Here is a 72,089-nt window from a genome sequence, read left to right on the forward strand (position 1 = left end):
ATATTGTAGTATTTATAGATTTTATGGAATTACAATGAATTAGTATTAGTAAAAGACAATTTTATGATTTTGAATATTTAAGTGGTTATTTAATCATTATATTAATTATTAATAATTTAATAGTTAAAATTTAATAAGTATATTAAAAAAATTATTATGTATTTTTATTTTTTATTGACGTATTATGTTTAGGCTAAATTACAGTTTTGGTCCTATTGTTTTGGTATTCTCACGGTTTTGGTCCCTCCATTTTCTTTTTAAACAGTTTTGGTCCCTCCTCCCAATTTTGTTCATGAACAGTGCATGATCCGTACATGAACAGTACATGAACTATTGGATCAAAATTGGGATGAGGGACCAAAATTGTTTAAAAAGAAAATGAGAGGATTAAAACCGTGAAAATACCAAAACAGGGGGATCAAAACTATAATTTAGCCTTATGTTTATCACATATGAAATTTCCATATTCGTGATTTTTTATTCTCAAATTCGTCATTGTTATTTTTATATCGTAGTTTTTCTCTTATCATTAAAACTAATAAAAAAGTTTTTTTTTTTATATTATAGCTTTTCACTTTTTTGTGATGAATATTTATTTTACAATATTTTTTTTTATTGAGAGACAAAAAATTATTTTAATTTCTATCATATATTAATCAATTGCTTTCCACACACACACACACACACACATATATATATATATATATATATATATATATATATATATATATATATATATATATATATATATATATATATATATATATATATATATATATATATATATATATATATATATATATATATATATATATAGTTTAGAAGAAGATATGAGAAGTTAAAATTTGAGTATAATATAGAGAAACTTGAAATAAATGAAAGGTGGAAAAAAATTTAAATTTGAAAATAAAATTAATTAGGTGATAATTCAATAATAGAGACAGGTAATTGGATGGAAGAGTTTTTCTTTGTATTAATTAATTAATTTTTTTAACCTTTTGCAAGGATAATTTTTTTTCAACCGAGAAATGTAAGAAGTTTACATGCATCTACTTTTTTTTTAGATAGATAGTTGATGTTTAATTGTTTTATACTTGTAAAAAGTTATATTAAATATTTAATGTTTTAGCAAAATATTAATTTTTTTCGAGATATAAAAAGTAAGTTAAAAAAGTTTTGACGGATGCCAGAAAGGTACATAAAAGATGGTGTATTATTTTCTGAAGCTAATAAGATATGGTGTATTAGTGAAATTTGTCCACTACAAGTTGTTACTTGTTAAGCAATCATCATAGGGCCCAACATCTTAGTAGTGAGTTTACGGCTACTTTTATCGTCTCAACTAAATTTAAATGGTTGAACTACATTTATGGTTGAATGGTGAAGAAATCTCTTTATATATTCATATATTTTTTTAGGAATCTTCGGCGATATTTTATTTTATTTTTTCGGAATTTGGAGATACATCTTCGAACGTATCAAATTTATTATTTTTAGTGTTTTTAGAGATTTTAGAGATACATTAGGAAGGGAGACTCTGAAGGGAGAATTATGATGTTATGGTGTTACTCCTTATTATTTTTAGTGTTTTTAGAAATTTAGTGTTTTTAGAAATTTAGTATTACTGAGTTGGCTAAAACGCCAATATGTACAAGGGGCATGACATGTTATTGTCCAATTCATCTGGGGCAGTCAAGTCGAGATTCAAATAATCTCTCAAAGGCGCTGAACAGCCAGGGATTTATTTTTCCCGCAAAACACTGCTACAATTTGATGTCATCGTTAACAACATTTTGCATTCATGCATCATACATCTCATGGCATATGCATAACATTCTCATTCATTTAAAAAAACATACCATACATGCATCATGACATTTCATAAAACTAACTTTGTCTTTCAGGTCGACCAACCGGCCAAGCAAGTATCATCAACGAATCAAATACAGCCTAATGTATGGCACCTTATGATACAGCCTAATGTATGGCTCGCCTAATGTATGGCCTCTTCTGATATATCCTAGTGTATGGCTCGCCTAATGTATGGCACCTTGTGATATAGCCTAATGTATGGCTCGCCTAATGTGTGGCACCTTCTGATACAGCCTAATGTAGGGCTCGCCTAATGTATGGTACCTTCAGATACAGCCTAATGTATGGCTCGCCTAATGTATGGCACCTTCTAATACAGTCTAATGTATGGCTCGCCTAATGTATGGCCTCTTCTGAAATAGCCTAGTGTACGGCTTGCCTAATGTATGGCCTCTTCTGATATAGCCTAATGTATGGCTTCTCTCGACATCTCCTAATGGACGGCGCATTCTAGTATAGTCTAAATAGATGACTCATGTTGTTACAACCTGATGTACGGTTCCTTCTGTTATTCTCAACAAATGTCCAGTGCACGGTTCATCTTGACATTCCAGAAGCATGAACCCCGGATGTTCTGAAAAAACTACGACAGACATGTTTCGGAAGCTTGAACCCCGAATGATCTGAATTCTCAACAGATATGTTCCGGAAGCTTGAACCCCGGATAATCTGAATTCTACGACAGAAACGTTCCGGAAGCATGAACCCCGAATGTTCTGAAAAACTACGGCAGATATGTTTCGGAAGCTTGAACCCCGAATGATCTGAATTCTACAACAGATATGTTCCGGAAGCTTGAACCCCGGATAATCTGAAATCTACGACAGAAACGTTCCGGAAGCATGAACCCCGGATGTTCTGAAATCTACGGCAGATATGTTTCGGAAGCTTGAACCCCGAATGATCTGAATTCTACAACAGATATGTTCCGGAAGCTTGAACCCCGGATAATCTGAAATCTACGACAGAAACGTTCCGGAAGCATGAACCCCGGATGTTCTGAAATCTACGGCAGATATGTTTCGGAAGCTTGAACCCCGAATGATCTGAATTCTACAACAGATATGTTCCGGAAGCTTGAACCCCGGATAATCTGAAATCTACGACAGAATCGTTCCGGAAGCATGAACCCCGGATGTTCTGAAATCTACGGCAGATATGTTTCGGAAGCTTGAACCCCGAATGATCTGAATTCTACAACAGATATGTTCCGGAAGCTTGAACCCCGGATAATCTGAAATCTACGACAGAAACATTCCGGAAGCATGAACCCCGGATGTTCTGAAATCTACGGCAGATATGTTTCGGAAGCTTGAACCCCGAATGATCTGAATTCTACAACAGATATGTTCCGGAAGCTTGAACCCCGGATAATCTGAAATCTACGACAGAAACATTCCGGAAGCATGAACCCCAGATGTTCTGAAATCTACGACAGAAATGTTTCGGAAGCTCGAACCCCGAACATCTATGAATCTCTATCCCAGATATACGTTTGGAAGCTTGAACCCCAAACATTCTGAAGATCTATCATATACACACCCTGGGAAGCATGACCCCCCACTCAGCTAGATGGCATCTTTAAGCCCATCTCCGCTAAAAATCCCTACATCCGCAAGGGCAAATTTCTTGGTATTCTAGTGTTCAATCCTCTTCCACCTTCAGATTCCGACTGGCACACAAGCCACTCTACATCCTCAGATTTAAGAAGATTGAACAGGGGCAGCTGTCATACCCCAAAATTTGCCCACACTTTTCAAAAATTCGAAATTATTTTCGAAAATTGAATTTTTATAAAATGTTGGGTTCATTTACAGTGATATCCTGAATTTTATAAATATTCGATTTAAAGTCTATTTTAAAATATAATGATTTACTCTTAAATTATTTATACTTTAATAAATAGCGAAATGCTAATTGATGCTTCATATACTTTCAATTGGCTTTTTATTTTAAATAAATAACATAGTTCAGTTGGTAAGGATTTGAGCGTAAGAGGTACAACAGCAAGAAGTCCTGAGTTAGAATCTCATTTACTGACATTTTTTTTCTTTTATTTGTTACTAACTTTATTTCTGTTTTAAATTATTTTCAAAAATCACAAAAATTGCTTTTTTTATTATTTAAATTTATTTTTTTCGTATTTCTTAATTAGCCATTTTTTAAATATCGTATTTTTTACCTTTTCCCATTTTTATTCAAAAAATTACCAAAAAAATCATAAATGAAAAAAGATTCAAAAATATTTTATTTGCATGTTATTTTAGAATAGTTTTTATGAGATTAATCAAAATAAACATGATTTAAAAATCAAATCAAACATGATTTTAAAATCTGATTATTATTGATTAATTATCATTAATTTTGATATTTTCCTTTTCTAACATTCTAACCTAATGTTCATCTAATATAAATAGAGACAATGCCTAAACCTATGGACCACCACTAACGCACCGTTCCCACGAACAATCTCTAAACTAATAACCCTTATTTTTGGCCTGATACCCTTCTTTTACCGTTCACCAATTCACACTTCAGCCACAAACACTACAAATTTCTAACCCTTACATGCTTTCACGTACGAAAAATATCACCACCAAATTTTAACTTTTTCCCAACAATCAACCTCTCTTGATGTGAAACTTTCATCGTCACAAAAACCTCTGAAAACATAATACCAGCCCCTGCATAATTTACAGCATCATCATTTACTTCACTGACATACAAGATACAAAATACTAACCTTGTACATAGAAAATACTTCTAAATATCATAATTTTATCAAACAAATATGTTTTCCTTTTCTATTCTTATTTTTTGCACCAATCATGAATTAAAAAGACACAGAAAGAATGGAGAGGAAGACACAATGTCCGTACAGTAGCTACTCCCTCCGTCGAACTTCCGGATCCAGCCGCAAGCACAACCGCTCCGATACCGATGAAGCCGACAGTCAGCACCACCGCGAATAGCTCTGTGATGCGATGCTGCTGAAACCGCCATGACCGCCGCACCACACCGTAACCAGATCTAACCACCACGGATCTCCCCCCAGGCGCAGCCGTCACGCACGATAGCCACCGCATGCTGCCGCTCTGCAAAAAGCTCCAAATCGGTACCCTTTTTATTTCTTCCATGTGTGTTGCTGTTATTATATTGTGTAGTGTTTGATATTGAAAGAAATAGAAATATAATAATTGACAGTGGTGGTTCTTCTTCCACGTACAACACAGGTTCACCATTCAAAGTTAAGAAAAAAATACTAAAAGAAAAAGTATTAGGTAATTAGTTTTTTTATATAAATGACAAAACTTCAAAAAATATTATTGTGTTTAATTAGTTTTTTTTAGAATTAATTTATTTTCATAAAATATCAAAATATTAGAATTAGACTTTAGAGTTTAGATTTTATTTTTCATTATTAAAAATACAAAAACAAGTTTATTTAGAATCAAATTTTTATTCTCTTAAATATGAAAAAATACCAAAAATAATTATTATTTAATGTCTCTTTTAAAATTTCACGTGTGTCAACGTCAACTTTTCTTTAGTCAACTTTTTATCAATTATCGTTTTTAATTTTGTCATTTTTTTTCATATGTCATTACTAACATTTTCTTGTTTATGCGAGGTACTACCATCTTTGAGCAATTGGACTATTTCCTGCGAACATTTATAATTCGTTTATATTTTATTTCTGCTTTAATTTCTATTTCGGGTTTTTGTAATAATTTGATCCCCATTCGGCAAAATGTAATCCCCATCCCCGAAGCCATGTAATAGTGTAGGACTTTACATTCTGCACTTTATTTTCTGTATATTTTTAACTGCTAGTAATTAGGATTGTATGGAAAGATAAATTAATTGAACCGTTAGCTCACTAACCACGAGACAAATTAACTGAAAACAACACACTGTGCACTCACTCACCTCTAGGGTACGCCCCTCTTGGTTGCCTTACGAATAATAATGGTCGTGTCCCTCGAATATAGAGGTACCCATTAGCAGATTGTCCCTCAATACAAAATCGTCACTAAGTCCCTCGATGACTCTCGATTGTTGCCTACGAAAAAGTGACGATAGTCCCTTCGAACTTGCTAAAGGTACCTCTACCTGTTGCGTACAACGACCTACGATGACCCTTCGATGACCCGCACGTCCAATATAAACAAGGACTACCTACTTCTACATAGTATGGATAGTCCTAGGAACTTTAAAAAGCATAGAAAAAGACCAACTATTAGGGTAGTGCTCTTAATCTGCCTAGTTCAACAAAAATATCTTTTCAACACTCTTTCGAAAAACTAAGGCTACGCATTTACGCTAAAGTCCTTATGCCTCTTTTCAACTCAAAACAAACAAACATGAGCTAAGCAAATTAAGAGCCCGTAGATAACTACGGATGAAAAGGGTGCTTGCACCTTCCCTTTTCATAACTTACCCCCCGAGCCCGTTTTCTTTTAAAAAGGTCTTTTTCTGTACTTTTTGCCTTTCCTAAACATTGGACAAAATAAAAGTCGGTGGCGACTCATGCTCACCGCAACATTGTTGCATATTAAAAATAAAAGTCAGTTCACCGAGTTACAGAACTGGCGACTCTGCTGGGGAGTCTTTAAGAGGGGTTTACCTTAGGGCTTAGTTCATTATAAATGTTTTTAATTGTTTGTTTGTGTGCTTTATTTTTAAGGGAAATGCTTGGGTTTGTTATTGTGTGAAAGACCCTACACCTGGATCTGAGTACCTTTAGGTAAATGGCATGAGATCAAGGAGACTGCACAGCGTATACTGATGTGGTTGATCTGATGGCCATCGTTAGTGCGACACATTGGTTTGTCCTGGTGTTCCTTGGGATCCGACTCGAGGAAATGCTTGGCTACCGCGTGGTGTCATTAAGCACTAATTCTCCCCTAGAACCTTAGTTGAACTAAACTTTGGCCTTTTAGAAAGTAGCGAGATGGCTGGCTTTGGTTCCGACTGAAGTTGGTTGATACTCGAAGCTACACTCATATGGACTGGACTTTCGGGACCTTTTCGGTTGGTGATTCGATCGCCGAACTGAAATAAGCGCCTTCGAGAAAGGTCAATGATATGAGCTCCCTAGAACCCGATCTTTATCTAGGACAGGTTGAACCAACTAAACTTCAGTGGGAGGGTACTTACCTTTGAACTTCATGCAAGCCTTTAAACCTAAGGCTACTTGTGTGACTTGTTTGTATTCATTATCTAACCGTTGGTTTTCTTGCAAGGTTTGTTTATACCCTAATCGTTTGGTTTCCTTGCAGGATTTGTTCATACCCTAACAGGTTTTGTGTGTAGGACTTACTTGTCCATATTACCTTATGCTTTTACCTAACATGCTGACTAATCTTTTTCAAGGATCTTAGGGATTCATAACACATACTTTCCAGGTACTATGGAAGGACTACCAAGAGCCTAAATTTATATCAAGGGGCAAGAGGATTTATTTTCCTCTAGCCAGATGCCTTCAAACTCAAGGGTACAATTCCTATCAAGGGGCAAGAGGATTTATTTTCCTCTAGCCACATGCCTTCAAACTCAAGGGTAAAATTCCTATCAAGGGGCAAGAGGATTTATTTTCCTCTAGCCAAATGTCTTCAAACTCAAGGGTACAGTTCTTATCAAGGGGCAAGAGGATTTATTTTCCTTTAGCAACATGCTCTTAAGCTCAAAAGTACCATACCCTGAATCAGAGGCTATGACCCACTGGATATGGTGAGCCTGATTCTTAAAGAAGGACGTTCAGAGATGGAAGTCGTAGTTCTTCAACAAAGCTGCAACTACATTTCAATGTTGCAAATTGGGTTCCAAAAAGATCCTTGAAAACATTGCATATGCATTTGCATACATATCATTGCATAACAGGTTTCCAGACAACGAGCTTATCATTTTCTGCCTCAAATCCCTAAAGCTTGATACTTACAACTCTTTTGTGGCTTCGTCAGAATCTTCTTCTTAGAAGTAATCTGTAGTTCAGATACAAACACTTGGTTTGGTTTCCTCTCTGGGGCACTTGGTCAGTAGATCGATAATTGCCAACCAATCCGAGATAAGGTACAAGACTTGATTGATGCAAAGGCTATCATATTCACACTTGCATGCCAAATTTGAAGTTCTCCTTCGACTCAATGGACCTTCTGAAGCAATAAGTCCATACGGAGAAAATCTCCTCAATGTTGGCAATTCGTAATTTCATGCATTTTCATGCGTAATCTTTCTTGTTCTTGTTCAATACTGTCTATATGCAATACTTGTTTATTTTTGAACTATAATAATGATGCATTGAATATGTTTGTCTTGAAAAAATCCATTCGCTCTCGCTCTAATATGTTTTTATTTGCTTGTGATACCAAAATCTCAGTGATAAAGCATGATGACTCTGAAGGGAGAATGACGAACCTATAATACCTATAATCTCAAATGGTATGCTTTCGAGTAAAACCCTGTTGATGATGTACAGGCATTGATTCAGATCCCTAAACACTGGAGATATAAGGAAGTTAGTCCCTTGTCAACCCCTTTGAGCCTTGAAGTAGGAGTTTATTTTTCTATACGAGAAAACCCTCGCATTTAACCCAGGGGCAGGGTAGTGTTCAGTTAACCTGGTTGAGCATTCAAAATTCATCAGGAGCACGCATATAAGGATACAACAATGGTTATCCTTCAAAAGGTTGAGGAAAAGTCGAGACCGCAATGGTCATCTCTCGCGCAATAAGAGGTCAAATATGACGATACAACAACGACTATCTCTCGTCGACCAAGAAATGAGGCAGTCACAATCTTTCCAACAAATCAAAGACGTCTCAGGATCATACGACTTGCTCAAAAAAAAAGAAAAAGAACGAATTAAAAAAAAAAAAAAAGCCCGCTAAGTCAATAACTTGAAAACAAATGACTAAGGCAAAAGTTAGGGCATCCCGCTGGACTTCAAACTCAGAATTCAAAAGAATTTGTCCAGGCAAAAGTTAGGGAAACAAAAAAGATCCTCAACAAAAGGGGCAAATTCGTGTGTCTATAAATTCAAGATCGTGTGATCAGACACCAATAATAAAAGGTAAGTGACTGCCATGTCCAAACACCTCATCAACTCCTTAATCGTACGTCTCAAGCTCCTCTTGAAGGATGAATGCTCGCGTCAAGTTAACTGAACTTAGGTTGGAGAACATCACGAAGGGGGTGGGCACCAATAAATTTTGAGCCTAAAAATCTTTTTTTTAAAACCATGAACCTGGCCACGCTACAACCCTCAAAAGTCCTAATTGAAACAGGGTTAATTCGAAAGCATACTGTAAACGAGAATACGGTAAACCGACTCCTGGGAGTTTTGCTAAAACATTTGAGTTGGTATCACACCATCTTTCACAAAAATCGATGTTTTGACATCCTTTCAAAAAAAAATCTTTTAAAAAAAAAAAAAAACTTCAAGACAAACATGAACTTTGCATTAGAATTATTATTTGCGTATGAACAAGTACTTGACACCAGGAAAGCTTCCATCATGAACTGCAGATGAAAATTTTAAGGGACAAGTTGTCTTCAGAACTCCGTTGAGTTCGAGCAAGAATATCTCAAATTCTGATCACCCTCAGGGGCACAAAAGCAGTTGGATACTCCATTGAGTAATAGTTCAGTCAATCTATGGCAATCAGGTCAAGATTCGAAGAATCTCTCAGAAGTATTGAACAATCAGGGGCATTCACCCAAGCATAGTTGAAAATTACCTCCGACCCGGATTAATCGGGGGCATTGTTCCTAAACTCATGATACTGGGGCAAATTGCTTATAACAGCACAAATCTCAGGAAGCCCTCCCGACAGGCATGCTTTAGAAGTGCTTCGAAGAGTAGAAATATTTCCACGACTTACTGAGTTGGCTAAAACGCCAATATGTACAAGGGGCATGACATGTTATTGTCCAATTCATCTGGGGCAGTCAAGTCGAGATTCAAATAATCTCTCAAAGGCGCTGAACAGCCAGGGATTTATTTTTCCCGCAAAACACTGCTACAATTTGATGTCATCGTTAACAACATTTTGCATTCATGCATCATACATCTCATGGCATATGCATAACATTCTCATTCATTTAAAAAAACATACCATACATGCATCATGACATTTCATAAAACTAACTTTGTCTTTCAGGTCGACCAACCGGCCAAGCAAGTATCATCAACGAATCAAATACAGCCTAATGTATGGCACCTTATGATACAGCCTAATGTATGGCTCGCCTAATGTATGGCCTCTTCTGATATATCCTAGTGTATGGCTCGCCTAATGTATGGCACCTTGTGATATAGCCTAATGTATGGCTCGCCTAATGTGTGGCACCTTCTGATACAGCCTAATGTAGGGCTCGCCTAATGTATGGTACCTTCAGATACAGCCTAATGTATGGCTCGCCTAATGTATGGCACCTTCTAATACAGTCTAATGTATGGCTCGCCTAATGTATGGCCTCTTCTGAAATAGCCTAGTGTACGGCTTGCCTAATGTATGGCCTCTTCTGATATAGCCTAATGTATGGCTTCTCTCGACATCTCCTAATGGACGGCGCATTCTAGTATAGTCTAAATAGATGACTCATGTTGTTACAACCTGATGTACGGTTCCTTCTGTTATTCTCAACAAATGTCCAGTGCACGGTTCATCTTGACATTCCAGAAGCATGAACCCCGGATGTTCTGAAAAAACTACGACAGACATGTTTCGGAAGCTTGAACCCCGAATGATCTGAATTCTCAACAGATATGTTCCGGAAGCTTGAACCCCGGATAATCTGAATTCTACGACAGAAACGTTCCGGAAGCATGAACCCCGAATGTTCTGAAAAACTACGGCAGATATGTTTCGGAAGCTTGAACCCCGAATGATCTGAATTCTACAACAGATATGTTCCGGAAGCTTGAACCCCGGATAATCTGAAATCTACGACAGAAACGTTCCGGAAGCATGAACCCCGGATGTTCTGAAATCTACGGCAGATATGTTTCGGAAGCTTGAACCCCGAATGATCTGAATTCTACAACAGATATGTTCCGGATGCTTGAACCCCGGATAATCTGAAATCTACGACAGAAACGTTCCGGAAGCATGAACCCCGGATGTTCTGAAATCTACGGCAGATATGTTTCGGAAGCTTGAACCCCGAATGATCTGAATTCTACAACAGATATGTTCCGGAAGCTTGAACCCCGGATAATCTGAAATCTACGACAGAATCGTTCCGGAAGCATGAACCCCGGATGTTCTGAAATCTACGGCAGATATGTTTCGGAAGCTTGAACCCCGAATGATCTGAATTCTACAACAGATATGTTCCGGAAGCTTGAACCCCGGATAATCTGAAATCTACGACAGAAACATTCCGGAAGCATGAACCCCAGATGTTCTGAAATCTACGACAGAAATGTTTCGGAAGCTCGAACCCCGAACATCTATGAATCTCTATCCCAGATATACGTTTGGAAGCTTGAACCCCAAACATTCTGAAGATCTATCATATACACACCCTGGGAAGCATGACCCCCCACTCAGCTAGATGGCATCTTTAAGCCCATCTCCGCTAAAAATCCCTACATCCGCAAGGGCAAATTTCTTGGTATTCTAGTGTTCAATCCTCTTCCACCTTCAGATTCCGACTGGCACACAAGCCACTCTACATCCTCAGATTTAAGAAGATTGAACAGGGGCAGCTGTCATACCCCAAAATTTGCCCACACTTTTCAAAAATTCGAAATTATTTTCGAAAATTGAATTTTTATAAAATGTTGGGTTCATTTACAGTGATATCCTGAATTTTATAAATATTCGATTTAAAGTCTATTTTAAAATATAATGATTTACTCTTAAATTATTTATACTTTAATAAATAGCGAAATGCTAATTGATGCTTCATATACTTTCAATTGGCTTTTTATTTTAAATAAATAACATAGTTCAGTTGGTAAGGATTTGAGCGTAAGAGGTACAACAGCAAGAAGTCCTGAGTTAGAATCTCATTTACTGACATTTTTTTTCTTTTATTTGTTACTAACTTTATTTCTGTTTTAAATTATTTTCAAAAATCACAAAAATTGCTTTTTTTATTATTTAAATTTATTTTTTTCGTATTTCTTAATTAGCCATTTTTTAAATATCGTATTTTTTACCTTTTCCCATTTTTATTCAAAAAATTACCAAAAAAATCATAAATGAAAAAAGATTCAAAAATATTTTATTTGCATGTTATTTTAGAATAGTTTTTATGAGATTAATCAAAATAAACATGATTTAAAAATCAAATCAAACATGATTTTAAAATCTGATTATTATTGATTAATTATCATTAATTTTGATATTTTCCTTTTCTAACATTCTAACCTAATGTTCATCTAATATAAATAGAGACAATGCCTAAACCTATGGACCACCACTAACGCACCGTTCCCACGAACAATCTCTAAACTAATAACCCTTATTTTTGGCCTGATACCCTTCTTTTACCGTTCACCAATTCACACTTCAGCCACAAACACTACAAATTTCTAACCCTTACATGCTTTCACGTACGAAAAATATCACCACCAAATTTTAACTTTTTCCCAACAATCAACCTCTCTTGATGTGAAACTTTCATCGTCACAAAAACCTCTGAAAACATAATACCAGCCCCTGCATAATTTACAGCATCATCATTTACTTCACTGACATACAAGATACAAAATACTAACCTTGTACATAGAAAATACTTCTAAATATCATAATTTTATCAAACAAATATGTTTTCCTTTTCTATTCTTATTTTTTGCACCAATCATGAATTAAAAAGACACAGAAAGAATGGAGAGGAAGACACAATGTCCGTACAGTAGCTACTCCCTCCGTCGAACTTCCGGATCCAGCCGCAAGCACAACCGCTCCGATACCGATGAAGCCGACAGTCAGCACCACCGCGAATAGCTCTGTGATGCGATGCTGCTGAAACCGCCATGACCGCCGCACCACACCGTAACCAGATCTAACCACCACGGATCTCCCCCCAGGCGCAGCCGTCACGCACGATAGCCACCGCATGCTGCCGCTCTGCAAAAAGCTCCAAATCGGTACCCTTTTTATTTCTTCCATGTGTGTTGCTGTTATTATATTGTGTAGTGTTTGATATTGAAAGAAATAGAAATATAATAATTGACAGTGGTGGTTCTTCTTCCACGTACAACACAGGTTCACCATTCAAAGTTAAGAAAAAAATACTAAAAGAAAAAGTATTAGGTAATTAGTTTTTTTATATAAATGACAAAACTTCAAAAAATATTATTGTGTTTAATTAGTTTTTTTTAGAATTAATTTATTTTCATAAAATATCAAAATATTAGAATTAGACTTTAGAGTTTAGATTTTATTTTTCATTATTAAAAATACAAAAACAAGTTTATTTAGAATCAAATTTTTATTCTCTTAAATATGAAAAAATACCAAAAATAATTATTATTTAATGTCTCTTTTAAAATTTCACGTGTGTCAACGTCAACTTTTCTTTAGTCAACTTTTTATCAATTATCGTTTTTAATTTTGTCATTTTTTTTTCATATGTCATTACTAACATTTTCTTGTTTATGCGAGGTACTACCATCTTTGAGCAATTGGACTATTTCCTGCGAACATTTATAATTCGTTTATATTTTATTTCTGCTTTAATTTCTATTTCGGGTTTTTGTAATAATTTGATCCCCATTCGGCAAAATGTAATCCCCATCCCCGAAGCCATGTAATAGTGTAGGACTTTACATTCTGCACTTTATTTTCTGTATATTTTTAACTGCTAGTAATTAGGATTGTATGGAAAGATAAATTAATTGAACCGTTAGCTCACTAACCACGAGACAAATTAACTGAAAACAACACACTGTGCACTCACTCACCTCTAGGGTACGCCCCTCTTGGTTGCCTTACGAATAATAATGGTCGTGTCCCTCGAATATAGAGGTACCCATTAGCAGATTGTCCCTCAATACAAAATCGTCACTAAGTCCCTCGATGACTCTCGATTGTTGCCTACGAAAAAGTGACGATAGTCCCTTCGAACTTGCTAAAGGTACCTCTACCTGTTGCGTACAACGACCTACGATGACCCTTCGATGACCCGCACGTCCAATATAAACAAGGACTACCTACTTCTACATAGTATGGATAGTCCTAGGAACTTTAAAAAGCATAGAAAAAGACCAACTATTAGGGTAGTGCTCTTAATCTGCCTAGTTCAACAAAAATATCTTTTCAACACTCTTTCGAAAAACTAAGGCTACGCATTTACGCTAAAGTCCTTATGCCTCTTTTCAACTCAAAACAAACAAACATGAGCTAAGCAAATTAAGAGCCCGTAGATAACTACGGATGAAAAGGGTGCTTGCACCTTCCCTTTTCATAACTTACCCCCCGAGCCCGTTTTCTTTTAAAAAGGTCTTTTTTTGTACTTTTTGCCTTTCCTAAACATTGGACAAAATAAAAGTCGGTGGCGACTCATGCTCACCGCAACATTGTTGCATATTAAAAATAAAAGTCAGTTCACCGAGTTACACATAGTATTAGAGAAAAAGTGCATAGAAGCTTAAAAGTAAAAAATGACTCAAGATCGGTTAATAGGAACAATCTCTGAAGAGTGTGAAGCTTGGATCATTCAAGATCAAGCCATTTTCATCTGGTTGTTATCCACCATCTCTGAGTTGTTTTTTCCACACGTTATCTCGTGTAAACATACATTTGAAGTTTGAGATAAAATTCATTAGTATTTCAATGCTCAATTGAAAGCTAGGGTTCTTCAATTGCGATTTGTGGTCAAATCCACGAAGAAAGGGAACAAATCCATAAGTGAATTTGTATTGAGAATTAAAGAAATCGCAAATTTGCTCCTACCTATTGGAGATTCAATATCAGAACAAGATCAGATATATTCTACACTCAATGGACTTCCTAGAGAATACAATCCGTTTGTGATGCATATGTATGGAAGTCGTGAATATCTCTCACTCTGCGATGTTGATGCTTTGTTGTACGTTCAAGGAGCTCAGTTAGACAAATTTCATCAAGAACTTGCTATGTCAGCTATTATTGTAAACCTTTCTCATACCAGTCTAGAAACAACAAACTCTAGAGGAGCTTTCTCTAGAAATCGAGGCAGGGGACGCTTCACTCGTGGGCGTAATCATGGTAGAGGCCTCCATACATCTGGCAATCATCCAACTTGTATGCTATGTGGCAAGTATGAGCATTTTATCGTAGGCTGTAGGCACAAATTTGATGAATTATTTACTCTTAATAATTCCTCAAACACGCAAAGCTAACAATGCATCTGAGGCAACTTCTCAACAAGAACAAGCTCAAAGCTCCCAAGCCATGAAAATGGTAGCAACCACACGCCAACAATTTGCTTACATTCAAGAATACTCTTTGCCTACTGAGTTGGAGTCTCCATCCTGGTTTATCGACACATGTGCTTCTCACCACTTCATTCATATTGATAATTATTTATTGTATAAGAAGTGTTATGTAGGTTCCAATAAAGTTTTTGTTGGTAATGGTCAAACTCTAGCCATAAGTTCTATTTGTCCAACCTGTTTTTATTATGAGTTTGTTCATCATACAAAGTTAGTTCTATCTAATATCCTACATGTTCCTTCCAGTACCAGAAACCTCTTGTCAGTATCCAAGTTTTCTAGAGATAACAGTGTTATTTTTGAATTCTTGGCTGATAAATATTGTGTAAAATCCCAATATACTGAGAAAATTCTCATTGAAGGGTTCCTAGATGAAAGTGGGTTGTACTGCTTTCCTAAACTTTGGAGTTTTCGGGGTAAGATTGAATGAATAATAAGCTTTAGAATCCACTTGGTATACAAAGCTATCTAGTTTTTAATTCCACAGTAGATAAACCTAGTCATTTCAATTCTAGTTTCTTATGGCATAGTAGACTTGGTCATGCCAATTTCAATTCCATTAAAATGTACTAAAAATGTGTAACATTGCTATATTAAACAAACATGAATCTTTTATGTTCAAGTCTTGTCCTTTTGGTAAATCTCATAGAATACATGCACCTATGTCTACTACAATTCATCATAATGAATTTGACGTAGTTCACACTGATGGGATCCCTCTCATAAAGACTATAGCTTAGGTTATAGATACTATATGACATTTGTAGATGATTACACTAGATATACTTGCCTATAATTTTTGAAACAAAAATCTGAAGCTATTTAAGCATTCAAATTGTTCCACACATTTGTTCAAACACAGTTCAAAATCACAATCAAGTTAATTTAGCCTAACTATGGTGGTGAATTTAGACCATTTACCAAACTTTTGATTGAGTTAGGGATCAATCATAGACTCACATGACCTCACACATGTCACAAAAATGGATATGTGGAAAGAAATCATAGACACATTATTGAGATGGGTCTTACATTGTTAGCACATGCTTCAATGCCTATTAATTTTTTGGATCATAGCTTCACTACATCAGTGTATCTGATTAATATGTTACCTTCTCCCAACATTCTTGATTTCAAGTCTCATTTACATGCCCTGTATGAAAGAGAACTTGACTACAAATTCCTAAAGGTTTTTGGATCTCTTATTTTCCATTGCTTAGACCTTATACCAAAAATAAACTACAATTTAGAAGCCAAGAATGTATTTACCTTTGTGTGTCACCACAACATAAGGGGTTCAAGTGTCTATGTAAAGATGGTAGGATATACATTTCCAAGGATGTTATCTTTCACGAACAATAATATCCCTTTTCTGCCATGTTTTCCAAGGAATCCAAAGCCACTAGTGAAGGTTGAGAAAACACTTAGAAGAGAGGGGGGGGGGTTGAATAAGTGTTTCTTTAAAAACTTGATGAAAGGAAAGATAGACAGAACACAATTATTTTTATCCTGGTTCACCTTCTCAATAAGGCTACCTCCAATCCACCCTCAACAAGGTGATTTTCCTCTCTCAACAAGGACTTAATCCATTATAATCAGAACCTGATTACACTTGCACGAGCAACTATCGTCACTCACAATACAGTGCATGAGCCAAACTGCTGGTGACTAACAATCCTGCACAAACCAACTGTTTGTGACTAACCAACTTCTAAGACTCAACTAGTCCTAGACTTCTTGAGACTCCTGACCTAACTGGTCTCTCAAGGACTCAGTTACCACGTAACTTCTGATGACAGTGTATAGTATTGCTTCTAGAAAGCTGTATTCACCACTGTGATATTTAACTAAGATTAAGTACAAAGTAATGAACTCTGAGAATGAATATGAAAATTTGCTTCAGAGAGTTTTTCTTCACACTTGATGATTTTTCAGAATGATGTTCTCGTTGTGTGATTGTTGTGTGTGATTCAAGAGATCATGAGTTTACATATACTCAAGATTTTTTTCCCGTTAACTTCAACTCCTTTTTGCAGCATTAAATGGTTTGCGTGTTTGTCTCAGCTTTTGTTTTCTTCCAAGGATTTACATGTGGATAGCTTCTTCAATCAACCTTGGTAATTGCGCTTTTGGAGTGTTGCAGCCGTTTTACTAATAATTATGTTTTTAACGGATTTATTTTAAATCAGTCTTCGTGATCTTCTGATTAGCTGTGCATTTCAGCTTCTGTTGTAGATATATTCTTTCATGATCTTCTGTTCAGCTTGTATTTCAACTTCTGTTGTAAGTGTATTCACAGCGGTTTGGTGCAGTATCAGAAGTTGCCTTGACGACTTGAGTATCTCTTGCATTTATCTAACTTTACATTTATTCCAAGTTCTGATTGTGCTGATACTGGTACATCTTCTGAAATCAGAAATATATGATTAGAGTATCATGTTTGCTTATACAAAATTTATTTGTTTGTTATCATTAAAACACTAAAATATGATTAGACCCAAACTATGTTCTAACAAATATTCTGTTGGTGAGTCTACAAGAATGATATTATCCCCGGTGATCACTAGTCTTCCTAATAGTGTCATCTAACACACTAATGAGCCATTAGTATCTAACTCTACAAATGTTCCTCTACCTCACAATAATCCTATTCTTGAAAGTACTTTCCAACCTGTAATTGACTCAAGGAGTCAAAATCATAACTTTTCTTCTTTAGGTGTTCCTTCCCTAAGTGGTAACATCAATGGGGTATTTACACCAATCGTATCTGACCATGTGTCTGGTTCAATAAATTATCCCGAGGATAATGAACCACCACAAACTCATAGTACAACTCGTGTTAACCAGTGGATATCACTCAAACTCAAAATCCTACTTTAAATGAAGAACAAAGTTCTTCTGAGAACCATTCAAACACATAAATACTTCCCCTTTTTCCTTTTTCTGATGTGTCATTATATCCATCTATACACAAAAGATAACCATTTATTCCTCTTGTTAAAAATGACCATGCCATGTTAACTGGGGGTAAAACTAGTAAGTCAAAACCCAAAGTCTTTTTAGTCACATTAAGTCTAAACCAACGAGTGTCAAATAAGATTTAACCAATCCTGAGTGGGTGAAAGCAATGCAAGTTGAGTTCAATGCCTTGGAAGCTAATGGAACTTGGATATTGACTCAGTTACCACCTCATAGAAGGGATATGGGTTGCAAATGGATTTTTAAAATCAAAGAAATTCTTATGGCAGTATTAAAAAATACAAGGCCAAGTTGGTGGCTAAAGGCTATCACCGGGAACAAGGCTTTGATTTTACATAAAAATTTTCTCCAATTGTGAAGCCAACAACAATTATAATAATTTTAACTCTAGCTATCAGTTACAACTGGGACATTCAACTGGTAGATGTAAATAATGCCTTTTTGAATAGAACACTTAATGAAGAGGTATACATGACTCAACCACATGGATTTGTGAATACTAATAAAACATTAGCTTGAAAACTTCAAAAATCTATATATGGTCTAAAGCAGGCACTCAGGTCTTTGTGCGAAAAAGCTTACGCATGCTCTCCTTCAGTTTGGCTTTACTTACTCCAAATGTGATCACGCATTGTTTGTGTATTCTTATTAAGGTATATCACTCTATGTCTTAAACTATATAGATGATATTCCAATCACAGGCTCAAGTTCCAAGCTTATTCATGATCTCATGGACAAGATGCACTCAAATTTTGCTTTGAAGAAACTTGGTAGACCAACTTACTTCTTGGGTATACAAGTCAAGAATCAAGCCAATGGTGCTCTCTTACTCACTCAAACAAAGTACATAAGATATTTACTTTTCAGGGACAAGATGGAAAATTCTAATGGAGTGCCAACACCAATGCTCATCACATGTAAGCTAAGTAAAAATGGCTATGTAAGTTTCTCTGAAACCCAACTGTATAGGTCTATTGTTGGTGCACTGCAGTATGTTATAATAACTAGACCTGGCATAACATTCAATGGAATAAATCTTGTCAGTTAATGGCCTCCCCAAGGTTTTAGGCCCGCACACTCATTGGTCTGAAGTTAGAAGCCTACTAAGATATTTAAGTGGAACCCTTCATCATAGTTTATTGATTTCTCCTTCTTTATCTGCTCAAAATTTTCCCCTCATGGCCTATAATGATTCTCACTAGGCTAGGGACATTGATGACAGAAGATCCACACCTGGCACTTGCATATTATTTGGACCAAATCTGATTCCATAGAGTTCTAAAAATCAGTATTTGGTGGCTCGATCGAGTACAAAGGTTGAGTACATGGCCTTAGCTCATAACACTTTTGAACTACTATGGGTGGAATCTTTACTAGTTGAACTTGGTATAGCTCCTCATACTCCAAATCTTCTTTGTGATAACTTGAGTGTTGTTCTTTTATCTCACAACCCTGTTTTACATGATTGAACAAAGCATATATAATTGAATATTCATTTTTTCGTGAATTGGTAGTGTACAAGAAGCTTCTGATTCATCATGTTCCTTCCTCTGCCCAAATTGTTGAAACTTTGACAAAACCCCTTGGTCCAGCTCTCTTTCAAGAGTTTAGACACAAACTCAAGGTCCTGTGTGAAGTTCAATCCCCTTGAGTTTGAAGGGGGGTATTAGAGAAAGAGTGCATATTAGCTTAAAGATTGTGCTCAGTTATTACAACTATTAACTGTGAGTGCACTTGTCTATTAGATGTTTTGAATTGTGTTAAAACTATAAAAACTTTAGCATTTATGTACATTGAACAATATCTTAAGGTCATTGTTGCACCCTCAAATTTTCCCTCACATATTCAAGACAGTTTGCCTCCTCATACTCAAAGATTTCTAAAAAAAACTCAAGTTGCTAAATTAGGGTTTTAGGAGAGAAAGTCAACTAAACTTTGACTAGTCATAACTTTCACATGGTTTATCAGAAATTATCCAACCAAAGCTCATTCTCAAGGAAATTCAATCCTCTACAACTTTGATGTTGGGCCAAAGACCAAGAAATGCTTCAATTTAAAGATAGGTGCCAAAACATTATAGATCCTTCTAGAAATTCACAAAAAGTCATTTTTTGTCAGAGCCCATATCATCAAAGTAAATTCTTCAAATGCAAAAATGTTCCAAAGGGGGTTGTAGAGGACATATTGGGCTTTCCAAAAAGTACAAGAACATCCCCATATGATGAAAATTGAAAGAGTTATGATTAGTGGAAGTTGGCTAAAATTCAAGAAAAGCGTACAACCCTAATTGAGAGATATTGTGTTTTTGAGTATTGGGCCTTTAATTTCAAGCTTCCCATGTGAATGCAAGCTCATGAGAGGCCCATAAAACAATTCCTTTCATTTTTATGATTTCTTTTATTTTGAATTTATCCATTTAAATTCAAATTAAATCAAAGAAAAATTATAATTAAATGGAAAAGATTATGTGATTGCTTTTCCAAATATCTAAATCAATTTCTAATCAATCCAAGGGCTAGAGAACGTGGGAAAAGTGCAAGAAATAGCATTGGGTCAAGAATAGAAAGTTTGTATATGAAAGATTTCAATCAAATTTTCTCATAAACAAAAATTGGATTTGATTTGATTCTTTCTAAACAAGTTAACCTAAATCAACCTCTTATAAGTACTGAACCTAATCAGAAGCAAAGGAACGATTTTGACAGCCTCAAGAACCCTACTCAAGAACAAAAAAACCATAGGCTTCAAGGAACTTGGAGACCAAGGTTTCAATCAATTCAAGTCATTCTAAGGATTCCAATAGCTTTATCGGTGCTCTCTGACTCTGAAGGATTCCAGCCCAGCTTCATCCATCAAAACGTCCTGAAACGTAAAATCACGATCATATTTGAACCACATATTTTTCAGATTTCGATTTCATTCATACATGCATTTGTAACATGATTTGATTATATACTTGTGTTTGTTATGATGTTTTGATGCTCTCTGGATAGTTTGATTGAAGTTTTAGAGCAGAATGAAGGTTTCGCCATGGCTAGGGTTTTAGAACTCCAAAGGATTCCCATACGCAAGGGCATAGGTTCGATCCCTGCCTCTTGCGTATATTTTTCTAATTTTCCTTTGCTTGCTTTTGATGACAGATCAGGTGCGTTTGATCCACCCACGCTCAGGATGCGCTCTCACATAACTGCCATTGGATTTCTATGAGTTCATATCTAAAAGTCTAGGGAATATTGTCCATGGTGAATCCTCAGGGATCAGTTGTGCTGGATCCTTACGCTTATTTATTTTGTTATTCTCCATTCCTTTTCCTTTTTCTTCCTATTCTTTTTTATAATTAATTTTAATTAATAAATTCACCAACCAAAATTAATTTAATTAGATTTAGGTTTTAAAAAAATATAGTTTTCTTATATAATTACTTTAATTAATTTAATTAGACTTTTAGTTTAATTATTAAAAATTATAATAAAAATACCGAAAATAATTAGATTTTTAGGTTAATTAGATTTCAATTTTTGACATAATTTTTTAAAAATATAATTAGGATTTGATTAAATTAACTTTAAGGATTGATAACTAATTAGCCATTAAGTTTTTTTAATTAAATTTAATTAGATTAATTGTACATAATTATTCCATTTAGGTTAATTTAGAATTAATTTAATTTGCACTTTAATTCTAATCCTAATTCATTCCTAACCCTGATTTTCCAATCCCTCTTCTCACCGCATTCTCGCGTGCGCTTACTATTTTATTTTATTCTGATTTAAGGATTTGTATTAATTTTATCAAAGCCTTGTAATGGTCGTAGTTTTAATTTTCTGCACTATTATTATGTAACTGCAAAAGCTTTGTAATAATTTAAGCTAGGATTTTATTTTTCTACATCCCCTATTTTTGGATATGTAATCCCCTCCCCGAAACCTTGTAATAGTTAGGATTTACTTTATGTTTTTACTTTCTGCACTATATGTTGCTTAGATTTATGGATAATAGGCTTGCATGAGAAGATTAAAATTGAACATAGAATGACCGTAACTTCAAAGATAAATATCTGAACACAACACACTTCTCACACACTCACCTTTAGGATAGACCTTTCTTGTTGCCTTCGATTATATGGTCAAGTCTCTCGAACGTAGGGATGTCCTAGCAAGGTTTCCTTCCATTAATATCATCATAGTCCCTTCTATATATAGATCAAAGTCCCTTGGATGTTGCCTACGATGAAATGATCTTGTCCCTCGAGTTGTTTAGGAGAATGATGATAGTCCCTTTGAATGCTAAGACATCCTTATATGTTGCCTTCTATTACCATTCGATGACCCTTTGATGTCCCTTTACATCCAATGCATAGGACTACATACCCATAAATAGTATGGATAGTACTATCACTCAAGGAAAGCCTTAAAGTATAAGAAAGACCTTACAACTTAGGGTAAGTAGTTCCTAATTGCTTGCTCACAACAAATCAAAACTTCAAATACTTTTCACACCTCGTTTTTCAAAACATCTTTCAAGATAACACTTTGTATACATCCGTACAAGGATTATTACAAAGTTAAATTCTATTACAAATTGTTTTTCTAAACACACACTGTCATACCCCAATTTTTGACCCTAAGATCCTATATCATTCATATTTCAATCACTAATCAAGAGCTTCACTTGGAAGTTTTGTTTGTGGTGTTGCACTCACCTCATCAATAAGAGGGACCATCAAGCACCAATGATTGTTTATCTTTTATGCATACTATACTAACCCAAATACCAAAAACATTGCTTTGTTTCTTTGTAGGCTTTTGTTTTGTAGGTACCAAGCCAAGACATGCAATAAACAAGGCATTTTTCACTTTTCTGGATGATGAAATCGATTTCCCTACTGGGTAAATCGATTTCCCTGCAGCAATCTTCAACAAAATCACATTCTGGACAGCATGAAATCGATTTCCCTCCTGGGTAAATCGATTTCCCTAGTGTATTTTGCGCCAAATTCTCTTCTGGAACAGAGTGAAATCGATTTCACCCCTGGGGAAATCGATTTCCTTAAGGCGAAATTCAAAAAAAATAGAGAGGGAAGCTTGATTTGATTTTGGCACCTATTTTCTTTGACCATCTTTGTCATTTCACCAATTTTCCACCTCATCAAAATAATTCTCTTCATTAAACCCCATTTTACCACTTTTTACCATTTAATTGCCACTTTAATCACCAATTAAACACAAGCTAATTACCAAATGCAAAAAGACCAAATTACCACTACTCTTGCTCTCATCCTATAAATAGAGCCCACTACTCTCTCATTTCTCAAGCTTTTGAGAGCCAAAAAACCTCTTGCAATTTCTCTCCTCATTCCTACCAAATTCACCAAAGCTCTTCATTCTTTCATAAAGTTTGTGAGTTACATCTTGAACCTCACAAACTTTGAGCTAAACCACCATCCATTTCACTTTTTTTTCTTCAATTGTTGAGAGATCAAGATTTGTGTTGGTGATTCTTGAAGTAGATCCAAGTTTTGTTCAAGATTTGGTAAATTTTCTTCATCCTTTTTGTATATCATGATGTAGATCTTTGTTGCTTGTGTGTGATGCATCTTTGATGCTATATTGGTGCTATTTGATGGTGATTTGATGGAAAATTCGTGCTCCAATTGATGTTTGATCATAAGGTGTTTGTACATTTGTTCAAGTCAAGTTTTATGCCTCTAAATGCTGTTTTTGCTGATTTTTACACTGAGGAAATCGATTTCCTTAAGGCTGAAATCGATTTCCTGCTGAGCGTGACTTGTTTTTTTTGAAAACTGCACTATGGAAATCGATTTCCCTCTGCATGAAATCGATTTCCTGCTGGCAGAATGTGGTTTTTTGCCTTTTTTATGCTTGTTTTGGTTTCCTACTTCCTCCACTTCATTAATATCATTGGATCTAGGATGTTGATAGGTTTGAAATGACCTAATCCATAATATTAGATGAATGATATTAATGATAGTGTGAGTTGATTATCTTTTGTGAATTTTATTCTTCTTCCTCCATTTCATTAATATCATTGGATCTAGGATGTTGATAGGTTTGAAAGAACCAAATCCATAATATTAGATGAATGATATTAATGATAGTGTGAGTTGATTATCTTTATGCATTTTATCTTCTTCTTCTCTTTTTTTTCTTTTGATCGATGAAAGTCTTAATACTTTGAGAATTCTTATGGATTCTTAGTGAAGACTAGATCGTTACCTATCTTCTTTTCGTGCGGTATTGCTTTCGGAAGGCGATCTACATATCGTTCTTCTCGCATACATTAGCACATAAAGTTTTGACCGGCCTCGTTGTAGGGTGATTTCTCCATAAATCACTTGGCGATCTGCTTAACATAGCGCAATATTTCGTGTCCCGAATCAAAAAGATCAAACATGGAAGAGAATTGTATGCGGTTGATTTAAGACTTGTGGAGGTTTTTATCGTGTAGTCGCTATGATTTTATCAAGCTTCTGATAAGCCCCATTGACTTTAAATCCGAGTACATCATTCACTCACCATAGATCTTCCTACTAACTTTGATAACATACTTGACAAGTTTCAAGATGGTTATCTTTAACATTTAACAACTAACTTTAATTTCCGCACCTTTATATTACCGCTCTTTATATTACCGCTCTTTATATTTCTCGCCTTATCGCTTTACTTTATCATTTCATCATATTTACTTTCCGCCATTTTTCCTTTGTCCACTTGGACCATACTTTATCTTTTCTTGCTAAAACACTAATAAATAACCAAAATCTAAAAAATACATAAGGCTCTCTTTGGACTATCAGTTACTATCCCTAGCGCTTTGGAGATTCGGACTTATGGACCTAGTACCTCTGGACTCATTCTATTACTATCCTGTGATTGTTCTGTCTGTCTGGCATTGTTCTGTTGTATGTTTATGTGTGCAGGTATTTCCTTGAAAGCCCTTGATGGTTAATTCCAAGGCATTGAGATAAGGATTTTACCCGAAAACAGCCGTTACTCTGCCCGATTTTCGTCGGAATCTTAATGTGCTTAATGAAAAATGGTGCTAAGACAATAAGTTCATCTGGATCCCCAAGTGTTAATGTGTTGGTATTGATAAATCCAAAGGATGGGAAAACTACCTTGGCTCTTAATGTCAAGTGTTGGCTTCTTATTCGGTTAGACCGTTTCTTTCCTTAGCTTTTATTTTATGCATTAGGTTAGCCTCTTCATCTCCTCCCATTCTTAAATTTTCAAAATCTTCTCTCTTTTTCCAAAATATTCTTATGTTTGCAAACCTTTTTTTTTCTCTCTTAAAAATATCTTTCGCCCTTAGTGGCTTTTCTTCAAAAGTTTAGACACCGTTAATTGTCGAAACGAGTGGTTATACCCCACGATTTTGAAATTGATTGATAATAACGAGATCTTTTCCGCGTGAGAGAGCTAGTGGCATACTCGTTGATTTTATCCGAGTTGGAGCCCTTCTTTCATTTGTGATGCAAAGAACTTGTTTGTTCTCATGCTCAAGATCAATGGCTGAGTATTTCTCTCTAACGACAACAAAGTGTTTATTCGTTTTAAAAACGTTTTTCCCAAAAGCGGAACTACATTAGCTCTGACTTCTCCATTGCACCGAGGAGGTATGTAGGCCCAAAGCTTAACGCTTTTCCGAGCTTATTTTGAAAATAAAACAAACCGTTTTTTTTAGCACACACACAACACAGATTTTCAAAAAGGTTCCCGTGGAGTACCACGAATATGAGGGGTGCTTTAAACCTTCCCCTTGTATAATCAACACCCGAACCTGAGTTCTCTTTCTTGTTTTAAAAACAAAACTTTGGGTTTTTCGTTCTTTTCCCTTTTCCTTTGAAAAAATAAAGCGCGGTGGCGATTTCAAACGGAATATTGATTCGAGTCAATCCCATGGCTTCGATGTCAGATTTTCCCCGCTACACACACTACACTTTCAAACATTTCAAACAAACAAGTGAGCTAAGCAATTAAGAGCCCATGGATAACCATGGATAACCATGGGTGCTAACACCTTCCCTTTGTATAACTTACCCCCCGAACTCCAAATCTCTTAAAAAGGTCTTTCCTGTTCTTTTTTCCTTTCCTAATTGGATAAAATAAAAGTCGGTGGCGACTCTTGCTAACCGCAACATGTTTTGTGAAATAACAAAACAAAAAGTCAGTTCTCCCACCGTGTTACAGTCATCATGTGCACCTTTGCATTAGGGATCTTAGAATGCACTCAAAACATGTTTGAAAAGATATCATGCATAAAAAATTAATTACATAACATTAAAAATCATTTGGAAGATTTAAAAATCACTTTTTGCTCAAAACGTAAGTGTGTGTGTCGATACATACCTTTTATAGGTCGACACATGTGCTGTAATAATAAAGTCTATAGCTTCTGTTTATATGTGTTGACTCATGTGTCAACACATGCTATTTGTGTGTCAACACATGCATTTTTTACGTCGACACATGTGCTGCAATTTTAAAGCATGTAGGTATATGTGTCGACAGACACAACATTCAGGTCAATACATGAGTTGCAGTTTTAAAGTCTGTAGCCTTTATTTCTATGTGTCGACACATGCATCAATACAGGTCAACACATGACTTACATGTGTCAACGCATGCAGCGGTTTTTTTATATAAAATTTGCATTCTTTTCCAGATATTTGGGGTTTCCTTTTGGATCCAACTTGCACCTCTATAAATACATCATACACGCATCATTTTCAACTTGATGAAACTATAAACACATATTAAGATTTCTCATCATCTTCAACCTCTATGCATACACACAAACAAAGTATACATAATCATTCATTGTTTGGGTGCCATCTAGACTTGGTTGATAACGTTTAATTTAGGTTGGTTGTAACCTAAGGTTGGGTTAAGAATCATAAAGGGTTTCATATGGAAACAACTAAGTGTTTGTCCTCCAAGATCATTGTGGATTTGGGAGTTATTTCAATAAGAAAACCGAACTTGGTTTTCCTTCAAGATTATTGGAATTAAAAGGTTTTGGACACGATTATGCAAATTGGATTTGATCGAGTGAAAGACTCTGAAGAACGAGAGATTCTTGCAAATGATTAGCGTGAGACGGTAAATCTAATTAAAAAAACCTATGATTTTTTTAATTATCATTAAAATTATTTATTGATATCTGCAAATTCAGAAACATATTTAAAATTAAACATTGTATTGATAACTTTTTACTAGATCTGTGAGTGCAATTTTCTATTCAAATTTGCTATCTTGACATCAATATCCTACACCGTATTTATATACAGTGAACAGTTTTTTTTAAATAAAATAATATTACTTTCTTAAAAAAATATGTTAAAAAATTTATTTATAATACAAATATAAGATTGTATCATTAATCAATTATTTTACTTATACTTTATTAACCACTTTTATTACTTTATTAACCAATTTTTACACTCTATTAACAAACTTTATTTTACTATTATTCTTTTTATGTTTGAGAACTCATTAACCAAGTTATGAACTATATTAACCAATTTATACATAATATTAACCAAAATTATATATATATATATATATATATATATATATATATATATATATATATATATATATATATATATATATATATATATATATATACTAACCAAACTTAATTTGAACTGTATTAACCAAATTTATATATTTCATTAAATAAAGTAAATTTAGACAAAAGTACATTAAAATGTCAAAATAATATTCACGTGTTTGTGAACAGTATATACAATGTAGTGTTATTTTTTGGTGTCAAGATATATATATATATATATATATATATATATATATATATATATATATATATATATATATATATATATATATATATATATATATTTTCTATTTTAAAATTATTAAAAGATAATTTTATTCTAATCCTGTAGAGTATTCTCTAACAGCTGTATCTTTTGAAGTTACTACCTTACCTTCTTTCCCTTTAAAATATTCTCCCCATGTGAGCTTTAGAAAATTCTCACTTTGCCAATGCCAATAATTTTCTAAATTTTCTTCCTCATTTCATTCATGAATAGATAAAATAGATAGTGTATTACTGTATTAGATAATTGAATTCCGCACTATAAATTAAGTATATTATCTTCAACAATTCTAAATTATTTTCCTCTTTCTTTATTCCTTGAACCAGCTCCACTCATCTCTAATTATTTTGTTAGAGAGATAAAGCACTAGCACAACTTTTCAAAGATCAATTTAAGTGGATGATACTTACCTAAAACAAAAATAAAAAAATAAAAAAATAAAATAGATGACACTTTGTTTGGCAAGTTGGAAACATGAAACATTTGTGTTTCCTTTTAGCAGGCAGGGGAGCAAATAAGAATACATATAGTAACTAAAAAAATTTAGTATAAGCAATACTATGTTGGGTATTGAGAGACAATAAGAAACTCAGCTTATCTATATGTGATAAGTTATCAGAACATCAAATGAATTTTAATAGATAAATTCTTTTTATATTTAAAAAGAAATTAAACATAAAATCAAATATTTATAATATGTGATATTAATATATTTTTGAGAAATAAAAAAATTATAATTTAACTAAATAATACAAAATCAAACTCGATGAATAAGCTATAAGATTAACGATTTATTGGTGTGAATATTTTTTTTTGTATTGACAATCAGTTTCATTCGACGTTTTCAAAAATCTGAGTTTAGTGTTAATTAATTTATGAATCACTTTTCATTTTTGCAATTTAATTTTCCACGTTTATAAATAATATTTTATTTATACTTGTGGTGTTTTTTTTTTAAATTTAAATCTAAATTTGTCCATTTATTCCATAGAATTGCGATGTATAGTATTATCATGTTTGAATTGTGTATTTTTAATGATTTAAATTTTATATTCTTCAATCATTTTATACTTTTTTAATAATAATTTTTTTAATGAATCAAATTTTATATCCTTCAATCATTTCATCTTTATTATTATTATTATTATTTATTTAATTAATTAAGAGTGTAGCAAATAATGATTGATTCAATGTCTATATTCCATTTGCTTAAAAAACAAACTAAAATAAGTGACAACCATATACATGTTAAGTACAGATTCTTACACTAACATTCTCCACTGATATATATATATATATATATATATATATATATATATATATATATATATATATATATATATATATATATATATATATATATATATATATATATATATATATATATATATATATATATATATATATATATATATATATATATATATATATATATATATACTCCTTCCGTCTCATAAAAAGTGTCTCATTTATATCTTTTATCTGTGTCAAAATAATTATCTTTTTAAACTACTAATGCAGCATTTATTATTATTTTTCCACTACTATACCCTTAAAAATTTAAAGCTAATACATCTAATATTTTTTTAAATATTGTGTATTATTTAAATAGGACACTTATGAGATGGAGGGAGTATTTATTCTTCCATTTGCATTTTTCTTCTAAGACAACGAGGCATTAGCTTAAAAAGCAAAAATATATTTGAGTACTATTGTAATAGGAAGAAAATGATTATGAAGTCAAAGAACTATTTAATTTGAAAATGGAAGTACCAAAAATATAGATCATGTGAATGAGAATGGAATGGAATGTGATTCAGCAAAATCCACAATATATCATTAATAGTAAGTGATGTGATGTGGTTGGATCTAAGTGTTCCAAATCCACTCATAGGAATTCCATCATATCTTTGTCCCTAATTTGCTTTCTCAGACATACAGAAATAAAAACAATGCACGGTCATAGAGGAAAGCAAAGCTGAAACTCTGTCACCTTTCAATCTAGCAACTCCAAAATGCTTTGGTGATTTATTTTACTTTCTACTTTTAAAGAATGATTTGGTGTGAATTCGAATATGCTTCAACATACTAAATAGTAAATATTCTTGTAATATTTTATCAATAGTATTGTATTCCTCTATGTTCTATTTATAAAACAAAATTATTTTGTAATTTATTAAATAACTAATATATTTTGATCTATAAAAGTAATATTTCTTTTATAAATAAGACCAGAAGTAGTATTATAAAAGTTCCGACTATAAAAGTTGCGACTATAATTACATTTTATTAAAAAATAGTGAAGTACTCGATGTTCATATCTTGGAATAATTTGGCAATCACAAAAATTCATTGGGAGACCAATGTGAGTGTTTTTGTAGGAAAGTGAGAAACTGATGATATCTTAATTTAAGGTTATTGAGACCTGCAACTTTTACAGGTTAACTTTGATATTCTCACTGATAAAGAGAGGCTTCATCTGACAAAGTTGACAACAATTTTAGAGGTCTTATCCTTGAATAAATTCGAAGAAGAATCATATGTGTGGTAGAAGGATCAAACCGAATTCTCTATTAAGTATTGTTTTTTGTAGGTGTCCGATTTATTGAATGTTGACATAATCTTGTATTGGGTAAAACACTCTTATACTCTTATTAATCCATCTTTTGCTTATAAAAAAGAAAAGTATGTCACTCAATCCAAATTTTTTTTTTAATTATTTAAATTACGAAAACAACATTCTTTGTGATGTCATTATTGAAATGATAGTGTATTGGATAATTGAATTCCGCACTATAAATGAAATATATTATCTTGAGCAATTCTCCACTCTTACAATTCTATTTAAATATCTTCTCTCATACTTTATTCCCTGAATCATCTCCACTCATCTCTAATTATTATGTTTAAGAAACAACGCACTGCCATAACTTTCTAAACATCATTTTGAGTTGAAGATACTTGCTATTAAAAAAATGAAATTAATGCAATATTATATGACACTTTTTCTTTTGAAAGTTGAGAACATGAACCATGTATGTTTCCTTCGTGCAGGCAGGGAAGCTAATAAGAATTCATATAGTAACATAAAAAATATAACATGTAATATAAACTACACTATGTAGGGTATTGAGAGACAATAATAGACTCAACTTATCAATTTTTAATTTATATACAATAAACAATCGGAACACTTGATAGGTAACTATACATATCAAATAAATTTTCATATAATTCAGTGAGTAGAACTTTTTAATTTGAAAAAACAGTTAAAAATGCATTCACACAAGATATATAATTAAGGTCTTTGTAAATATAAGTTATCTTGATAGAAAACAATGTTACATATATAACTTGCACAGCAAAATTTGTATTAATAAATAGGATGAAATATTTAAAAAGTGGGCAGTTTTAAATTTTTGATGAGAATTTTTAAAAATGGATCAAATTTATTTCAACTTTGATATCATTCATTAAACTCCTTATTTTGCAAATTTGTATTTAATTCTATGTAGAATATTTATTTTAAATAGAACACACACCTCTTTAAAAATAGAATTTAATGAATGAAAAATAAGGTCACTATTAAAAAAAAAAAACCTTTCGTAAAATAATATTACGACGGCCCCTTTGTTAACCGTGGGGGTATTTCGTTTTTGGACTTTTTTTTTAGTTTTTACTGAAAGATATATCACTACGGTTAACACTATCTTATCAAATAAAGAGGACAAGATCTATGAAGATTTGACTTGGTTCACAAGATTTTGTTAATCATCTTAGGTATATGAACTCCATATCATATACATTTTTTAGTGCTCAAAATATTTTTTATCATGCATTGGAAAATTTATTTTTCATGTTTGAACCATATTAAATCACTTTCAAATATAATATTTTTCATTTTTGAGCCATGTTAAATCACTTTCAAATATAATAATTTTCATGTTTGAACCATGTTAAATCACTTTCAAATATAATCTATTGACTTGGATAAAATCAATAGATATTGCATAAGGTTGGTTCAAATACTTAGACAAATATTTAATTTTTTTTTAATTTTTCATATATATTCTATTTTTGATAAATTGTGGCAGTTTAACTTGTCGTAACAGCACTAAATACCGCCACAATTTGCACCGGCCTGAAACAGAATTTTAATTTTGAAATTTGAAAACCGTTTTGCACTTGTTAGGTCAAGTATCTATTTAATCGACTTAACAAGTCTTATAGAGAATTCAAAATTATGTCTTTTTCATGAACCATTGTTGTTCTAAATTATTGCAAACCTTCGTGAAAATGTTTAAAACTTTTGCATTAATTCATAGAGGTTTATTAGGATGTATTTAAGGCAAAAAAAACATTAGTTTTCAATCACCTCTTTAAATCAAAATTCTACAAAACTCTCTACATAATTTTTCATTTACAAATGTCCATACTAAGATGTTTTTTTGAGAAAATTGTCATATCATTGTAAAAGTATCATTGAACACTTAGAGAGTTTATGATGTTGATATCTCATATTTAAAATAGAAGAAGACTTTGATCATTTAATTAAGTCTTGTCCATTATACAAACTTTCTTCTTATACAAATTGTTGTTGTGTTACGAATTCCTAGGTATCCAGGATTATTTGATATTAGGTGTGCTTCCTTGTTATCCAGGATTGTTGGAAACAAGAGAGTGGAAAAGAAAGGATTGTTTTCTTTTTCTACTTGTTTGGTTTGTATATCTTGCTGTCCAGGATTGTTGGAAGCAAGAGAGTTGAATTGGAGAGGATTGTTCTCATTTCAACTTGGTTGATCACAAGAGGATTGTTCTTGGTGATTTTGTTAGATAGGAAGACTAGGAGAGTCTTGTCCATAATATCTAACAATAATAAAATCTCTTACATGTGGTAAGAGGACTAGATGTACTCTCGGATTGTGAGGGGAACTAGGATAAATTTCTGGTGTTCTTTACTTTTTTGCATTTATTGCTTTCATCGCAAATCATAACCAGAAAAGAAAGAAAACATCTCCAAAAACAAAAGAATTTCAAAGTACCGCATTCATCAACCCTCTTAGTCGCACTCTTAAACTTATAGACCGAAGCGGTATGCTATCGTATGAAGGCTCTGACCTCCAAGCTTTTAACACGACTAATACTCGTCTATGGAGGTACATAGAACTGATGGTTTCTATGGGCAATTGTGGAGACATACGAATTGTAAGTACCCAATTTCTTATTATTCCTTGAAGGAGTGACATCAACTCCATCTTGGGATGATCCTTTATAGCAATGATGGATGTTGTCGCCATATTAGTGCACCTCAAGATGAAGTATCACAATCCACATGGAGAGCCAACCACCATCAATGGCATCTAGAAAGGCCGAAAAGAATATACCAAGACCTTGCGAAAGATCAATGAAAAAGAGCAGCTTTAGATATTAATGTTGCTCCCCTCACCAGGAAACTCAACATGATGGGAAATTGTTCTCCATAAAGTGGCTGAAGAGGCCATAAGGAGCGAATAAATAAGCGGCAAGCCGGCAACCATCCCGCCTGGTTATGTTTCCTATTATTCAATCATACCAAATATTATGCTTAAATAATTTACCCTTTGTATGCATATATTAATATCTATAGCAACATAAAGTAGTGGATGTGTTCAAGATGCTTTGTACGACCGGCTACATCAATCAATTCCCCACATAAAGTTAAGGGTGTTATCTCAGACGCTTTGTACATCCGTCTAAAGTAATCAATTCTCTAAATAAAGTTATGAGTGTTATCAAAGATGCTTTATACATATGGCTAAAGCAATAAATCCCCCCATAGACAATAACGACCCACCCCATTTGGCAACTAGCTAATCCATATCTCGTGTTGGGTTGGCCATGCGTCTACCTCTGACTGAATTTTCATCTGGTAGGTGTTAAGTGCCAAAATGTAGTTATTTTGTGTTTGTAAATAGTGGCACTTATCGATACTTTTTGTTAATACCGTTTGAATAATTCCCCGTTTTTGTGTATATTTGTATCGTTTGTGTTTTGTTACGTTTTCGCGTAAATATGTACCGTTTGATAGTTTTGTTGTCTTTTTGTAGGTATTTATGCGTGTTCAAAGCTTTGAGGAATAAAGTGTCGAAGACACGGCGACGAGCACGCGATTTTACCAATTCATCGGCGGGCAAGGCTCAAAATAAGGATGATCAAATTCATCAATTTGGTTGCAATTTGTTCATTGTTAGATAGAGCATGGAATAAGCTTTCCAACGCTTCGAACCGGGCGCAAATCGGAGTTACGGTTCTCAAGATATGACCAAAATAAGATTTGCTGTTCTGTTGAGCGCGCTAAGCGGGGTCTGGAAGCATTTTTGACCCGTTTGGCAGAGAGTTGGGCGCTTAGCGCGGGTTTTTGGCGCTAAGCGCGGTCTGGCGGTTTCAGAACAATAAAAAATAGCCCGCTTAGCGCGGTGGGCGCGCTTAGCGCGGTCTGCGACTTCAATTTTGGTATATATGTTGTAAAATCATATTTTTTAGGTATGTTTTGGGTATTTTTGAACCCCAACTCATCCTAGGTCATTTTTGGTAGATTGAGCTTAGAAAACAACATTTGTGGCTTGTAATCGGAAGATTCTTGGTCGGGAGCTCGATTGATCGTGATTGACACCGCGAAAGATTTGGTTTTCTCCTCCTCCTCTTCTCTTTGTAACCATTTTTGTTGGGTTTGTTTGTAAGTTTACTCTAAACACATGGATGTTTGTTACTCTTTGTACTAGTTGTATAATATATTTGCTTTACAAATCTTAATCGGTGTTTCCTTGATCTTTTTGCTTAAATGCTCTGGATTTGTGTTGTTGCAGACATGGACACCATAGATCTTGATTAGGGGGATATCTGTTAGCTTTTGATTCTAGACATAGGATTAGGGTTAACATCCACATAATATCTGAGTTTAATGTCTCTGTGTTGTTCGATCGGTGGAGACATCGTCGAAAGAGCAATATAGTGAATTTCCGTCGGTGTTGCAGACATGGACATTGATGTGAGGGATATGTGGTGATTCTGACGAGTATTGTAGATTGAGTACGGCGGAGTGATAAATCTAAGTTTGTGAGGAGTAGTTTAGATTCAAACCAAATAAGCTATTCTTTATCAAGAATGAATTCTTTTTATGTTCATATGTTAATTTTTACTTGTTTGCTTTCAACCCATTTTAACCCAAACTCAATACCATAAGAAACCGTCGAACGGCAGTTCGGTATCACCAATCTCTGTGGACTACGATACGATATAACCTATATCACCCGGTAATAAATAATACCTATTACTTTTTGCTTGCCGCTTTACCGCATTCAGCAAAATGGCGCCGTTGCCGGGGATTGGTTTTGAGATTAATCGCATTGCGATGGTTTTGTGTTTTAAGTTTCGTAAATATGTGTATATCGTATATTTTGTGCATAGATGTATACTTGTATAGTTATACTTGTTTCGTTTTGTTTGGTGAACTTACTAAACAAGTTGAACTCGGATTAGCTCTTAAATTACATATCTTCAATTTTCAACTTGTTTAGTCAATTTCACCATTCCTTGTATATTGGTGTTTTTACACATACTTGTATAAACTTTTGCTTTTGATTCGTTTTTTAAGTGTTTGGGCAGGATGTTTCCTTTAGGTTGCGTTTGAGGCGAAAGCATTGGCGTACCGCGAGGAAGTTTCTTACCATTCGCGAAACAATAAAAGGCGTCGAGCTAACGACGTAAAACGAGCGCTTTTTGGGAGGCACCCCAACGGTTTTATTTTTCTGTTTTTCTGTAAATGAGATGTATAGTTGTTAAGTGGAGGCACACTAGAATTTTTGTTTTGTTGCCCTGGTTTTTGTCTTTCTGGTGTAGCGCGCTTAGCGCGCTAGACCGCGCTTAGCGCGGTCTGTAGCTTTTAGCCAATGAATTCTTTTTAATGATTCATTTGACTCGCCTTTTTCCCACTTACACCAAGGCCTTATAGTGCAGTAATTATTAGTAATATGTGTTAATTCTTTTGTTGTTGTTTAGACTCAAATTTTGGCTCGATTACTTGAAGTCGCATTTGGTAATTCTTCAATTTTGATTGATTCAACATGCCAATTGTGCGGTAATGATTGTTCGAATTTGTACATAGCAAGGTACTCGTTTATCGCTTTCTATAACATAACATGTTTAGGAGACTTTTCATTTGTACATTTTTCATATTATTCATTCTTTTTGCATAACTTGTTCATGACTTGAATCACAATTAGTTTACCCTTTTTACCATAAATGTGAGGTGGCTTTCCATTGTGTATATATGTGAGTGACCGACATTTCTTGTTTTAACTGGATATTATTATGTTTAATCTTTCGTCTGTATTGATTTTGTGAATGCACGAAAGTGATCAAGGCACTTGTTTGATTTTGAGCGCAACTACCATAAGCCAAATGTCATTTTACCTTGTGAGTGTGTGACCATTAGTACCCCCTTTGAGCCTTTTTGTCATTGTCCATTTTGTTTTTGAACTTGAGAGATAGTTCACCCTTTTTGATGGATTTTGATTATCTTTGTTTTCTTGACCTATAATTATGATGTTTAGATGGATTTTTACCTTGCCTTAGAAAGTAGGGAGTATTCACTTTATGTTATGGTTGAATTCAAGTTGGGGAGAAGGTGTTTGCCTCTTTATGATGTGATTGATATGAGGTAGTGGAAAGAAAAGAAAAAGAAAAAGAAAAAAAATGTGAGAAAGAAAGAAAAGAAAAAGAAAGAAAAAAGAGAAAAGTTTGAAAAAGAAAAGAACAAAAAGAGTTTGGAATAAGAGTGTGCTAATAAGTATTATGTTTTGGTTTGACAATTTGTGATAAAGAAGAAGTTTGATTGAAATTATATTGTTTGAAACTTTGTGGAAGTAATTACTCCCTTAGGTTTAGGCAAGTTTTTTTGTTTCGATTAGCTTTAGGACTTATCACTTGTTTGTTAACCGAGCCACATTACAACCTTGAAAGCCCTTGTGATTCGTGCCGTTGCATTTTCGATACTATTTTTGGATGAATGCATAATTTTGTCTATTGTTTGCAAGATTGTCGGGTGTGTGTCAAAGTCCTCACCTTTCGGTGTTTTTCATCTACCGATGAGTTTTTGCTAGGCGTGATTCATTATTGAGCTTGTTTTGTTTTAGGATGTTTTGTATGACTTTTGTACTTAGGATCCGTTTCATTTTCATGCGTCGTTGTAGGATTGTGGTAAGTTTTTACTTTGTTTGTACGTTTTTGGTTTGAGCTGTGCAATTGTTTCGTTTTCTAAACTGTGTTGATTCTTGATTCTTTGGATTTTTACTTTTGATTCTTTGAGTGTTTGGCCTTGTTTGAGGACAAACAAATTCAAGTTGGGGAGAGTTGTTAAGTGCCAAAATGTAGTTATTTTGTGTTTGTAAATAGTGGCACTTATCGATACTTTTTGTTAATACCGTTTGAATAATTCCCCGTTTTTGTGTATATTTGTATCGTTTGTGTTTTGTTACGTTTTCGCGTAAATATGTACCGTTTGATAGTTTTGTTGTCTTTTTGTAGGTATTTATGCGTGTTCAAAGCTTTGAGGAATAAAGTGTCGAAGACACGGCGACGAGCACGCGATTTTACCAATTCATCGACGGGCAAGGCTCAAAATAAGGATGATCAAATTCATCAATTTGGTTGCAATTTGTTCATTGTTAGATAGAGCATGGAATAAGCTTTCCAACGCTTCGAACCGGGCGCAAATCGGAGTTACGGTTCTCAAGATATGACCAAAATAAGATTTGCTGTTCTGTTGAGCGCGCTAAGCGGGGTCTGGAAGCATTTTTGACCCGTTTGGCAGAGAGTTGGGCGCTTAGCGCGGGTTTTTGGCGCTAAGCGCGGTCTGGCGGTTTCAGAACAATAAAAAATAGCCCGCTTAGCGCGGTGGGCGCGCTTAGCGCGGTCTGCGACTTCAATTTTGGTATATATGTTGTAAAATCATATTTTTTAGGTATGTTTTGGGTATTTTTGAACCCCAACTCATCCTAGGTCATTTTTGGTAGATTGAGCTTAGAAAACAACATTTGTGGCTTGTAATCGGAAGATTCTTGGTCGGGAGCTCGATTGATCGTGATTGACACCGCGAAAGATTTGGTTTTCTCCTCCTCCTCTTCTCTTTGTAACCATTTTTGTTGGGTTTGTTTGTAAGTTTACTCTAAACACATGGATGTTTGTTACTCTTTGTACTAGTTGTATAATATATTTGCTTTACAAATCTTAATCGGTGTTTCCTTGATCTTTTTGCTTAAATGCTCTGGATTTGTGTTGTTGCAGACATGGACACCATAGATCTTGATTAGGGGGATATCTGTTAGCTTTTGATTCTAGACATAGGATTAGGGTTAACATCCACATAATATCTGAGTTTAATGTCTCTGTGTTGTTCGATCGGTGGAGACATCGTCGAAAGAGCAATATAGTGAATTTCCGTCGGTGTTGCAGACATGGACATTGATGTGAGGGATATGTGGTGATTCTGACGAGTATTGTAGATTGAGTACGGCGGAGTGATAAATCTAAGTTTGTGAGGAGTAGTTTAGATTCAAACCAAATAAGCTATTCTCTATCAAGAATGAATTCTTTTTATGTTCATATGTTAATTTTTACTTGTTTGCTTTCAACCCATTTTAACCCAAACTCAATACCATAAGAAACCGTCGAACGGCAGTTCGGTATCACCAATCTCTGTGGACTACGATACGATATAACCTATATCACCCGGTAATAAATAATACCTATTACTTTTTGCTTGCCGCTTTACCGCATTCAGCAGTAGGGGAAAGGGATCCGAACCTTGGTTGGGAACGACTTTAGTGACGTACAATAAAATTCGAGGGAAGACCTCGTAAGTACATAAAGATAAGGAGTTGTGCATTTAAGATCATGCCAAATACCTCAAAGCAGGTACCGAGAAGTAATAAAATTTGTATTCCCTCTTTCATTGTCATAACGACATCTAGTGAAACTTCGGGGAAAGGCTTCATAAAGTCACAAAAATACAGAGCTATGTACTCAGAATCATACAAAAACGGCCTTAAACATGTAACAAAGTTATTTATTTCAATCAAAAAATATTTTCTATATACTTTTACATTAAAGGTACTATCAAATAAGTAACTAAAAAAAGTGGATGATGGCCTCGACATGCCTATTTCCGCATGGAAACAATCTTCCTATCTATAACAGCTTGATTAGGCCGAATTTATTCCCTGGAAAGTGTCAAAGGGTGGTGGAAATACTCCACTTGATCCAAAGCTTTTTCAAACGACTACAAAACCGCATCAAAGGTGGAACTCGTATAATCAGCCAGTTATTGAGTCAACAAAGAATTTTAAGAGTACAAGAGCTCTAATTCTTTTTAGCAGACCCCACATTACTTTGAACAACATATAGAGCCTGGTTTTTCATCACCATATTCCTTACCAACTGAGTTACCTGGTTGAAAAGAGAACTAGCAAGCTTCAAGGAAAGCAAACATTCTTCCCTCCAGAGAGAGAGGTGGAAGTTTCCTTTGCCTCATGCATGTACTTATCTCGGTAAAGCTTCAGGTCTCAGATACGGTCCTCCATTCATTGGTTTTCAGTGTGAAGTCAGTCGAACCAGAAAGCCTCATAGCAAACGAAGTGCGCCGGGTATACCTACAAGTAAGCCCATTTCTTCCTCCATAACGGACCCGGAAAATATAGCAAAGTAAGCGCAGTCTTCATCCATATGAGGGGGTTGATGACCTTTTATAGAGTGGGATCCGAATCCCATCAATAAAGGGCAAGAGATTCACTAGGGGCATTTGATGAAGTCGATAAGTTCTCTGCGTCGACATTATTTTTACCCGGCTATACTCCACGCCTTCGGAGAAAGAAATGTTCTTCATTACCCATGCTCTTTGCATACTAATGAGTAAAACTTATACATTAGAGGCATTCAGGTTAAAAATACCATAAAACCCAAAAAGTTCAAAGCTTACCAAAAATGGTTTTTCTCTTTTCCTGAGAATGAGTTTTTATCAACACCTGAATGATAATAAGGCGCTTTAAACATTTCTTATCATCCTCCATCATTGGGATAGCTCCCCCTGTATATCCTAGATGATTGATGAACTTAACTAACCGTCCTTTTTGACGTTGAGCCTCTTCAGACAGATCCTTCTCCCTATATACAAAAAGTAATTCCCCAACAGAAAGTTGCCTTCAATCTTATACTTGGAAAATAGGTTGGAACATTTGTGCTCTACTCCATTACCAACATCACAAATTATAGCGTGGGCTTCAAAGATGACGGTGGTCACTAGAAAAAATCATTTTAAAAGGGCGGGAGCTCTAGAAGAGGAATAATCAACTTGAGACGAAGTAATGTCCTACCCCTAGTTTGGGCTGCCGAGTCACAAAGATGTTTAAAGGGGTAGAAGAAGAGAAACACACATGGTTTTCCATTCACATTATCACACTAATACTAGTAGAATATCATATATACCCAGAATGAAGGGTGGAGTTACGAAAGATCCATGGCCAGATGTTTCATAACTTCTATCTCAAAAGCAATGAAAGGAAGATGAATGTCCATGGTGAAGAAAGCACATTCATAAAAGTAATGACGCAAATATCATACTTATCGCATATTCTTTCGTCTTCAGAGGAAATCATGGTTCCCTAATCACAAGACAAGCTAACTTTTGTAGAAACACCGTCAAGACCACATGTTTTAGCAAAAACAGAAGTAGTGGAAGATTAAACAGGATCCATCCAATAAGATGGAATATCCTTTTGAGACTTAGGAATACTTTTCTGTGATTTCTTGTTCATAATACACTAACTTTGCAGTTGCATGAAATGAAATATAGGAGGAGGAAACAATTAAACTCATAAAGGTCCCACTCCTTCCATAATCTTCCGAATCAACAAAAATTATCATCTTTGTGATGTCAAGAGACTCAACCATAAAGCACATCCAATGACTATCCGCAAATAACTAGTTTGTTATTTTCCCTTCTCTCTATATATATGTTGAGAGTAGACACCGAATTGAGGTAACAAGTTTCAAATAATTTCATTTAACTCTTCTTCTTCTTCTTCATATACTGACTTGAGTTTTGAAGTACTAACTTTGCATATCCCCCAGTCCACTGCATCGGAGACCACGATCCACCATCACCACCATTTAACTTCTCATTTATGGTTCCTTAATGGAATATATGTAAAATATAAGGTGTGGGTTAAAATGGATTAGGGCTTCAAGATTTTTATGTGGTTACTACTCAAAATGAAGGGAAAAGTTTATCGAACAACGGTGTAGGAGATGAAATGTGGAGTCATGAAGAATCAAAACGAGAATAATTAAAATGTGGTAGAGATGGTAAGATTAGAAATTGCAACATTAGAGAAATGTTGGGATAATTCCTATAATAGAAAAGATAGTGGAAAATAGACTTATCTAGTTTGAATATCTACAATATAAGAAAAAAAACTGTTGTGGAAAATACCTAAATGCCCCTTTGCTTCCACATTGCTCCACGTGGACACCTTCACCATCTTCCCCTATTCTAACTTTTGTTTCTATCACCACATTTCATTGCATGCTTTGGAAAGACAAATACTATTCTCATGATGAATGCATTTTTTTCAAAATCTTTTTTTCATTTCTCTCTCCCACTACCTTTTCATTTCTTTCTACCACTACCACAACTCTACCCACTTTATTTCCTTCTTCCTATTTTCTTTCTTCCACTTCTTCCTCTTCTTTCTTCATCATTCTTATTATACTTTTTCTCTTTCAAAATGATTTACAAAAATGGTTTACGAAAAAATTGTTTATGAAAATGGTTTATAAAATATTTTGATTATTATTTCTTCTCCTTATTTCTATTTTTTAAGAAATAGTTAACAAAAATTCTTGCAAACTTGTCTTCATAAGAAGAAAAAAAAATTTATTGATGCATGGTTAATGATTGGCTTTACTCATTATTTTCTTGATTAATTTTTTGAATAGGTTTGTTGAGGAAGTAAGTGTTCATCTTCTTCATCCGAGTTCAGGTAAGATTTTTTTTATAGAAATTGTATATTTCAATTTTGTGACTGTCCTTCTCTTTTTTCTATTAATGTCGGTTGGTTTCTAACAATCTTATCCCCATTGACATGATAATTTTTGTTGTCTTACTTTGTAGCAGAGACTATTAGCAAAGACTATTGGATAGAGGTTGAGGATGAGATTCTTGAAGATTTGGAGTTTTGGGTTTTATTTTTTGATTTTGTTAATTGTATGTTGAAGGAATTTGTTAAGAAGGATGATTCTGTTCAAAATTTTAGTTGAATTTCTTGATTTATCTGAGTTTGTGGATGAATGTGTTAGAAATGTGATTGAAATTTTGGTTGTTGTTTTTCATGTTTCTGGAAATTTTTGTTTTAGGTGGGAAAGGATAAGAATGAAATCCTGGAAGACCAATAAGGAGATGACACCGGGATGGAGTGATGAAATCATATGAAAATTAAAGATAGTAGATATGTCTAGAATCTTGAGCAATAAGTGAGAAACAAGATTTAGAACATGATGATGATATTGATAGCATATATATCTAAATTATTAATAATTAATAAATATCTTTAATAAAAATTTATTATCATAATTTTAGTCAAAATTTATTGTCGTATATTTGGAAATGCTGAGCAAACAAATCATTATTTTTTAATATTTTATTTGCTTTATAAATTTTTTATTAATTGTCTTTTCCATTAAACTGTTATTTTTTTAGTTTTTTAAATTGTTTTTAATATTATTTTTTTCTATTTTTTTTTTCTCTCTAAGCTAAATTTCTATTGACTAAAATTTTTTTGGGTTAAATTCTGAAAGTGTTGTCACCTCGTGTTGAAATTAAAAATTGATTTTACTCAATAGTTTATAAATTATATTCATCATTCTTTATGGTATATTTATATTACTTTTGATATGATGGTTGATTAATGGATTTTGTAATTAAAACTTTTACTCTAGATACAAGACTTGATAAGATGAGATGACAATAACTTCAATAGTCACGTGCTCAAATGTAAAGATATATTGCCTGTGATTATTATACTTCTTTTTATCTGCTTTGCTTCATCCTTTCCCATCACCGTCTGCATTATTTCCTTCCATCATTTCCCATCATGTCTGCAGGAGACTCAATTTTTTTACTTTGCTTGCAAACATGGATTTGCTTCAATCAATACAAACCCTATCTCTCTTTAATATCCTTTCTAAGAACATCTCCAATGGTGTTACTCATTTTTTAGTTCTTTGTAGGACCTATTAAGCCACATCATCTTGAAGTAACTCATCTAATTTTTACTCCAAAGGTGCAACTTTAAGGAACTCATATTGGGTCCCACAATTAATTATTAAAATAAAAATGAAAAGAAAAAGAAAACAAGTGAGTGGCATTGTTGAAAGGCTGATTATCCTTTTATTACTATTTTATTGAAAACTAGCAACAAACCCGTGCTTTCGCACGGGTTCGGGTGTAGGACGCGCACTTGTTTTTAAAATATAATAAAAATGTAAAAAATAATAAAATAGGTTTATCAAAAAAAAATTATTATTTATAAAAAACATATATATATGGATCATAGATAACATTTATCTATGTATAAACATATTTGAAATAACTTTATACTTTCTCTGAGTGGTATGCGCATTTGTTTACAAAATTTAACAAAAATGAAATAAATAAAATAAAATTATTTAATCAATAGAGTTTATTTTATAAAAGAGATAATAAATCCGTATATGTAAATAGTGTAATATTGATTATTATATTAAAGTGTTAAATATGTTTTTGGTCTCTATAAATATTTCAATTTTGATTTTTAGTCCCTATAAAAAAATATCGACTTTTAGTCTCTATAAAATTACTTTTGCACGTAATTTGTCATTTTTGATAATTTTATAGGGACTACAAGCATTTTTTTTACATACTACAAACATATTTTGCTATATTTTAAAGAGTTAAAAGGTAGTGCACTGACAGTGTAAAATAATTTTACACTGTCATCCAATAGAAAATCATATGTGCCATGTCATTAAGTTTTTTTTTAATAAAAAAATGGTTTAATTTTTACACTGTCAGTGCATCACCCCTTTTCTCTATTTTAAAAGTCATATTATTTTTAAAAAGTAGATGACAAATATTATAAAGTCATATTATCTCAAAATAAGTAGATGATCATTAATTATTTCTTTTTAATTATAACATCAAATAGTTAACTAATAATTTTATATAATTGTTAGGCTCATTCTTTTTTTCCTTTTTTTTTTTTTGAGGAAATTATTATACTCTTTCATTGACAACTTTTTTTTAATAAAGTGACACTCAGTATAAGACTAAAGAATAACTCATTTTTATTACTACTCTACTAAACAACATTCTTGATGAAAAATTCTCACTATGCCATCAAGTTATCTTTAGCAACTATTATAATTTGACTATATTTTACTCAATCATTTACAAACAACTCTAATATAAAAAAAATACAAAAGAAATTAACTTATTTTACAATGCAGGCATGCCATAGTTTGCTTCAACCATTTTCACTGATGAAAGTAGTTTCAGGTTTCAGCCAACCCTTCCATATTACTTTGACTTCCGCTTTAACCTTTTTATCAAGAAAATAATAAAATCATTAGTAACATTATAAATTACAAAACAATGAAACTATTGAATAAATGATTCCTTGTCGATTATATATACCTCAATGCATTTACACCAAATAAAGAAATTGATTCAGCATCCGTGTTTATGTCAAAAGATAAGCCTTCAATAAGACAATCCAACAGATCTTAAACTTTGATTCACACTCCAAATTACCCAAACTAATCAAACTGTTTGAAATTCATAAATTCTCTCACAATGATGTACAGTACACAACCATAGAACGACATTGACATAAATTTTACACTGGTTTTACACCGAATGTGACAACTAATGAGAATCATAGTGTCAATTGTAAATTGTTTTCCAAAACCATTAAAAGATTGTATTACTATTTTTTACTTTGCTTGCAAACATGGATTTGCTTCAATCAATACAAACCCTATCTCTCTTTAATATCCTTTCTAAGAACATCTCCAATGGTGTTACTCATTTTTTAGTTCTTTGTAGGACCTATTAAGCCACATCATCTTGAAGTAACTCATCTAATTTTTACTCCAAAGGTGCAACTTTAAGGAACTCATATTGGGTCCCACAATTAATTATTAAAATAAAAATGAAAAGAAAAAAAAAACAAGTGAGTGGCATTGTTGAAAGGCTGATTATCCTTTTATTACTATTTTATTGAAAATTACGGTTGCATTGCATTGCAACGTTTGCCAGCATGGCGAACTTCAACAGTAGCTTTTTCAGATGCCATGCTTGACAGCTGGTGAACTTAAGGAAGAAACAATCCGCTGGAGATGATCTAAAACTATTCCAAATTTCATCTCTTTCAGAATCTCTCTCATTCTCTTACTTGTACTAAAGATGGTTATCATTTCGAAAACCCACTTTTAATCAAGGTAAATATAAACCCATGTTTGAATCTAATACAATAAAACTTATGACTTTTGTTTTATCATTGAGATATTAGATGCAAAAGCCTCATAAATATAAAAACTTTTTTTATTTAAATTCTATATGTAGATCTAACTCTTCTAAAGTTTCATAACTTAATTTTGATTAAATATAATCACAAGTTACTTATTTGTATTTTTAACCTCCTATATTTTTTTTAATGTTTGTTGCTTTTTTATCTAATAAAATGCAGGTGGATCTGTGTCTAGAAAATGCAAGTGAATGTTGGATTAATTATTTAATTAATCAATTATGGATTAATAATAATCAATTATTAGAAATTATTATTAATATAAATTATGGTCTATTGTTATTAAGTATTTATAGATGAATAATCTAATTGGGCTATTGTCTCTGATTGGACCGTGATGGGTTGGACCATTCAGTTAAGCCCAATGAGAGGTCCCTGCCCTCAGCCGTTTAGTTATTTAAGCGTTGCCCCATTAAACGATTAACATATTTTGAAAACCCTAAACGGTAATGAGGGTAGTCATCCTCTCATACTCTCTGACAGCAATTTCTATAATCCTAGAAGGTATCGGTAGTTTCTTCAATCCTAACAAGGTACACCGTTCTTATTATTCTTGTTTAATCTATGATATAATAATATGCTATAATTTGTATCTATCGATTCGTTTAAATCTATCAATTGGTATCAGAGCATGGTTAGATACGATTTATAGCTATTGTTAACTTAGAAACATGAATGTTGTTGGGATTAAAACAAAATAATAATTTTGAATCGAAAATCGATTGGAAATATGACTAATTTATTTATAGCGTATAGTTATGGTTTTCTTTTATGGCGTTACGCAATTTTGGATGAAGATTGTAAAATATATATGAAAATATTCTTCCTGATAGTATTTATATAGTAGAATATATAATATTCAAATTCAATTGTTGTGATGAACGTGTATGATTTATTTTGCATTGGATACAAAGAATGTCGTTTTCATATTCTGAAAACTGGTTTAGTGTGAAAACTGGTCAAGTGCGGTATTTGAGCGTGACTTATTTTCTCTTTCTTAGTCACACACCTTAATTCATTAATCCTCCTAAATTAATAATAAGGAAAAAATAATAATTATAGAATTTTGTGAGAAGTATTATCATTATCGGTTCCATAAAGTAGTGTGTGATTTTTTTTTTCATTTTAAGCTTCAAACCCATTCACTTCAATCCATATGTTCGGATTTTAATGGTTATTCAAGTATTCTATTTTTATTATTTTGGATCAATAATGAATTGGTTTATAGCAATAATTACCAACATTAATAATTTAATATCACAATATACAACCTTATGGGACACATAATTAATTTGTTTCTCCCATTTATTTGTCAATAAAATTGATTTCATTGAATTTTATTTATGAAGAACATGATTTATTGATAATTTATTAATTTTTAAGATGAAATAGTGATATCTATGTGTCATTAAAGTTTAATGATTTTTTTAGACAATGATGTATGTCATTCTTTTGAAATTAGTTATAATCTAATTATTATTTTAAACAGTCCATGACATTATTTGGCATTAAAATAAAATTATATTTGGTTGTGTATATAATTCAATTGAAAATCATTAATTTTTCGTAAATAATTTTTTGGTGTGTCGAATAATAATTATGATTTATTCTGAATATTTTTTGACACTTGGAAACATATTATATCAATTTATTTTGATTCTATAGTAAATTGATTTGATATCTTATTTTATTTATGGAATAAAATCATGATTTTAGTTATCATGTTTTTAGTTATGATTAGAATATTTTTTCTATAATCATTACAAGAATATTTAATTGAAATTTTATTTTAATTCTTGAATATTGAAATTGGAAATTTATTGTTGGTATTAATTCCATTTTATTAGAAATATTTGAGACAATTAAAATTATTAGTCATTTAATTTATTGGTTATGTAAATCATATTGATTTATTTTGGTATAAGGATTTATTCTTGATTTATAAACCGCTAAGAATATATCATCCTTGCAATTTGTCATATTAGAATATTTTATTTGTTATGATGATTTGTTGTTGATTTATGAATGATTTACTTGATTTATGAACTTTTGAGATGATATTGTAATATCCTAAAGTCATCAAAGTTTAGTGACTCAAGAGCAAGGATGCATGTCACATATTACAAGGTTAGTATGATTTAATTATTTTAAAATCTCGTGAGTTATATTATATAATTGCATCTAAGGAGGTATTTGTTTAAATATTATATACTTCTTTTACGAAAATATAAAATGTGCATTTATATACTATTAATTAGAATAGTTTTTGAAATTTAAAACTCTTTAATCTTGTATAGATTTCTGGTTAATAAACTCCATTTTAAACTAAAATTATACTTTTTTGGAGTATTTCAAATAAAATTATTTGAGAGTTCTATTATATATAATTATTTATTCAATTATAATTTGTAAGATTGTAATACTATCTAATACATGTATAATTGTATAAATTTTGTTAATAAAGTAATTAAATTTATTTTTAATTATATATAATATTATATTGATAATAGTTATACCCTATCGGTATCTTATTATTAATATAATTTGTTTTGGTTCAATGTACTTGCGATTTATAATTACATAAATTATGATTCGAGTATCCTATCGGTATTTGGATTTTTTTTGTGACGTAATATTTGTACATTGTTATATTTCTTGTTTAGTATTGTTGATACTATTATTTTAAAAGGATATGTAATACTTTATAAAATTCAAAAAAAAATTATTTTCACTATTTAAAAAAAAAAAAAGATTTTAATTCTCTTTGTATTATGTAAGTGATGGACATATCCCATTGGTATGACGTTACATGACATGATAATTGTGTGATAGATAAAATAATTTAATATAAGTTTAAAATATATTTTAAACTTTTGAGTTAATAATTCAACTATTATTATCTATCAAGTGGGAGAATTTAACATGTCAATTATATTAGAAACTAATATTATTTATTTAATAGTAATAAACATTTTGGAGACTTGTATTGAGGATATTATAGTCTTATGTTATTAATAAAAGTTTATAACTATTTGTGTTGTATCCTTAATAATAGTTAAAATTAAGTCTCATATTTTTTCCGCTGCGTATAACATAATATGTTTTCTCAAATGTGTGTGAGTGTGATTATAATTGTAGCATTTGAGATTTGGATGAGCTATTAAAATAGTATATAATTCTATGTCATAATTATACTATGATTTAATCTCACTCATATGATGATAATTGTGTTTTATATAATCATCATACTCTCTTACGTGAAAATTATTTAGTTTATGAAAATGATTATAAGAATCACAATTGTTATAAGGAGATTTTGTATTATAAATTGTAACAATCTCCTTAATTCTAAATGCAGAATATGTGGTTAACTATGAAACTCAAATTTAGATTATAAAAAATTTCTTCGGTAAATATTGAGTTTCATATTGTTATTTTGTAACCACTTTTGTTAATAGATCTGCTATATTCATGTGAAATTATATCAATAATGATATATTCTATTTATGTGCAAAATAGGTGGTTGAGTTTGTAAAACTCTGTTGATGATATATTATACAATACTTGTGGGCTCCAAAAATCTTTATACATGTGGATCAGTGGGAGTATATGTGTACAAAATTATATAATCTAATTTAGATTATTATTCTCATATTGTCATATATTCTTGTGTGCACTATAAAATATGACATATTCTAAGAAGACTTCAAAATATATAATATTCTAAGAAGTCTTATTATATTATACTGAGATATATGTTATTCTTTTTAATCTCAGGAAGCATCATGTTTGATGTTTGGTCAATATTGAAAAGACACAATAATTCTTTGGCATGCGATAATATTGTGTTATTCTATCTTCAATAGTCCACTTTTGTCAGGTCATAATATGAAAGTACAAGTAAATATCAATACTCCTATCGAGTATGATATTGTGTTATGAAGGTACTTATGATTAAATGTAATTATTCTTGTAATAGGGTAACTCCTATATGTAATTACTATTCTTAGACCTACGTGGATATGCTATGACCTTTAATGTAAAAACTCATTAGTAAATCATTGATCACAGACTTATACACATGAGTAAATCTTATGATATTTTGGGTTAGTGGGAGTTTATTAATAGCATTTTCATATGCTTGGGCCATTGTTTAATAACATATTTTTCTTATATGAATTATGTTTCTCTAAATTCATCATTTTATTATAAAATGTAACATTTCTTTGGCTTGTATGATATGTTTTCCCTATCGGATTCATTTCTGCAATGTTGAAGTTTACTTTTGTTATGTGAACAAGTACTTTGATCGTAATTAAAATTCTAGTATTAAAATTTATATAATTTTAATAGTTGATTATTGTCATCCAAGTGGGAGAATGTTGGATTAATTATTTAATTAATCAATTATGGATTAACAATAATCAATTATTAGAAATTATTATTAATATAAATTATGGTCTATTGTTATTAAGTATTTATAGATGAATAATCTAATTGGGCTATTGTCTCTGATTGGACCGTGATGGGTTGGACCATTCAGTTAAGCCCAATGAGAGGTCCCTGCCCTCAGCCGTTTAGTTATTTAAGCGTTGCCCCATTAAACGATTAACATATAGTGAAAACCCTAAACGGTAATGAGGGTAGTCATCCTCTCATACTCTCTGACAGCAATTTCTATAATCCTAGAAGGTATCGGTAGTTTCTTCAATCCTAACAAGGTACACCGTTCTTATTATTCTTGTTTAATCTATGATATAATAATATGCTATAATTTGTATCTATCGATTCGTTTAAATCTATCAGATCTGTGTCTATATAAGGTCTCTAAAATGAGGGAAGTATTGTTTTGTGTCATATAATTTTTTATTGATTTTCTTTTAATTTCATTAAAGGTTGAGTTTTATGAGTCTTATCTAAAGGTTCTGCTGTAATGAAAAAAAGCCGAAAATTTTGGTGAAAGAGCATGGTAATTTTTTTGAAATATTTTTAATTCTCCTTGATAAATAAGTTATACTCTGCAAGTGTTTTTTTATTTCTGATAAGTTTTATTTGTGCAGGTAAGAGTCATTGTTGCAGTAGCCATGTTTTTGTTTCTGTGGTTAAAACACTGATATTAAACTTCAATTTTAATGTTATTTAATTCAATTTTTGTATATCTTGAAAATATTTATGTTAGCCCAATTTAAAAGGAATTAAATGAGTTTAAATAATTCAATTATTTTTATTATAAAAATAACTCAAAAAGAGAGAAAGAAATGGGGTTTTGGTGAGAGGAGAGAGAAATGTGTTGTTTAAGGTATATTAAAACTTTTGGGTAATGAGGAGAAAGAAAATGGGGTTTTGGTGAGATAGAGAAAAAAAATGAAATTTATAGTGATATAGTGTATTTTATTTAATGAAATTTAGTTAGTTTAAAGTTAGACTTTAATTGTTACTATAATATAATTGGTATTTATTTAGTTAATGAGAATATGAAATGAGAGATTGATATTTGAGAGGATGATGCACAATAATAAGTTGGGTTTGTTTTTTTCAAGTGGTAGAGAGAATAGAGTATGTATACAAAATTTTGTATGTTAAAGTAAAAAAAATATTAGAAAAGTGGAAACGTATAGAAATTGTACTCTTTAAGAAATATAAATATAATAAAGGATAATTCTAACTTGTGCCTTTTGTGCCCTAAGGGCACAAGTTAAGAAACTCATAAATAGAAAGTATGTATTGAAAAAAGTAATCGAAAACATTAATGATAAGTTTTTAATGAAAAAATACACAATTTTCAAATAATTTTTTCTAAATTTAGCTGTTAACTTGTATCCTTGGGGCACAAGTTAGCTCTTAAAAGAAGGAGTTGTCATTTCAATTTTTCAGAGCAAAAGACAATAAGTAACTGCTCTGTCAAAAGTAAGGGCATTAAATGTTATGGTAATTTCATAGTGAAATGTTTGAATCTCAGCATCTTTTTTCTTCATATCTATATAAAAATTGAACGAAAAATGGTCAAATATACATGAAATTAGGTCGATTTAGACCGTAATAATTTAGGTCCAATTTAAGGTAAGAAATTGTGTATTTATAAATATAAATAAATAATTAAATATAAGACACATATTTATTATTATTAAATAAAAAATTAATATAATATGACAAATATTTATTGTACTATTTTAGAATTAATGATAATAATAAATTATTTGGTTGTTTTTGGATATATAAGTTTGAGTTTTTATATTTTAAAACTGTATTAAAATGTTGCAGGTTAGAGTTTAGAGTAAGGTGTAAGAAGAGGAAGGGTGAGAGGCTAAAGCTTCAAATAGTCTAATACATTAACTCTTTTACCCTAGAAGTCAATGCAGTAAAATCATTGTACAACCTATCATGAAGTAATACATGTAAATGTATTTATGTATATGTGGTCTTATCAATATATAATTTAGTTTTTTTTTGCATTTACAATGTTTTAATGAAAAAAAATTAAGCATCTACTTATCTAGAATAGGATACAATACACATAAAAAAAATATAGAAAAAATAAAACTTATACAAATCAAACTCAGATTTTATCTTTAAATCCTAAATTTCTAATATATATTCTTTTGTACACATCAAAATATTGATTATTAACGGGACATGAAGTTCCTGATCAAAATATTGATTATTAACGGGACATGAAGTTACTGGTCAAAATATATTTTAAGGTACACGAGGACATGAAGTTATTGATCAAAATAATATTTGGAAACGAGAACATGAAGTTACTGATCAAGATATTGATTATTATCGGGACATGAAGTTACAGATCAAAATATTTTTTAAGATACGCGGAGACATGAAGTTATTGATCAAAATAATATTTGTACACGCGAACATGAAGTTATTGATTAAAATATTGATTATTAACGGGACATGAAGTTACTGATCAAAATATTTTTTTATTAATTACATTTAATTATTATTTTTTCACGGATAACCAGATATTTTTTCATTAAAAAATATACAACAGAAACAAATGCGCGTCCCACACCATAACCCGTGCGAACGCACGGGTTTGTTACTAGTGTATAGATAAGACATATAGATTATGTGGTAAGGAGATTATATCACATGTAGAGGAGTCAAACAATTAAAGATAAATAAAGACCTAAAAAAGTTATAAAAGAATTTTTTTTTTTAAATATCGAGATTCATTTAACCGATGATATTTAAGAGAATAAAACTTGGTTGGTTGGTTGTTGAAGTAGTAGATTAAATAAATTACACATTTTCATGAATCAACTTTAACAAACGATATAAATTAATTGTACCTAACTGTAAAATAATCAAGAATAAAAACTATCATATGATTTATTCTGTAGAAGGAATAAGTAGGATTTTTTCCACTATGTATACATATTCATATTCTTCCATTTAAGAAGTTTCTAGTACTAAGACAACGAGGCATTGCTTAAAAAAAATCTTTAGAGAGTAAGAGTAAGACCTTTTATTTTTAAGGACAGCAAAATCTTAGTATATGATCTCAAATTCTGTAAATTTCATTAAAAATAAATTTAAAAATACAAATTTATAAAAAATATATATATTTAATTATAGATAATATTAAATATAGTACATTTTGTTAAAGAAAAAAATAGTCTAATATATAGACTATCAAACAGAATATAATACAGAAATTTATTCTATAAAATATTTCTTATTATGCAAATCCTTAAAAATATATTTTCATCTTCTCTAACTGTAAATAATTTTAAATAATTAAAAAATAATGATAGTAGAACTTGAACGTGGCTGCAGCAGATGGATCTTTCTACTATTAAATAAACGTTTAATTATTTTTAATTATATAAGAAAATTTAATGAACATGCACGTTGGAATGCACATCTTTCATCTACATTCCCTATTTTTCAAAAGAAAAACAAAATTCAAAACATTTATAAATTTATTGAAATCAATTATTATGAAGTTTTCAATTAACAGTGAGTTAAGGATATACAATTTTTAGTTTTATATTTAGTTTTCACCTTTTATTTTAAAAGTATTAATTCCTAACTAACATAATAATTAGAGCTGTCAAAATGGGCTCGGTCTATCGGACCGACTCATAAGCCTAACAATTTAGCGTGGCTCGGACCGTAAAATATCTTTAAAAAAACACAGCCCTATCTTTTTGGGTCAGTCCATCAGACCTATGTTTTTTATGGGCTGGGTCGGGTCGGGCCAAGCGGGCTTTGGGCTGACCCATTAAAAAAGATTTTGGTAAATTTTGAGGAAAAAAGGTTGAGATAAGATATGATTTCATATATCTATTTTCAAGTGATAAAGAAAAGTTAAAGAGGATGAAGATATATTTTCAAGATGATGTGATAAAGGAAATTGTTGTGAGATGGAGAGAAAATTTGATAATTATAAATGATAATATTAAGTTACTTTGTACTTTTACATGGATGATTTTGTTGTATTCATATATATATATATATATTCATATATATATATATATATATATATATATATATATATATATATATATATATATATATGGATAAATATTTTAAACGTCACTTATATATATTTATGATGACTCTTTATTTACTATGTGTGCATTTATCCATTACATCTTTTTTATAAAATTAAACTATAATATTAAAATATGGGTCGGGCTGTCCCACCGGACTGCAAGGGGCTTTGAAAATGGACTGGACTCATTTTACGTAGTCCATTTAATAATCGGGTCAGGACAGACCAACCCATTTAAAAATATTGGTCCACCAAACCAAAGCGGGCTGAACCGAACCGGCCCATTTAACTGCTCTAATAATAACACTCCCAATTGTCCATGAATATTTTTTTCCCACTGAGTATTTTTCCTGAAAAATCCAAATAAACTTTAGATTTGATATATTTTTATTCATGTGTTAGTTAAAACTTTCATAAGATTTCAAATTGGACGTGTCAGCCAAACACTACATGATGATTTTACCAGTTTAATTACGTATGTACTATTATTCAGTTAGGTATATATACACTATCGATAGGAGTAGGACAATAAGTTCTATACTGTCCAATAAAAAACCGTTTATAGATGAAAATTAATTTTTGTATTATCAATATTGTAGCTTTTATACTCCGATATAGCTACAAAAATACAGCAAGTTATGCATGATTGAACTAAAGAAAAAGATTCCATTTCTACATAATATACTATGAAAGATTCCACATATATAGTGGATTTCAAACCTAAGTCCACTACCCCTTTATCTCCAAAAGTGATTGATGATAGGATAATTGTTCTTTTAGCACTATCCCCAACTGGAAAGCCTCCATTAATGAATGGGTCTTTCTTTGCAAGAAAGCTACCTAAGAGGGTTGATTATTATTTTATTTGATTTTATTGACAAAATGACGATACGAAATGACGATAACTATTACAATTCGCGCGGATAAGCAGTATCATATTTGAGCTCAGATAAGATCTCAATTTAGTTTTGTCGTATTTGTTGGATGAATTAGGTCTTAAGAATGATTTTTTTTATATTTTTGTCATCTTTATCTTTTTCTCATTATCAATATTTTGAAAATAAAGATATAATAATGATATATTTAGTTTGTTTAATGGTATTAACTCTCACAAGAAACATATTGTAACATAGAAGAGGTAAATATTCATCAACAAGATTGTGGCTTATAAGAATGCTTTGAAGAAGTTGATGCAAATTAATATTGATTCATCTTGTGTCCTAAGATGAGGATGGATTTAGCATAGTAGAGATTTTTGTGCACTTTTACGTGTTGGTAAAATTGTAAACAAAAACTATATCAAAAAAAAAATATTGTACACAAAAACATGTTGGTAAAAGGTGAAAAATTAGAGAGTTTCTCATTTAATGTGGTTGAGTTTGGCAAATGTACTATCACACAAGTAACAAAATGATAAGTAACATCATTTTTACAGAAAATTTCTTTACCCACCTCCCTATGGGGGTCACCCCCTGCGAAAACCCAATTTTACCCCGCTTCGGAAATGCATTTCCGAAATATTTTTTTTTCAAAATTTTTTCAGACTTCGGAAGTGCATTTCCGAAAAATTCCCAAAAATTGGAATTTTGACAAATTCGGAGATGCATCTCCGAAACAACAAAAAAAAATCTAAAAAAATTAATTTTATGATATTAATTAATTCATATATCATAAATTTGATATAATTTATGAGTAATGAATAATAATAATTATATATTTTGATATAATTTATGAGTTATGAATAATAATAATTATATATTTCTATTCTGATTCATATTTTAAAATTTAAAATAATTTTAGTTAAAAAAATTAAAATAATTTCACTTACAAAATGAGTTATAATTTTTTATTTATATATTTATAATAATTATTATATATTTACAAAAGAAATTAAAAAAATGAGTGTTTTAATTTATATATTTATATATTTATATAATAATTATAATAATTATTATATATTTATAAAAATTATTATATATTTATATATTTATATAATAATTATTATATATTAATTATAAATATATTTATATATTTATATAATATTTAAAAAATAGTGTTTTAATTTATAATAATTATTATATTATTATATAATAATTATTATATATTTATATATTTCACTTATAAAATTAATAATTATTATTATATATTTATATATTTCTATTCTGATTCATAATTAAAAATGAGTTATAAATTTTTATTTAGTTTAAAAAAATTAAAAAAAGATTTTGTCTTAATTTTATTTAAAGAATAATTTTATATTTAATTCTAAATAATCAAAATTTAATTATGAAATTAAAATGTTTTTGATTTATATAAGTTAGTAAAATAATTTTTAACTTTAAAATTATTTAGGAAATTTTGATTCACGTTGATTTTATTGATTCACCTTCATTTTATTGATTCACCTTGATTTTATATCTATTAATTGTATTGATTCACTTTGATTTTAATTTTTTAATAATTATTGAATTCTTTCGGAAGTGTATATCCGAAACATTCCAAGACCAATTTGGTCTTGGAATATTTCGATATGCATCTCCGAACACACCCCCTTTCCCAAAAAGGGATTTTTCGGAAATGCATTTCCGAAAACTCAAAAAAGGGGTGTTTTCGGAAATGCATCTCCGAAAACACCTTTTTTTCGTGTTTTCGGAAGTGTACTTCCGAAATCACCCTTTTTTTCAGAAAAAAGTGATTTCGGAGATGTATTTCCGAAATATAGGGGCATTCTAGGAATTTCGCCAGGGGTGGCCAAGAAGGTTAGGAGGTCTGTTAAGAAATTTTCTTTTTACATAGATTGTTAATTTAAAGCATATCAAAGTTTATTATGCTTAAGTGATATTTATTATTTATTAGAGCTATTAACACGCATATAGAAGAGAAAGAGAGAAAGCAAAATTATATTGTGTGTATTTTATTGGAATATCAAAATCCAATTATTAAACATATTTTATTATTCTTAATTGATCAATATTACACCAGGGTCACATATTTATAAGACTCAAGTTGATTTGCTTTGGTCTCACAATCGTGTACCTACGTATTCTCATAATGCAATGAGAAATTCAGAGTCATCGTAGTTCAAAAGTTTGGTTGTTTGTTTTTTTAGTTTTCGAAAGGTGTTTGTCTTGAATTAGGATTAGACGCACTGTGGTGTAGAAATTGATTTGAGGTTGTTGTCGCACGGAGCAGAAAAAGAATATTAATTTAATGGATTGTCATGAATTTTAATTGTATTTGATTTGAATATTAATTGGTAACACGTTAAGCCGACGAATCAATTATTCGAGGATGTGCATCCACGGATCCACCTATCATACTACTTACAAAAATGTTGGAATTGATTTGATTAAAATATGTTTGGATTTATGAACACGTATAGAGATATTTATGAGTTAATGGTTTATTTAATTTATAAAATGGTGCGAATGTTAAAATAGTTAGGAACCTAAGTCATATTTTGGTGTTTTACATGAGGCAAAAATATCTAACCTAATAACTAAGTTATTTAAGTAAAACTAATAATATAAAAATGAATATTTTTTTTAATAATTAAAATTAAATAACTTTAAACTAAAATAATTAGATGTAATAATTAACAAAAATAAAAAATAAAAATCATTTAAATAGGCTAAGGGGTGAGAGTAGTCAAAAATGTTAGTGTGGACCAAAACCAACTAAAGGTCCAAAAATTAAGTCCATTCAAGACCTTAATTTAATTTTTTTTTTTAACGCAAATATTATATAGCAAGAAAGAGGAGGTACAAAAAAGGAGGGGGGCCAAACTAAACTTTAGCTCAAAAATGTGTAATTTTAAAATTAGGCCGACCTAATTTGTTGGACAAAATGCTAGACAAAATCTTTTGCAGAATAATAATGAAGATCTGATATCTATCTAAAAAAGGCCTTCATTCGTCAACAAGTTGGCACACGAATTAGCCTTTCTATTAAAATTATAAAAAAATGAAAAAAAATAATAAAATAGAAGTGCGGCACTCCACTTCATTATCTTGAGCCCCACTTTTTTCTCAAAATTGGTTTATATGCTTGTGTAGATTCTTTGGCAAATCGTGGGTGCATGGATAAGAAGTTTGTTATTTATGATAAAGCGACAAATTTCTTATAGTCGTTATTAGAGAATGGTGCTTTAGAGATTTTTCCTCTGGTTGTAATTTTCTCATAATTTTTTTCTTTTGGGCTTAGACCCTCGTTATTATAAAAAAAAATAGAAAAAAAATAAGAGAAAAATAAAAAAAATAGATAAACTAAAGAAAAAAAATATAATTAGTAATAATAATAATAAATTAATTAAAAACAAAAAAAGGCAACAAAACAACCAAGGGGTCCGCGCCCTATACCATGATTTTTTTTTTCAAATTTAAAAAAGTAAAAAAATTAAAAATAGGGCATGTGGCAAATAATTGTTTTAGTTAAAATAAAAATAAAAAGGGATAATATTAAACAAGGAGAGAGAAAAAACATATTCATAATTAGGAATATCAACGGGCAGAGAATTCTAGGAAGATGCTTCCCCGCTCTCCGTCCCGCCCTCAAATTTATTCTCTATTTTCATCCACAATCTCTGTCACGGAATAACATTTTTCCTCATCCCCAACCCCACAGCTCCCCATGGATATCCACAGAGATCGAATCTTAAGAAAATTTCTATACTTTTTAATCGAAACCATGACACAAGTATTTTGTTATTATCATATATTTAAAGAGTAATTACCATAAGCATAATGAACAAAAGAGAGTGGTTGTTGTGATGACGGAGAGAACGAAGAAGATGATGAATGGAGGAGACAAAGATACTTGAGAAAAGAAAAGGAGGAGACAGTGTGTAAATTCTATTTATTATATGCACTTTTTAGAGTTAGGTACTTGGGTAGTGAAACAATACATTATACAATAAAACTTAAAAAATAAAATGTTTCACTAATGACTCTTCATTTTCTAATACATTACTAATATTTTTTATGTAAACTTTTATAATTATATATTATATAATATACAAAATATAAAAGTTAAATAATATAGTCGGAGTCGAGAAATCCACGGGGTGAAGGATACTTTCCCAATCCCCGCCCCAAAAATGTCATCGGTGGAACTTTTCGCTCCATCCCTGTCCCTGCGGGAAGAGCTGTCAAAATGGACTACCCGGCCCTAAACGGGCCGGCTCTAACGGGCCTTGTGCTTTTTAGGGCTGGGCCAAAAAGGCTCTGTATAATATGGGCTCGAGAATTACTATCCGAGCCCGGTCCTATATAGGCTTCGGGCTACCCGGCCCTAAACGGGCTTTTTTATTTAAAAAAAGTAAAATAAAAACTTCATAATATTTATTATAAATTAAATTTTATATTATTTTAAACATAATACATTTTTCATTACTATAGTCTATATTATCTCTTATAAATATTATAATGTGTTTCTAAATACAATATATGCCTAAATTGTATAAAATAATACTTGAATATTTAATATAAGAGAAAACTAATATAATACGATTGATTATATTAATGTATAATATTTAAAAAAGAAAGATTGAATAGAATAGAGATAAAAGTTAGTGAGATGAGAAAAAACATTTTGCTATTTAGGAGTAAGACAATATAAACATTAATATATATTTCTTAAAATTTATAGTTATGCGGGTCTAATGGGCTACCCATGACGCATATGGGCTAGCCCTAATGGGTAGTGGACTTTTTAGGGATGGGCTAAAAAAAGCCTGAAAAATATGAGCTCTAACTTTAAATCCCAAGCCCTATGATTCTCTGAGTCGGGCGGGCCGGTTCATATGGGCTAACCCATTTTGAAAACTCTACCTGCAAGGAAAAAAGTTTCCAACTTCAATGCTCCAAACAAATAATCCTCACAGGGATCTCCATTAACAGATGCAAGTTAACATCCCTATTCATAATCTTATTGGTTGTTTCTAACACTAAGGGTTTAGGTTCGTATCCATGCAAATTTTTCTCCTTCCACAATTCCTTTCTTTTCTCAACGAAACCTCCCATAACTTTCCTTTCTTTTTAACTCTGTAATTTCTCTCAACAACACAATCTTTAGCCAATCATGCCAACATGAAGCAAATATGAATCAAAGTAAAAACATTAAGAGCTAACCACACGAGCCAGTTAGAGGGAGAGAGGCGAGAGTTGCGGTGGTGGTCCAACGTCTGGAGGTTGCGGCCGGAGTTGTTGTGTGTTAGTGGTTGAAGGCGGAGTCCGCGGCGGACGGCTGAAGCTTGGGCGGTGGGGATCTCCGATGATTTTGATTCCGACTTCCTCTTCCTGCTTTCTTTTGGTTCGATCTGTAATAGAAAAAAATAAGAAAATTTATGTAATTTGTATTGTTAGTTTTTGTTCTACTGCTTGCCTTTTTACGTTGTTGAAAGATTAAAGCATGGTGTTGTTGTGTTTCTTTTTCATATTTGTTGATGATGAAGGCTTGTTCATGGTTTGAAGCATGGAGATAGAGGTTGTAATTTACAGGTTCATGCAATATTGGAGAAGCGGTTATGAGGTGATGTAAATTGGGAAGATGATTGAACATGGTAAGGTTGATTATTGTGAAGTTGGAGAAAGTTACAGGTTGTAACTTGGTGGTGATGGAACAAAAAGGAGGTTGGTGTATTTGTTGAGAATATTTTCTCAATCAAATCATGCAGGTTTCTTGGAAGCTCATACTTTCTTTCTATTCTTTTTCGTGAATTCTTACCCACTACAACATAAAAATTGAATCTTTTTTATATTGAAAAATTAGTTCTTGTAGATTAATGATTGATTGATCTCTTTTGGAACAATTTGATGTTATTTGCATTACTGCGCTGATTTGATTCACTCTTGGGGATCAAGTCTTGTAGCTTTTGGAAAGGAAATTATAGTTTCTCTAAGGTTGGCATGCATTTTGGTAAAACACACTGAGCAAGAACATGTTGAAAGAAATGCAAGATGACCTAGTGTTCAGAATTCAAGATGTCACAACATGTCTGGTATGACATCCTAACTGGAGAAGCTGGTCTGTCAAGTGAACCAGGCATTTTTATTGCTACAGGAATCTCGTGTTTTAGCTAAAGTATATTCGGGAATAAATCAATTAGCTGATGTGTTATCCAAGATTGATTCAATCAAGAAATATCCACACTTTCTATTATTGGAGACAATATAGGAAAGTTTGGATTGAAGACCTATTTTCTTGTAGAACAAGTAGCAGATATTTGGCAGCCTCTTTGCTGCGTTTTGAAGCCCAGTTCAGTCGATGTTAAACTTATAAATAGAAAGGTTGTAACCTAGTTTTAGGTGGAACTGATATTTGTGTTTTTAGGGTTATAGGAATCCTTATTTTTGCTGTAAGTTCCATATGTGTGCATTCACAAACCTGTAGGTGTTGAATGTTGTGTGATCTCCGAAGCTGTTAATTAAGGAGAGTAGTTTCATCCTCATAAGCTTTTAAGCATTGAGGATTGTGTGCCCTTGAAGAGTGTCTTCTGTTTTTATTGTTTGTTTTATTTTGTCACAGGGTGTTGTGAATGAAGGGATTTGAGGAGGGCCTCATACCTAGGTGAGTCTTAGGTAGAAGTCATAAGAAGGGTAGTGATTAAGTGAGAAATGTAAACGGGGTTGTTTAACTTCGAATTGATACTATCAAATATTGGTTTCGTCTCTGGCTTGGTAGCCCCTAGAGTAGGAAGGTTGTTCCGAACTGGGTTAACATATCGTTGTGTTCTTTACCATTCTGCAATGTTTAACATTATTGCTGCTTCTTGCGTTATTAGTTTCATCAACAAATATTTGTGTCGTGACATCTCATTTGACATCACATATCTGATATTAGAATTTCAATTGGTATCAGAGCAGGCATCATGCTTTGCATCTGGGTGAGATCTAGGGAGGTTAATTTCTGGTACGATGGACAAGGAAGTAGGATTTTTGAACAAACCACCTATTATGGGTGGAAGCAATTATGACTACTAGAAACCTCATGTGGTGGATTTCTTGAAATCCACAGATAGTTGGGCTTGGAAGGCAGTCTTGAAAGGATGAAAGCATCCTATTGTTATAGAAGCAGACAAACAACCCACGACTGTGCTAAATCCTGAGGAAGACTGGGACAAAGATGAGGATAAACTTGATCTTGGAAATTCTAAAGCCCTAAATGCCATATTCAATGGAATTGACAAGAACATCTATAGGTTGGTGAACACATGTTAATTAGCCAAGGATGCATGGGAAATTCTCAAAACTACCCATGAATATACATCCAAAGTGAAGATGTCAAGACTCCAGCTTTTAACCACCCATATTGAGAATCTGAGGATGAAAGATGATGAAAGAATTCATGAATTTCATATGAATGTTCTTGAGATAGCTAATGCATCAAGTGCATTAGGAGAAAAGATACTAGAAGAGAAGTTGGTGAGGAAAATGCTCAGGTCCCTTCCCAAGAGATTTGACATGAAGGTGACTGCCATCAAAGAAGCTCAAGACATTAACCGAATGAGATTGGATGATCTAGTAGGATCACTTCAAACGTTTAAGTTAATTAAGCATCAATGATAGAACCGATAAGAAGAACAAAATCATAGCTTTTGCTGCCAACACTGAAGTTGGTATTGAAGAATGTGATCTAGATTCAGAAGAAGGAATATCAAATGCCATAGTATTGCTTGGGAGATAATTTAACAGAATGGTATAAAAGATAGGTACGAACCCAAGATCAAATGTCCAGAACAACTCATCTTATATTCAAAATTCAAATGAGGCTGGAAGAAGAAAATATGAAGAAAAATCCTCTCAAGAAAAGGGCATACAGTGCTATGAATGTGGAGGCTTTTGACACATTAAGCCTGAGTGTCCTACTTATCTTAAGAGATAGAAGAAGGGTTTATCTGTAACTTGGTATGAAGAAGACTCTAACAGTGACCTTGAAGACGAATCTGCCAAACATGTGAATGCTTTGACAAGTATATGGGCAGACGATGAGGATGTTTCAGCATATGATGATCTAGTTGCATCATACGGAGAGTTGTGTCTCACAAGTGCTTAATTATGTGAAGAAAGGGAGAAACAGAAAGATCTGGTGCACCAACTGAATGAAGAAAAGAAAGAACAGTTGAGGACTATCTCTGAACTGGAAGAAGAGATTATCTCTCTACTATTTGAACTTAACAAAGCTCAAAAGTTAGTCAGAGGGCATAATACTGGGTCTGTCTCTTATGATGAAATCCATAAAGTGGGAAAAATGACAAGGAGCATGAGTACCCTGGGGCTGGATGAGAAAAAGAAGTCAGCTTTAGACTCTAGTAATCCTCGTACTAGATCAAGATGTTACATCAAATGTCTCAACATCTTGACAAGAAGAGTATGGATTTTGCCTCGACCTCCAGAACCAAGGAAGAGATGACCCCTGAAAGATCATCCGACGACCTGACTATGTTGAGAAAATAGTTAAACAACTTAGGAAAGTCCAGGGTGAATTATGAAGGGTATGAACAAAGAAATCAAATCATATACCTCAAGAAACATGAGAAAGGCTCAACTTGTCATGGTCATGGGAAAGGTTCAGACAAGAGAATGTCATAACTAAAACATGGGGATCCAATGAAGAACCTGACGAGTCTGATACTGAGTCATATGTAGGAGAACTCACCGTGTGTGAGCTTGCAGCAGGATTCTCAGAAACTTACTTGGAAAATGAAAAACTTCGGAAAACAGTAATAGAGCACATAAATATTACTGCTCTACTACAAGATGAGAAAAAGGAACTCTTGGCAATTATTGAGGATCTTAAAGAAGATGGTGCGATTTCTAAATCAGACCAACACAACATGACTCAAATAAGAAGGAGGTCAAGTATAGGTACCGCTGTGAAAGATGAGAATCATCGAAATGGAAAGGCCATTGAAAAGATCAGGAATCTTAACTCAAGAAGGCAAGAAATTGAGGAGGCTCCTCAAAGGCAGAAGCAAGAGATGTTGAGATATGTGTCCCAACATCTGAAGGTACCACAGAAAAGGTACGATAATTCTCAGCATAAACACCTTAAGTGTGACCGTTGTGGCAGGTCTGGTCATTCAAAGGCTACATGCTACAACTTGACTGGATATCCCAAATGGATGATGTCTCATCAAGGGAAACATACTAAGACAAGTTCAGAGTCAAAGAAAGTTTCTATTTCTAGGACAGGTGTGAAAATTGTGTCTCAAGACACAAGCCATGCTATGCATGGAAGAAAATCCAAGTTAATGAAGGCTGAAGGCTCAAGAGGAGGGAATGATGCAGGTGTCATGCATAATGACCTCTCTAAGGTCAAAATGGTGAGTTCTGACAAAAGAAAGTCTGCGGACTCGATAGTCGTATTTTTCCGAGAAGAATACACTGACTCTATCAAAAAAGAGAACAATATCAAGACAACTGCAGCGGCAACTGAGGTAAGCTCTGTTGAAGATGTTTCAACATCTGATACCAACATTGAAGAATATAGAGCAAATGCTGAAGTTGAAGAAACTCAGATTGTTGTCAAAGATCTAAAAGATCACCCTCAAAAACAAAGTTTCGATGTTCCTAGCCTAAAAGTTACTTCCCAATCAAGGGAAAGTTCATCAGGTCTCACGTGTATCTCAAAGTATGAGTTATGGGCTAATGGCATGGAAGATGAACTCAATCAGTACGTGAGGAATGATACAGGGAACCGGGTCACAATAGATTATGACATCGCCCCCAAAGCTGAAGAGAATCTTGATTTTCAGATTGGTTATCCGGGTGAATATAAAATTTAAGGGTACAATATAAGTAATCAGTCATTGCTTGAACTCATGATCAAGCTAAGAATTTGTGTCTGTGTGTGTGTGACACAAACCAAGATCCAAGTGCATGGTGTATGATGTTGATTGAACCTCAAGTCAGTCATGAGTATGAAGGGAATGAAACTGACAAAGCTCTCTGTGTCAAGAAGGGCTGGAGAAACTATGCTCAGGTATGTGTAAGTATCAAAGGGATGTCAGATAAAATGATCTAACATCTTGTCAAACAGATACAAAACTATACAAAGAATATCTCAAAAGAGTTTGTGCAACACTTTAGCGTAGTTTTGTATAATTGATTAATTGATTTCAAATTCTTCCAAGTCCTCCTTTTATAGCTGGAAAAGAGATTTATTGTAGGGTAGAATAGGAAACATAAAACCAGATGTTTTGTTCCCAACGGTCATGATGGGAATGGTAGACAACAAGTAGAAAAGGGATTGTCCTTACGTCATCCTATTAAAGTAGTGGTCATAGTGTACTTTGTACTTTTATACTCACCAAGCCAGTTTTGATCTGTATCTTCAATTTCTTAAGAGGATTCTAATGTATATTGATGAAGCATGTTGTAGAAGGATCATAACTTGATTCTTCTTAACCTAAGTCTTTGGAGTCTTCAGAACTTGTTCAGCATAACCTTGTCTTCAGAGTCTTCAGCATTTGGTCTTCAAAAGTAATGTCTTCATATCTTCAGAACTCGTTTAGCAAAACCTTGTCTTCAGCATCTTCAGAATATGAGACAACAGAAGCAAAGCTTTAGAAGGCCTTCAAAGTTTCCTTGCAAATTCACAATCAGAAGCTCTTGTACTAACGTTCCTTAGAATTCCAGCATAAGAAGCATTCCATCACATGACTTAACTTTGTAACATACCAAAGATATTCTTCCAGAGTGTTGAGTTCAGAACCTGATGACATCACACGCCTTCTTACCAGAGTCAGAACCTATTTAGCATAATCTACACACTAGACAGAAACCATTATAGTACGCAATTAGTTTCTAAGATACCATGTAAAGTTATCATCAAAACTCAAGGTCAGATGTGTAACACCCGTATATTTTTAATTTTTAATTTAATTTGGAAATTGAATTAATAAATTAGAAATATTATGAATTTTATGAAAATAATTGGAAAAGGATGGTTTATAGCATTTGGGCCGGATGATGAGATTAGTAGTGTGGGGGTGCTAAGTGAGTAAGCCCATTACTAATTATTTTATATTTTCATAAAATAAAGGAGATAAGGAATTGGGAAAGAAAGAGTCAGAATATGAAAAAGGAGAAGTTGAAGAGAAGACCTGAGGAACGTAAAGAGGAACAAAAGAGGGAGAGACCAAGATCGAGAAATTGGCTAAGGTAAGGGGGGACTCTCCAGTTAACATTTCTTATCGTGTTTTGGATGGTAACATTGATTAGGGATATTGTCTAGGTCAATTGGATTATATGTTAGGTTTAGGGAGGTTATAATTGATGAAATTGCATAGATTATTGGTTAATAGTGTGTTATTTTGATGTGTGATGAGGAATAGTGATGCAATTGATGATTAACTGTCTGTAAATGATGTTTAGAATCGATTTTGGACTTAGAATGGGTGACATCGCAGGGTCTATTGCAGACCTGAAAATCTGTGAAATCGCCAGTTCGCGCCGCGTCCATGTGTTGGCGCCGCGAACTGCTTAGCAGAATGTTCAAGGAAATTTGATTCACTCAGGTCACACCGCGAACCTCGTTTGCGCCGCGAAGTGCTTGGCAGAAAGTCAAGGAAAATTTATTCGCTCAGTTCGCGCCGCGAACCTTGTTTGCGCCGCGTGCTGTTAGTGATAGCTGTCCTCGGGGAAATTTTAAAGATGCATAACTTTCAAACCGTAGGTCCGTTTTTAGTGTCGTTTCGAGCACGATGAACCTTACGAGATAACCTATGTGTTTAAATTATGGAATGAAGTGTAATTTCAATTGTTTTAAAACATGATCGTATTTCGTGGCGAATGATGTATTGTACATATATGTGATGAGATGTGTTAAATACATGCTATGTTTGAAATATTAATCATGTGATGATTTATGAGTGGTATGATGATGACAATCGGATGATATTTGAATGATGCTAATATATATATTTAAACATACTTGATGATGATGATGATGATGATGATGGTATAAGTATGTTATATATGTTGCATTCATTCATAATCATATGTTGAGGGCTGAATCCAAATTATGTTGTGGATTCAGTGAAGGGCATAATTCCCATTGTGTGGAGTTTGTGCTGGCAGGGCCGTATCTAGAAGATGTTGGATCGGTCGGTGGGTTATTCCCATTGATGATGTTTGGTACCACATGCATAGTGTCAGTTCATTCATATGCATGATGTTCATAACATGATTGAATGTGTTTCAGTGTTATGAAGTGATGATGTGTTAGTTGTGTATTTGTGGAATTTTCTGAAATATAATACAATTGGGTGATTAATATAACTATGATGTGTTATTATTTATGATGCAATAATATCTGTTAATTGTGATGAGACTCACCCTTACATTATATTTTTCAGATTGAGGATAGCGGCTTCGACTTGGTGAGGATTAGCTCATGAGTCTTTGTTTAGTTAGCGTCAGGTGTCATGCTTTGATAGATGTAACACTGGGGAATGTTATGTTTTGAGTTTATGATAATAACTCTATTTTGTTTAATTTGTTTTGAGGATTAATGCATTGATGTGTGATGCTAATTTGATGATTTATTTCCGCTGTGTAAACATGAGATTTTAAATTATGAGTTATGATAAGATGTTCCTTGGTGAATGCATGACAGTGATGGATAATGTTTATGTTATTTTGAAATTGTGGCACTCTTGTCTGTATGCACTCTGATTTAATTATTAATTTCCGCGGGAGTTTTAGAAGGGTGTTACAAGATGCAGAACCAATCTTGTTCTTACATATCTTTCTCAATTCATTTCTTTTCCATAGTCATTTTAAAAAGGTTTTAATGTGTGTATGTGTGTGCGCGCTTCTAGCCAGCTACTTATATAAAGGTTGTTTTAGCCAAAAATTGCCAAAGGGGAGAGATTGTAAGTTCCTTGGTTTTATGATTGGAAGAAATTTTGCTAAAATATGTTTCATTTGGTAAAACATGTATCACATCCATATATTGGTCAAGATGTTCTGACATCTCGAGCAACTGATACAGCAGGAGTTGTTGTTACTTTCTTGACAAATTTGATTTGTTTTTGTGCGATTCTCTATGGATATATCTCACTTATTTGTGCAGGTCAAGAATATTTTATTTGAAACAATTGATTTGATCTCTTACTGTGCATAAGTTTCTAAAATTTGATGTTGAGACAATTTAGGAAACTTGATATTTTTGTTCCATAAATTAAGGAAATTTTTCTGCATAATTGACGCAGCTCTCAACTTATGGATCAACAACAAACTAAGTGAATATTTTGAAGTCTATGGACAGGTGCGGAGTATATAAAGAAAAACCTAAACCTAATACAATTTGACTTTTACAACTTGGTAAAAGAAAAGGGGAAGTTTAGAGTCTTATGGTTCGAGAGTCTCTTTAGTGTGCTTTGTTTTTGTGTATGTCACTCATGTATCATGTTGATACATGGAGTTTGACTAATTCTTCATTGTCAATCACTCATAAGCTTTTACTCAAAGAGTATATTGTATTTAATTGGAAGTGTGTTCTTCTATTTTGGTCTTTTGTTATTACCACTGAGGTGATTGTGGGAAGTGAGAGGGGGTTCTCATATCTAGGAATGTCCTAGGTAGAAATTGAATAAGGTAGTGATTAGGTGATAAGTTGTAAACTAGGGTTATTTAGCTTTGAACTAATACTATCATAGTGGATTTTCTTCCTAGCTTGGATGCCTGTTGTGGCGGTAAAGCGGCAAGCAACAAAAGATTTGGAAATATTTATCCGGGAATTTATCGTGTCCACAGAGATCGGTGAGAAGAACTGCCGTTCGACTATCTCGCGTTCTAAGTTTCATGATTTGGGTGCGGAAAGTAAATGCGGGAAAAGTAAATAAAAGCAGATAAACAATCTCAATAGCCTAAGAGAAATAGTTATGGAATTGCATTTCGTTCTACCCGTCGAATACTTAAATCTGAAGATCTATCGCTCGACACTCACAAGACGCATCAACATCACCGGGCATCACCCGAGATGCCACATCGGTGCCCATGTCTGCAACACCGACGAAAGCTCAACCGTACTATTCACATCAGCGATTTCTCCACCGACACGAACAACACGGAGGCATTAAACTCGATACCCACTACGATTGTTAGTCCTGAATCCATGTCTGCAACCCAGAAACTAACAGTTATCATTCCTAATCAAGATCTATGGTGTCCATGTCTGCAACAACACAAATCCAGAGCATTTAAGCAAAAAGATCAAGAACAACAACAATGATGATTTGTAAAGCGAATATATAAACGATCCCAAGATCCACAAATATACATACAATAAGAGTAGAAACATACATACAACACCCACCATTGGAATGAAACAAAGGGAAGAGAGAAGATGAACCGGAAAGATCTCACCGGTACAATGAAATCGAGTCAGATCCATGATCAATCCACATGACGTCGCACCCGATGGTGTTTCCTAAGCCTCTAAACTACCAAAAAAGGATCAGAGCTCAACTTGTCAAGAAGAGGTGATAAAAAACCTAAAAAATCTGTTATTAACTATTTATACAAAACTGAGTTTCGCAGTGGGCGCGACGCGCCCTACTTCGGTGCGACGCGCCCTGTATAAATTTACCAAACCGCCCTAGAGCGCGAAGCGCCCTAATCCGGCGCGACGCGCCCTAACTTCTGCCAGACTATGTTCTTCAAACTCAAAGAGGGCGCGACGCGCCCTACAGCGCGCGAAGCGCCCTGCACCAGAACAGCAGAATTATTTTCTCTTTGCTCTCGCAGCCGTGTCTTCGACACTTTATTCCTCAAGGCTCCGAAAACGCAAGAATACCTACAAAAATACAACAAAACTATCAAACGGTATAAAAGTATATGAAAATACAAGTATTTGTAAAGTAAACGTAATTACACAAAAACGGGGAATTATTCAAACGGTATTAACAAAAAGCATTGATAAGTGCCACTATTTACATACACAAAATAACTACAATTTGGCACTTAACAACTCTCCCCAACTAGAATCTGTTTGTCCTCAAACAGGGCCAAACACTCAAATCGCAAAAGTAAAAATCCAAAGAATCAAGAATCGACAAGATTTGGAAAAACAAAACAATTGTACGGTTCAAACAAAAACGCACAAACAAAGTAAATACTTACCACTATCCTACAACGACAACATGAAAACGAAACGAATCCTAAGTACAAAAATTCATACAAAACATCCTAAAACAAAACAAACTCAATAATGAATCACGCCTAGCAAAAACTCATCGGTAGATGAAAAACACCGAAAGGTGAGGACTTTGAACACTCATCCAACAATCTTGCAAACAATAGACAAAATTATGCATTCATCCAAAAATAGCATCGAAAATGCAACGGCACGAATCACAAGGGCTTTTAAGGTTGTAATGTGGCTCGGTTAACAAACAAGTGATAAGTCCTAAAGCTAATCGAAACAAAAACTTGCCTAAACCTAAGGGAGTAATTACTTCCACAAAGTTTCAAACAATACAATTTCAATCCAACTTTTCTCTTCATCACAAATTTCACACCAAACACAAAACTTATTAGCACACTCTTATTCAAAACTCTTTTTCTTCTTTTCTTTTTCAAGCTTTTCTCTTTTTTTCTTTCTTTTTCTTTTCTTTCTTTCTCACTTTTTTTTTTCTTTTTCTTTTTCTTTTCTTAACCTCACATCAATCACAACATAAAGAGGCAAACACCTTCTCCCCAACTTGAATTCAACCATAACATAAAGTGAATACTCCCTACTTTCTAAGGCAAGGTAAAAATCCAACTAAACATCATAGTTAAGGTCAAGAAAACAAAGATAATCAAACTCCATCAAAAAGGGTGAACTATGTCTCAAGTTCAAAAGCAAAATGGACAATGACAAAAAGGCTCAAAGGGGGTACGAATGGTCACACACTCACAAGGTAAAATGACATTTGGCTTATGGTAGTTGTGCTCAAAATCAAACAAGTGCCTTGATCACTTTCGTGCATTCACAAAATCAATACAGACGAAAGATTAAACATAATAATATCTAGTTAAAACAAGAATTGTCGGTCTCTCGCATATATATACAATGGAAAGCCACCTCACATTTATGGTAAAAAGGGAAAAACTAATTGTGATTCAAGTCATGAGCAAGTTATGCAAAAAGAATGAGTAGTATGAAAATTGTACAAATGAAAAGTCTCCTAAACATGCTATGCTATAGAAAGCGATAAACGAGTACCTTGCAACGTACAAATTCGATCAATCATTACCGCACAACCGGCTTGTTGAATCAATCAAAATCGAAGAATTACCAAATGCGACTCCAAGTAATCGGGCCAAAATTTGAGTCTAAACACAAACAAAAGAATTAAAAATAAATCGATAAAATACTATACTATAAAGCCTCGGTGTAAGTGGGAAAAAGGCGAGTCGAGTGACCCGTTAAAAAGAGGTCACTGGCCAAAAGCAACCCAGCGCGCGACGCGCGCTACACCAGAAAAACCAGACCAGTCTAAAAAGACAGATTTTCCAGTGAGCCACCACTTAACACCTACACAACTCAATTACATAAAAACAGAAAAATAAAACCGTTGGGGTGCCTCCCAACAAGCGCTCGTTTAACGTCGTTAGCTCGACGCCTTTATTGTTTCGCGAATGGTAAGAAACTTCCTCGCGGTACGCCAATGCTTTCGCCTCAAACGCAACCTAAAGAAAACGTCCTGCCCAAACACTTAACAAACGAAACTTAAAACATAAAACCATCGCAATGCGATTAATCTCAACCAATCCCCGGCAA

General features: G+C 32.7%; 1 protein-coding gene and 1 long non-coding RNA gene across 2 annotated transcripts; one reads left to right on the top strand and one right to left on the bottom strand.

Moving 5' to 3' along the window:
- Window positions 1-4,107: 4,107 nt before the first annotated feature.
- LOC131628674 (uncharacterized) lies at window positions 4,108-13,078 on the bottom strand. Its single transcript, XM_058899502.1, has 3 exons — window positions 12,741-13,078; window positions 12,523-12,545; window positions 4,108-4,556 (listed from the first exon to the last, which is right to left on the bottom strand). The coding sequence occupies exons 1-3, from the start codon at window positions 12,996-12,998 to the stop codon at window positions 4,463-4,465; spliced, it is 375 nt and encodes a 124-aa protein (XP_058755485.1). The 5' UTR covers window positions 12,999-13,078; the 3' UTR covers window positions 4,108-4,462.
- Window positions 13,079-41,791: 28,713 nt separating this feature from the next.
- On the top strand, window positions 41,792-42,510 carry LOC131601157 (uncharacterized). Its single transcript, XR_009283589.1, has 2 exons — window positions 41,792-42,220; window positions 42,355-42,510. It is a non-coding gene; the product is annotated as an uncharacterized LOC131601157 (long non-coding RNA).
- Window positions 42,511-72,089: the final 29,579 nt, after the last annotated feature.

The sequence above is a fragment of the Vicia villosa genome, linkage group LG1 (genome assembly GCF_029867415.1).
Source record: "Vicia villosa cultivar HV-30 ecotype Madison, WI linkage group LG1, Vvil1.0, whole genome shotgun sequence".
Taxonomy (NCBI): Eukaryota; Viridiplantae; Streptophyta; class Magnoliopsida; order Fabales; family Fabaceae; genus Vicia; species Vicia villosa.

Bases quoted from the DNA above. Each gene is read 5' to 3' on its own strand.
- LOC131628674 (XM_058899502.1), bottom strand. From the start codon at position 12,998: ATGGAAGAAATAAAAAGGGTACCGATTTGGAGCTTTTTGCAGAGCGGC. The intron at 12,546-12,740 runs GTACGGACATTG...TAAATTATGCAG, and splicing joins CGACGGAGGGAGTAGCTACT to GGGCTGGTATTATGTTTTCA. The intron at 4,557-12,522 runs GTTTTTGTGACG...TAAATTATGCAG, and splicing joins CTGGTATTATGTTTTCAGAG to GGGCTGGTATTATGTTTTCA.